Below are 72,089 nucleotides of genomic sequence, written 5' to 3' on the forward strand. Positions count from 1 at the left end.
TCTTGGTGGCTCCTGGATGGATACTATATCTCGCATTATGAGCTTCCCTCATAATGTCTTCCTTCAGATTGCTACTATCTGGTACACAAAGTCGACTCCCAAAACGAAGGATCCCTTTCCGATCAAATCTGAACTCTGCACTGTTGCCTGACTGAACAGTCTTGGCAATTTTCATCAATATAGGGTCCTCATGCTGTCTCTGAACTATCTGTTCCAGAAACACTGGTGTCACTCTCATCTGTGCAATCAACGCACCTGTACCAGATAACTCTAGCTGTAACCCCTCCTCAATGAGCTGATAAAGCTCCATTACTACTGGTCTCCGCTCTGCTGCTATATGAGATAAACTGCCTAGTGATTTTCGGCTTAGGGCGTCTGCCACAACATTCGCCTTACCCGGATGATACTGGATCTTACAATCATAATCACTAAGCAATTCGACCCATCTTCTCTGCCTCAAGTTCAGTTCTCTCTGGCTCAAGATGTACTGTAAACTCTTGTGATCAGTAAAGATCTCGCATTTAACCCCATAGAGGTAATGCCGCCACATCTTAAGTGCAAAGATAACTGCTGCCATCTCTAGGTCATGGGTGGGGTAATTCAACTCGTGCTTCTTCAACTGTCTCGAAGCATAAGCAATCACCCTATCTCTCTGCATCAAAACACAACCCAATCCCACTCGAGATGCATCACAGAACACTGTGAAATCCTCATCACTAACAGGCAGAGCTAGCACTGGTGCTGTCGTCAATCTCCTTTTGAGCTCCTCAAAGCTCTCTTCACACTGGTCTGACCAGAAAAACTTCTGGGTCTTCTGAGTCAGTTTGGTCATAGGAGTTGTTATCTTTGAGAAGTTCTATACGAACCTCCTGTAGTAACCTGCCAGTCCCAGAAAGCTTTTAATCTCAGTCACTGTAGTGGGTCTGGGCCAGTTAGCTACAGCTTCTATCTTCTTGGGGTCTACCTCAATCCCTTCCGCTGATACTACATGTCCCAAGAAGGAAATGCTCCTCAACCAAAACTCACACTTTGCGAACTTAGCATACAACCCATGCTCTCTCAGTGTCTGCAGAACTATCCTCAGATGCTGGGCATGCTCCTCTGCATCTCTGGAATACACTAAGATGTCATCAATAAAGACAATCACAAAGTGATCCAGATACTCGCTGAAAACTCTATTCATGAGATCCATGAATGCTGCAGGGGCGTTAGTCAACCCGAACGGCATTACTAAGAACTCATAATGCCCATATCTGGTCCTGAAAGCTGTCTTAGGCACATCTGTCTCTCTGACTCTCAACTGATGATATCCGGATCTCAGATCTATTTTAGAGAAACAACCTGCTCCAGCTAGCTGGTCAAATAGATCATCAATCATAGGCAGAGGATATCTATTCTTGGTAGTGACCTTGTTTAACTGTCTGTAGTCAATGCAAAGTTTGAGGGATCCATCCTTCTTTTTGACAAAAAGCACTGGAGCACCCCAAGGTGAGGTACTAGGGCGGATGAAACCCTTCACTACCAAGTCCTGCAACTGTTCTTTCAACTCTTTTAACTCAGCTGGCGCCATCCTGTAGGGAGGAATAGAGATAGGTCTGGTACCAGGTAACAGTTCAATTTCAAACTCTATCTCCCTACCAGGTGGTAGTCCTGACAAGTCGTCTGGAAACACATCTGGAAACTCTCGAACGACTGGTAGCGAAGCTGGTTCCCTAACTTGACTGTCTAGCTCTCTCACATGAGCTAGAAACCCCTGACAACCCCGCCTAAGCAAACGACGAGCCTGAAGGGCTGAAATCAGACCTCTGGGTGTACCTCTCCTATCTCCTCTGAAGACACACTCTGACCCATCCTGGTCTCTGAGACTCACTACCTTGTCTCTACAATCCAACGTAGCACCATATGTAGATAACCAATCCATCCCTAGAATGACGTCAAAATCTGTCAAATCTAGAACCACAAGGTCAGCTAGAAGGTATCTACCCTCTATGAACACTGGACTGAAACGACAGACTGACACTGCCACTGATGGGTCGCATTTGGGTCCACTGACCCAGAGAGGATACTCTAACTCAGAACTGATCAAACCCAATCTCTCTATGGCTCTCGAAGCAATAAAGGAATGAGAAGCACTGGGGTCCATCAAAGCATACACATCTGAACACCCAATGATGAGATTACCTGACACCACTGTGTTCGATGTATTAGCCTCCTCCTGAGTCATAGTGAAAATCCGTGCTGGGGCTACAGGATTTCCACCTCGGGAACCTGCTGCTGAAGTAGAGGCTGCCCCTCTCCCTCTACCTCTGCCACTACTCTGAGGCATGGCTGGAGCCACTGGCTGCCCTACTGGCTGTGCTACACTGCCTGAACTCATCTGCTGGGAAGGTGCCACAAAAGTCACCTGAGGACACTCTCGAGCAAAATGCCCCACCTGTCCACATCTAAAACAGGCTGAAGATCCCAACTGACAAGCTCCTCTGTGTGGTCTTCCACATCTCCTACATGCTGGAATAGTTGTGCCAGAGCTTGAGCCACTACCCATTCCCAGACCAGACTTGACTTTACTCCAGAACCTACTCTTTGTTCCTTTTGCCTTATCCCATCTTTTGCTACCTGAGGTGCCTGCACTGGGGGCCTTAGAACCCGAAGCCTGTGCCTGAGACTATTTTTGAATCTTGGCACTAGCTTCCATCTTTCTAGCTGCATCCACAATAGAGTGGAAACTCTCCTTTTCTGCTGGAAGGATCAAAGAAGAATACCTGGGATGAAGTCTCATGGTATATCTTCTAGCTTTCTTCTGATCAGTATCATAGGCCTGACCCACGTACTGAAGCAAATCTAGGAACTTATCCGTAAACTCATCAACCGTCATCTCATCTGTTTGTCTTAACTGCTCAAACTCTATTAGCTTCATCTCCCTGGAGCTATCAGGAAAAGCCCATCCTGCAAACTCATTAGCAAACTCTCCCCACGACATACTGTTCATTCTAGGCTCGATATAGTTTCTGAACCATTCCCGAGCCTTTCTACACTTTAGTGTAAACCCCGCCATCTCAATGGCTCTACTACCATCCGCACCCAACTCATCAGTAATCATTTTCACACATCTCAGATACTCAAATGGATCATCTCCTGTATGAAACTTAGGAGCATCCAATTTAAGGTACTCAGTCATCTGCACCTTACTCCCAGATGAACTAGGTGGAGGTATTTGTACAACAGGGACTACTGGTTCTGTTTGTGGTGGTGGAGGTACTGGTTCAGTTATTTCTGGGTGTGCTGCACTTGGATGGATAGGGGAGGGTGGATACATAGGATATGGTGGATATGATGGGTAATAGTAAGGATATGGCATATATGGCATAGATGTAGGATATGGGTCAAATCGAGAGTACTCCGACATACCTTCCATCGGATACTCTGGATCCTGGGAAACAGCTGGATAATCAAAACCTGAGGCCTGAACACCTCCCAGAGATTCTCCCATACCTTCATCCATAGACGGATCAGTCTCCATGGCCTCCCTCTCTTCCTCTGATCTACCTCCTCTAACTATCCCTCTTCTGCTCTCGTCTACAGACCTTTTAGGGTCTATTGACATGCCTTCCCTGCTAGATCTCTGAGACCTTGCCCTCGGCAATGCAGGAGGACGAGCAGCTAATCCCTCACTATCTGATGGGACTCCAGTCAATCGAGCTGATCGACGAGTTCCTCGCATCTTAACTCTGAAAAACAACACATACTATAACATATCAGCACATAAACATATATCTCAATCATATTACACATGCATAAGCATTTCATAGCATCAAATAGACAGGACTCCACATCCTATCCTAGTGGACATGATTCCCTATTGTGCTTGACCAACTGTAATCTCTATGAGCCCGACACTCTCTCTATAGGTCCGATCATGTGAACCTAGGGCGCTCTGATACCAATCTGTAACGACCCCAAAATGGACCGTCACCGGCGCTAGAATTCAGGTCGGCTTAAGGCCGCCAGAACCCGTAGCAAGCCTGCTATACTCTCTGTGTACCTGTAAATCTCATACATGATCAAACATAAACTGTGAAAATAACAATTCTTTTCTCTGTACCAGGGCTTAACCTGTGCATGCCCTATCTCAGTACCCAGTACTCTGTACCCCTGACTAGAGCTTGCTCTAGATGGGTTGTCTCATACCTGTTAAGCCTGGTTTTTCACATACTCTGTAAAAACATATACATATACAGATCATGTACACAACAAAAGATTTACAACACAAACCACTAAGTCAAGCACATATCTAACTGAATATACAACAAGCACATCTCTTTAATATTACATGTCCACTCTCAGCTATTACACGTCTCTTCTCTTTTTCTGACCTCTTCTGAACATCCCCTGTACACTGTACACTGAACCTGCAAGACTGGGGTTAAGGGAGTGGGATGAGCTCTATAGCCCAGTGAGTAGAATACTAAAACATTTGAATAACATATGATCTGATGGAATGCATCATAACACAGACAGTCCACATCAAGAGTAAACCTGTCACCACATAGTCCCAGTAAACCGTGCCAGGCCGTAGACTGGGGTCCTGGACTTCCTGTACCATATATGTATATGTGTATATAACACCTGTACTTACCCTTTGCCAGTATAGACCATTTGCCTATACCCGCCAGGCCGTAGAATGGGGTCCTGGTCTTCCTTTACCTGCCAGGCCGTAGAATGGGGTCCTGGTCTTCCTGTCTGGAACTACTGGATCATTCAGCATTTACCCACACCAACAATGAAGCTATGCAATGCAACATCTTTGTGCATTCTAATGCAATCACCCTATGGCATAAATATGATGCATGAAATATGCTAAAAGCAGTTAATGTCTTAATTAAAACAAGTATTCATTTAGTTTCACTCACCTCTGGCTCTGGACTGACTCTGCAGGTTTTGTACACTCTGGCGCAGTACTCACTGCTGCTCTCTCTGGTTCCTCTGGTCTGTATAAGCACATAAAGCCTCAATATGAGGGACCAAACTATCATAAGCATAACTCTATAACCTCCCCAAGAATCCCCTTAACCTTACTCGAAAACTCAAGCAAAACATGCAAAAGAAAAGCTGGACAGGACACTTTCGGTGGCAGGTTCGGCGGCCGAAAGTCCTCTCCAGAGACGAAACTCATGCACCTTCGGCGGCCGAAGCTTTTCTTTCGGCGGCCGAACCCTTTCGGGAGCACGTTTCGGGGGCCAAAACATATGCCAGAGACGAAAGTCTCTAACCTTCGGCGGCACCTTCGGCGGCACCTTCGGCGGCCAAACCCCCTAAACAGAGCCGAACAGTCAAAACTCTCGGGGGCAAGCTGTGGCAACCAAAGCCACCATGCAAGAGGTTCGGCGGCCGAATGAACCTTCGGCTGCCGAACCTGAGTTCATCCAGAACTCAGCCCCGACGGCAAACAAGCTCCTCCATCCCTTCAAGCTCTCACCACATGCATACCTCAACTCCTCAACACACATATACTCATGTATATGACAAAGGGGTCCAAAACTACCTAAACACCCCAACAAACACATCAAAGATATCACAGAATCATGTTTACATGCATACACCATCAAAAACACCCTTTTTTCCCTAAGCATGCATCTCTACCCAACAAAACCTCTGTAACACATACCAATATGTTCAAGATCTTCACTTACCTCCTGTAAACAAGAAGATGAACGATCTGAACAAAGAGAAATGGATCAACTCCTCTTCAAAGTCATAAACTCTCAAACCTAAGCTTTTTGCTTCAAACCTTCAACATGTTTTGAAACTAACAAACCAACACAATATGCAGGAGCTGTAACATATGGGAGACGTAGCCAAACTTCTGGACAGGGTGTGGAACTAACACCTGTCCAAATGCTGACTAAGGAAGGCACAAGAGCTGGCTGGCCAACTCAGCTCCGGCTGCCGAATCGCATGCAAAACCATGCAACATTCGGGGGCCGAATCTGCCTTCGGAAGCCGAACATTGGGCACTTTCGGCGGCCGAACTTACCTTCGGCGGCCGAACTTGGCAAAAGTCCCCATAGACTTTTCTCTTCAAAACACAAATCATTTAAACTTTGAAAACCTTAAAACAAAATATAACATGTAAGAAAACATAACTCCTACCTTCCTATGAATTCCAACACTCCGGATTCCACCAGACAACAAGAATTCCGGTGCCGGATTCTAGCCGGGTATTACAATAATGGAGTTTTAAATCTCCCAATTCATCACAAATCTGAAATTTCAACTTCAACTAGAAAAGAGAATTGTTTAGCCACTTATGGTGGATAAAATCACAAAAGAAAAGAAGAAAGAAAAATAGGAGAAGAGGTTGTTGTGCTTCTGCTGAGTTTCTGCAGAATTTCTGAGGCTACTGAGATGATCCTGCTAGTTTAGATGTTGTCCCCTTTTATAGCTGGAGAATCCTTATCCAATTAGGGTTTGGAAATCCCAATTTTGACTTGGTCTTCTTTGTAGTCTTTGATTCCTCTTTTGTTTTTGTATTTAATTGTGAATGGAATTCTTTAAGTGAAAGACTTTCTCGTGGCTCTTGGGACTGATATTGCAGTATTTAAAATGGATTTGGACTTCTCCACTTTTGAATTTCAGTTTTCTGCACTTTTCCCGCTTCTGCTGTCTCTCTGCGTCAAAGTGATTTGGGCGGGTGATTTGGGCAGATCACTTGCCCAAATCGTTTCTGTGAATTCACTTTCAGGTTTCTGTCTCAGCTTCCTGTCTCTGCTTCCTCTGCTTGATTTGACCAAATCACTCTAACCCAATCACTTTTCCAGTTTTTTCTGCACTTTTTCTCCAATTTTCCATTTTCTTCCTTTCCTGCAAAAACATAACAAAAACCATAAATTAAGCTGGAAAATGTGTATTTAAGTAATAATAAAGATAATAGAAATGTGGCTAAATTATGTTTGATCAGCGACCCAAAGAACTCAGGGGATGTGGTCCCCTTCTGCATTGCTTCCACTGCTCGAGCCTCATCTAGGTCAAGGATCTACAAGGCCTCCGTGTTGAAACAGGCCACATACTCCCTCAAGGATTCGTTCTTCCTCTGTCGGACTGTTTCTAAATAGCTGGTCTTCCTCTCAACCGGGACACTTGCGATGAACTAGCTGATGAATATATTGGCTAGGTCCTTGAAGCTTTTAATGCTCCCCACCTCCCGGTTGTTGAACCATGCCCTCGCTGGTCTCATAAGGGTTGTGGGGAAGACCTTACATATCAAGGCGTCCGAAAGGGTTTGTAGCTCCATGAACGTCTTATAGTTCAGGATGTGCTCCTGGGGGTTCCCTACTCCGTCGTAAGCTGCCATTGGTGGCATCATGAACTTTTTCGGGATGGTCTCCTGCTGGATCCATCTGGAAAAGGGTGAGGACGTGGGCAAGAGGGTCTGGCTGTTATTGTTTGCCTCCAGTTCAGCCAGGAGTTGTTCCTTCATCTTCCGCAACTTTTGGTCTACATATGTCTCCTCCTGTTTTTGCCTTTTCTCCAGGCAATGTCCCTTTTCCCATTTCTCACTTTCCATCCTCCCAACTATCCTTGCAGAGTAGCTCTCTGCTTCATCATTCTCAATAAGCTCCCTCACCCTTCGACCTTTGGCTCTAATTGTCGGTGCATCTTCCCTAGCGGCTCCTTCACTTCTCCCTCTGGTTCTCTGACTGCTTTGTTGGGGGATTTGGTAGTTGAAGGTGGGTTGGGGTTCGGTGTGGTTGAACCCTTCAACTACAGTGGATACGCTTAATGGAGTATTAAGGCCCCTCTGTTGCAGCATCTGCCCCAGCCATTGGGCAGTGTTCTGTAACTGAAGAGCCATGGCCTGAAGTTCTTAGTTGGACAAGGTGGTTCTAGGTACATTCCCTGCCGAGCTCGGCGAGGATTAAACAATACAGGTAGTTGATTTGAGGGGGTTGTGGGGCTAGAAAAAGAGAACTGCTGACCTTCTTGAGTAGAACTCAGGTCGTTTGAGGTGTTACTGGTATGGTTTTCGTTGTGGTTTGCCATATAGATCTCAGTGGGTATTATAGGAATGGAACTCCAGTGACGAGAAGATCTATTTTGTTCCCACAGATAGCGCTAATTGATGTTCTGAAATTCAGAAAATAGAGTTTACAGTGTATGAGTGACCTTCGCTTGGAAAGATCATGTCTCCCTTCTTTTATTTCTTTTTCCTTGTCCTCTAGTGACGCATAACCGCCACCCTTTTACAGTGCCACTTGTCTCTGTCACTCAGGCCAATACGTATGGATGTGCCTGCGTACCCCTCTCTATCAGACGACCATTTAATTCCCTTTAGCGCGCATGCTGATAGGGCTGCAAGGTGACTGGGCCGCAAGGTGACTGGGCCTGCTCTCCTATCTCTTGTCATGTCACTGGGCTAGGCTATCCTCTGGTGGACCTGCGCGTGTGTCCTATCTCTTGTCATGTCACTGGGCTAGGCTATCCTCTGGTGGACCTGCGCGTGTGGTCAATCTGACTTGCTTTGGTCACGAGCTAGAGCATGCAACGTTGGGCCAGTCTGCTTTAGAGGATCCTGATGGGCCTACTTTCTTCTCCAGGGCCCGGTCTCACCCCAGGTGCAACAAGCGCGGCAGTCATCATAAATAAATTTTCACTATATAAAATACCACATATAAATATTATATATAAAGTATTTCATTGAAGGTTTATATTCACATTATAAATTATGTACATATTTTTAATATATAAAAAAATATACTTTATATTAATAATATAAAATAAAATATTATATGTTTTAGCAAAATCACCCTTTATAATTTTTATAAAAATTCATATCTCTTAACTCATCTCTCGTGAGTTGTTTGAAATATTCAATATTTTTATTTTATTCACCTATAAGTGAACTTGTGATGATTATTAATTGATTGGCCGATTCAATAAAAACTGTATTTTATATCAATAATATTAAATAAAATAAAATATTTTAAGGATTATTTATATAATATAATTTTTTTTACATTTTAAAATTTTAATTGGCCTATTTGATTTTTTTTTACATTTTAAATTTTTAATTAACCTATTTGATAAAAACTGTATTTCATGTCAATAATATTAAATAAAATAAAATATTTTAAGAATTATTTATATAATATAATTTTTTTACATTTTAAATTTTTATTAAACTACAATAAATATATAAAAATGAGGATGAGAAGTAAATAATTGAATTCAAAAAAAATTATTGAAATAAAATTATATATTTTAAGGATTATTTTATTAGTGAAATAAAAGTTTAAAAACTATATTATAATTTATCAATAACTTTTTCGATTTAAGTTAGTGCCGTTAATTATAATTGAGAAAAGTTGAAAAAGTTTAATTTTATTATTTAAAATTTAAATTTTTGATATAAATATGAATTAATGTAAATGTTTGAATTTTTTTATTTAATAGATTTTGTAAGAAATAATTTTATATGGCATGATACTGATACGTGATCAAAATTTTTTATTAAAATTAATTAAGGTAAATGATTAAAATTGAAGCAAATTTTTTTATTAAAATTGATTAAAATAAATGATTAAAATTGAAGCAAATGTAAAAAAATTAGTTTTATTGTTTAAAATTATAAGGTTAGAATATAAATATAAAAATTTATAAATGTTTAAATCTTTTTTCCAATAAAATTTTATTTTACTATTTAAATAAGATAATTACTAATTTATTATATCAAATAATTTTTTTATTATTTGAATAAATATATAATTCTTTATTTATTAAATCATATTTATTTCATGAGTAAAATAAATAAAAAAATTAAATAATAATAATAAAAGAAGATAAGAATGTTAATGAATAAATATATAATTTTTATTTATTAAATTATATTTATTTCAGAGAGTCTATCAGTTAAACAATAGTTGATTAATTTGTTTACCAAAAGAGTGAGGAGCAACTGTTGGATATGAAACCTCTAACAGCTCTTTCTAACTTCTAATCCAAACACCCTTTAAATTAAAAATAATTAAAATATTTCATTCTAAATAAAAAAAAATTTTGAATTTTCCATTATATTAAATACTTGCAAATTATTTTTTAAATATAAATTATATTAAACTATTCAAGAGACCTTGACTCCAGTATTGGTTAAACTTCCATAAAAAAATAATTTGTTATTTAACCTGGAAGAAAAATTTGACCTTCTCTTTCAATAGGCCTTTTATCTATTGTAACCATTGCCAGGCATCAATTATTAACACATATCAATAATTTTTCATTAATAATGACATGTGAAGTGAAATAATAATTAACATAAATACAATAATAACTCAATAATTAAATACTTTTTGTTTTATAACCTATAATATTCAGAAATAAAATTCAATATTCGTAATTTTATTTTAAAAAAAATTTGACACATTAATTCAAAACAAAAATCTACATTCGACTAAATTAAATATTTATAATAGTTTTTTTTTTCGAGAATAATCCATACGTATACCAGTAAAATATACGATAGAAAATTTTAAAAGTTTCTAGTGAATTTTTTTTTTGCCATTTGATAATTTATTAATTATTTAATAAAATACATTGAACTACATACTCACATACTTAATCTGATAATAAATATATCTGAATGAATCTAAAAAATCTCAAATTCTACGGCTTAAATCCCCAATTCTCAATTATAAAAAACAAAATACATTGAAATACTTAACTAGGTCAGACAGCAGTAGAGCTTGCACATGGTCAATTAATCTGGGAGCGGGGCTTGGCTATTATATTCTCTATTCAATGTAGAAATTGTCCTTTTGTTCTAAAGTCAACCTTAAAGTTGCTCCCTCTCACTTTATATATAACAACCCACTTTTTAGAGAAATAATAATTATAGTTATTATTAAAAATATAAATACAAATTATGAAAGTTTAAGGAGTTAGTTTAAATTAGATTTGGATTTAAATTAAAAAAATATGAAAATTTTATGCGTAAAATAAAAATATATTGAATTGAAGGATTAAAATGATTTTTAATTTAAAATAAAAGGATCAACATATAATTTTCATGAAAATGACCGCATTTATGCTTCTCGCAATTATCTATACTTGTATTCTTGTGATTGTCTCTCTCTCTCTATATTTTTTAAACAAAGGGAGGAAGGTAGAAGCTTCAAAACAAAAGTGTGTTGACCCAAGCTATTATAGGAAGAGAAAGGGATTAACCAGAAAAAGGGAAGAAAAGGGAAAGAAAGAAGAGGAAGGAGAAGGCAAGAAGAAGGAGAAAGGAAGGAAAGGTGATCAAATTCATGTCTTCGGATGGTGGGTTGTAGGGAAAGAAAGGGAAATATGAGAGGGAAAGTGAGATTATAGAGAAGAAGAAGAAGATCAGAGTTAGGAGCAGCATAGTTCATAAGGTAAGTTTGACTTTTATTTCACTGTTGATTTTTTTGATATGTTTGAGATTTGTATGTGTAAAAGTTATGATTTCAATTTTGTAATTTTTTTTAACGGTTAGATTTGAATATATAGTAATTTTCAATAACCTACTATCTGGTTTGGATTTCCGATTATTGAGGCTGTTATGTTTTAGTATAAAATAAATAGTTGGAATTCTCAGAAAATCATGAAATTTGGTATGGATGATGTTTGATAGATTGAGGTTATTATGTTAAAAAAAAAAAATTAGTGAATTTTTTACTGCAATTCAAAATCTTAGAGTTATATGAACTATTCTCTATTTCAAAATGGAGATACATGCAGTCTTCAACTGCAATTCAAATTAAGTCAAAATTTATTTTCTTTATTATAAATCTCTTTCAAAATTTTTTTGTGGTTTTTCCTTTAACATTTTTCTTTGAAAACCCATAAACCCATATTTGGATTTTAGCATCTTTGCAGTCTAGCACCATTGTATAAATGAAATGCAGCCTTCAGCTGCAATTCAAATTAAGTCAAATTTTATTTTTTAAAAATTTTTTTTGTGGTTTCTCCTTCAACGTTTTTCATTTAAAAACACATATTTGGACTTTAGCATTTTTGCACCGTTGTATAAATGAAATGATTATACTATTGAGTATTTATTTATTTCTTTTTTCTATACATTGAATCCCACATCGGTTGTGAAAATGAGTAATGTACTCTTTATATGGGCTATAGGCACTCCTCTCCCTTGAAAACACATATTTGTTGGATGTTTACAGGAGAGAAACAAGTGCGACTCTCTCTCTCCCCTGCTCTCCTTCAACTCTTATAGTACGGTATCCACTTGCGGACCTTGAAGATTTGATTGATGAATTGGTTTAGAAACAAAGAGGCCAATCGCAGCACTGATACTAGAGGTATCGTTTAAGATCGATGCACTTGATAGAAAGGAGTTATAATATTTTTATGAGATCAATGAAAAATTAATCTTTTTTTTTAAATACATATTTATTGGTTCCATTCCTTTGTACTAGCAATTAGAAAAAATTATTAATTAATCTCTGTAATATAGAAAAATTCACTAGTTTTTCTTTTAATTTTGAAAAATATATTAAAATGTTCTTGAGGTTTTAAAAATTATACTAGTTAGTCTCTTATTTAATTATGTTCGTCAAATATTGAGAAAAATCTAAAATGCTCTCAATCGAAAAGACTAATTAGTTTATATTTTTATAAAATTTAGAGACCAATTAATAAATTTTTTATACTATAGAAACTAAATAGTAAAACGCTTAATACCTGAAATTAATGAAGGACTGATTTTAGATATTTTAATACGTCAGAGATATTTTAATGTGTTGTTTAAAATTAAAAAAATTAACTAGTGAGTTTTTCTATACCACAAAAACTAAGTGTTGTTTAAAATTAAAAAAAATTAACTAGTGAGTTTTTCTATACCATAAAAACTAAATAGTAAATTATTTTAAAAGTTTATCTAGATGCTTGACGCATAGAGAAAATACAGACTTTTACTTCCTTTTATTTTGAGCTTGTTATAATTTGCTCTAATACACCTCACTAGAAAGATTTGGGCCAAGGGAATATAGCTATGAAAAACTAGCAGATGCAACTGACAAGTTTTCCAACGCAAATCTCCTTGGCGAGGGTGGTTTTGGTCAAGTCTACAAGGGATTACTAGATGGCAAAGTTGTTGCAATTAAGAAACTTAAACAACTTCCGGATGAACAGTGGAAAGAAAAATTGGAGCTGGAGATTAAGGTTGTTAGCAGTGTTAGCCACAAAAATCTTGTTAAGCTGATCGGATACTGTATTGAAGGAGCCAATAGATTGCTTGTTTTAGAGTATGTTTCCCAAAAATCATTGAAATTTAATTTACATGGTGAGTTCTTTTGTACCTTGAGATATATAAATAATAAAATGTGAAGTTAAGATCCATCTTATCCATAACAAATGGCATAGCAGGAAACCAGATTTTGGAGTGGAAGAATAGAATGAAAATCGCTATCGGCTCAGCTAAAGGGTTGGAATATCTACATGAACTATGTGAGTCGACTTGATATATGTTTTTGTTTTATACATATATATATTGCTAAATGCTTTTACTCCCGTGCAGGTAAACCCAAAATCATACATCGTGATATTAAGGCTGATAATATTCTTGTTGACGATAAATTTGAACCAAAGGTAGAGCTTACATATTGAATTCACAGTAAATGAAGGAGAACTTTGAGCTAAGATCATTTTTAGATCATATATAACAGAAAAATGTGGGAATTGTTGGCTTTCATATTTGGACGTGAATTTATATTTTAGTTGTCTTTTTATTTTAAATTGTATGCCATAATAAATCTACTAAATCTACATAAACTATTTTTTTCAGGTCACAGACTTTGGACTTGCCTTGTTTTTTCCAGAAACAGGTAGCTTAACTCACATCTCTAGATCAAATAATGAGGGAACTGAAATGTAAGATGCTTCTTTTTTTTTTTATTTAAGAGGTTTAGTATGTGAATATTATAGTTTGATTAGTTATGATAAAATAAAAAAAAAGTCCATATTTAGGTTTCTCCTTTCAATTTTAATAAATGTGTTTAACAAGATTTTTCAATATAGTTATGCAGATCCAGAGAATTATCATACTAAAAAAATCTCAGAAAAGTTAGATGTTTATGCCTATGGAGTAGTTCTTTTAGAGCTAATAACAGGGAGAAAAACTAAATTCGAAGGCATGGATATTATTTCTTGGGTATGACACTCATCTTAATAGTTGATAGCTTTTGAATTTTATATACTCTATCAAATCCCTCAAACCATAAACAAATTCTATATATAAAATGGTGACATAAAATTAAACTTTGACAAAAAAATAACAATGCCTTTGTATTTATTAATTTTCAGGCAAAACCTCGGATTGAATATATTTTACGCAATGGAGATTACACATATCTTGTAGATTCTAAATTACAAGCGAACTACATCGAAGGAGAATTGAAAATAATGATTTTTTGCGCTGCAGCTTGTGTATATAAACCCTCAAACTTTCGCCCACCAATGAAACAGGTTAAAATTCTACGGCATTATTTATTCACATTTTTGTTTTTTTTGTCACGTTATTAATTGTCTATTTATCCTATTGTTCATGATGTAAAGAAGATGGAGGCTCTCTGTCTCCATTGCTAAGCAAGGCTCTCTGTCTCCATTGCTAAGCAATATTTGCCTTAACTAAATTTCAATGTTATTTCTATTTCTTTAAATTTCACTGTTATTTTTATTTCTTTGAGTCTCTGTGTTTCATAAATGGGATAATGGCTATCATACCCCTGTAGTTTGGTCTAACTAATTAATTTGCCTTTATAGTTTTAAAAATGTATTAAAATACCTTCATAGATTAATTTCGTTAACTAGAATGGATAACCGTTTGTTTCTCTTCATTTTTTCTGTTACACCATTAGTCAAAGTAGGGGAATATTTTTTTTGTTCAAATTACCTTTCTCGTGTTAAATAAAATAGAATAGAACTATCCTCTCCATTATCACAGCCTCTAAGTAAATTTCCTACACTCAAGATTTTTCTCCCTCTAACAGTGCCAAGGATTATTTGAAGACAGTAGACAGTAGGCAGTAGGCAGTAGGCAGTAGGCAGCAAGAACAAGCACGAAGAAGCAAGTGATTCTTAGCCATGGGTTCTACTGCTAATTCTTTGACTCTTCTTCATTTCTTGCTTATAGGGTTCTCTCTTTCTTTCTCTTTCTTATTTTATTTCTTTTGTTGTCATTCTCTTTCACATTATTGGTTGTATCAAGATTCATCTTTTTATTTTTCATTATATCCCAAATTCTTACCCATCTGATTGCACAAAGTTTCCACCATGGGTTATGTTCATCTCGCAATCTCCAAGAACTTGTTAGAATTAGTGAAAGAAGGGAAAAGGGTCTTCGTCTCTGGTGTGAAGATATATATACATTGGATTATATTTGTGACAAAGAACCAATGTGGATTACCCATCACCAAAATATGTTAAAGATGAGGAAGTCATTGATGTTGTTGAATTCAACAATGAGGATGGAGAGAGTGATGATGTTAAAGACTTCTTGATATAGGATTGATTAGATTTCGTTAAGAGTTTTAACCAATAATGTTTGGCTTAGACGAAATAACAGAAACGAAAAGCTAAAAGCCAAAAAATCTTATTTAAATTCTTGAAAGATTGAAAAGTATCTCAAATGGTCAAGAAAAGACTATTTATAATAGAAAAAACTCTAATATGCAAAATTATAAAAATATCTAAAAAAATAATTAAAATGCAAAATTGACCCTCTAAATGGTGAAATTTTTATTTCGAACTTTGTGACGCGGCCTTCGGCTCTCATCACACTTTTAAAAGTCGTGCGTCTCGAAATTCTCTTTCCGAAAAACTATCATGGTCTCAATCGGAAGTCGATAGCAAAAATTAAATCCGGTCCAAATCTGCCGTAAAATCCAAGCTAATTGCTCCGTATCACTTCTTGGTCTTGCAAGCGAAATGAAAAGCTTAAGAAAGTTCTAATGAAATATAAGAAAGCTAATTGCTCCGTATCACTTCTTGGTCCTGCAAGCGAAATGAAAAGTTTAAGAAAGTTCTGATAAAATATAAGAAAGGGATGAGGAAGAAATTGGGAAAGAGAATCAAGTATTTGATTTGGAAGAACCTGTTGTTGAAGAACCTACATTAGTTGAATTGAACTACAATAAATTTTGATGAGTTGATGGTTAAAAGTAAAGAACTTTGGATTGTAGAGTTCTTTGCACCGTGATGTGGGTATTACAAAATATTAGCTCTTAAGTGACAGAAAGCTGCAAATAATTTGAGGGTTAAGGTGAAGTTGGACCAGGTTGACCATGATGCTGAGAAGTCTCTAATGAGCAGGCTAAATGTGCAAAAATTTCCCGTAATCTTGGTGTATGACGCTAAAAAGAGAATCCAATTCCTTATGAAGGTGCCAAAACTACCTCATAAATTGCATAATTTTCTCTACAACATTTGGAATGTGTAAAAGAATCTGGTTGAAGTCAAAAGGCTTTGGAATTGGACTTATTTTTTAACATATTTAAGTGCCAGATGAAACAGATGTTCAGTGGAAATTTAGTTTGTATTGACTAGGATAAATGCAAGACGAAGTAAAATTATGCTGGCAAGAATTTAGTTCAATTAGCATAAGTTCCTTAGAGAGTTTCTTTAGGTCATCTTCCATGAGGGCAAGAAATCTTGAGGGGAGGTATTGATATGTGTCATTTTGAACTTGAAAAGCTTGATTCCTCCTCCTTTTGGTTCTTTCTATCTTTATTTATCTTTTTTTTTTGTTTTTTATGAATGTTCCTTTCTTATTATTTCTTCTATTATTCAATTTAGGCGATATTTGAAGATTTAGGGTAGTGGTAGATTAAGCGAGGTTATTTTAGTCTTTTCCATATCAACTAATAGATAAAATAGAGAAAAACATCCGGTTGTCCATTCCGATTAATGGAATTAAATGATATTTTAATATATTTCTAAAACTATAAGGACAAATTAATTAGTTAGGCTAAATTACAGAGGCACCATAGTGATTATTCCTTCATAAATTGTTAAATTTTTTTATCTTTAACCTATTTATATCATCTTATATAGTTGTTACTTATCTTATCACTTAAAGCTTATATACGTACATATTCTAATCAAAAGAACATAAGAAATAAAAAATATTTTCAATTTATATATTACTTTTACATCCATTTTTTACTTATTTGAAAAATTTAGCATCTAATATTAGAATGAGAGAGTTATAATCCAATAAAAATAGAGATATTACAATAGCTTATCATTAACACTTTTTGCATTGCTACGCAGATAGTTCGAGCTCTTGAAGGATACCTGCCTATAAAGGATATATGGGATGAGAAGGATGACATCCAATTCCTTAATAGTACTGTATACAAATACCCATTTCTTATAGAAATTCAATATGCTATTTATACATAATTGCTATGAGAAATTGATCTATTAAAGTTCCTCTTTTGCTTTTGATCAACTTATTTCTTTTAATATTGTCCTACCTTTAGTTATGCCACTACTCTAATTTATACATTCTCTTGATCAGACAATCCCAATCTTGATAGATCTCATAATGTTGACAAGTTTCAACATATGGTACCGAAGCCTCTTATCATTTCAGAAGCTAGTAATGGCAATGAGTTGAGGGATTTTACTCAACAGGAACTTATGGTAGCAACTAAGGGCTCCTATAATAATACCACTAAAGGCATTGAGAGGTTTCAAGATCATTATGAGCCGAAAAGTTTTAATTATCGAGATCTAATAATAGCAACTGAAGGTTTCTCTGAGGACAACCGTCTCGCCGAGGGTCCTTTTGGTCTAGTCTACAAAGGAGACATAAATGGTGAAAAGGTGACTATTGCAAAATTTAGTAATCCCAAGAAGCATGATGAAGAATACGAGAAGATGAAAGCCATCGGGAGTGGCATCCACCACAAAAATCTTGTTAACCTTATTGGATATTGTGAAGAAGGAGCTAATAGACTTCTTGTTTATGAGTTTGTTCCGCGGGGCAAATCTTTGAGATATTATTTAAAAGGTATGTCTTTTAATTTACTTTAAAGTTTTTCATTACTAGGAAAATTTTTGCAAGACTTTGTTGACAATTAGTTTATTGATATTTACTGGCGGAGCCAGCAGTGGCCAAGAGGGGCTATGTGCCCTTGAAAATTTTAGGAGTATATAGGTAATTTTTTTAAAATATGAAAAATTATCATTAAATCCCTATATGTTTATAAAATTTATCCGCTAATTCTTATTTCAAAATTATTTAATTAAATCATCATTATATTTTATAAAATTAAACACTTTAATCCATTTATCAAAGAAATTTTTACTATTTAGTCCCTTATCTTCTTTATTATGTTTTAATCCAAAAAATTGCTTCTCATTCTTAATATTTCAAGTCCAAATTTCTATTTAATTTTTTTTTAGGTTATTAACTCATTATTTGATTTAATTATATATTATTTTTATTAGTAAGTGATTTTTTATTTATTTATCTCACTTAGTTATTAATATATTTATATGATTAAAATTATACGAAAATAAATTTTAATACGTTAAAATATTTTAAAAAAAAATTAAATTTCAATAATAAACCATATACTAAAATATCATATTATTTTAATAGTATTAATTTTTTTTTATAGATTTGCATATTACAAATTTTACTGCATTAAATATCATTAAAAGTCGACTCTATAATAAAATTAGTGATAACCATGAGTAATTGATCAACAACTTATATTAAAAAATATATTTACAAATGTTAATAACGATATTATTAACAATATATTTCAATAAAAAATAAAAGAGAATAATTACTATTTAATTATAATAGTTTATTTATTTTTTATAAGAATTTATTTTCTTAATATGTATTTATTTTATATTTTTTTTTCATAATTTTTATTCACTTTGATTTTTTATACATTTATTTTATTGATTTTTCAATTATACACATTTAAAAATATTAAATTTTATTAAATACTAAGAAATATTTTAAATATTTATTTTAAAAAATAATTAATAATATGTTGATTTAAAAATAATATAAAATTAAATAGAATTATAATAGCGAATTTATATGTTACTATAATAAAAAAATAATAATAATTTTGAGATAATAAAAAATCTATAAAAATAAAAAAAATATTTTATTTATTTTAGTTATTTATTTAAATTAAAGCCAAAACTAAATTCTTGCATCCACCGGTGGTAGTATGTGATATCCAAACACCACCAATAGCTAGTTTTATCCCTTTGTTTGAATTATTTATTATTATTATTTTTTAAAAAATAAAACTACTTATTATATTAATAAAATTCTATCAAACAAAAAGAGATATCATTCCAAACAGAGAGACGACTATACCTAATAGATTCTCTAGCCAAAGCATGAGCAGCTAGAATGGCATGACGACGAACCCATCTAACAGAAATATCAGTTCTAGAGTATAACAAAGATTTATAATCATTCAAAATCAAACCCAATTCAGAAATGTCTAAATGTAGAGACTGAAGAGATTAAACTACTTGCAAACAATCCATAAGAATGCAGCCATTAAAAGGCAGAAATTTCATCTCAAAGAGCAAACAGTGACGGAGAGTTAAAGTTCCTGCGTACCATTACCTTCCGAGAAACCAGAAACACCACGTTGAAATATACCCTCAGAGTTTTCCACAACAAAATCGTAGCCAATAAAATCTTGAGTTTGAAACAAAGCCCCATCAACTTGACAAAGCCAATTGAAATTGTCCAAACTTGAAGATGACGCACGAATTTGAAGAGGAATGACTTCAGGATCACGAGCAGGGTTGGATGAATAAAACAAATTTCTGCGTTGATATAAAGTAGAGTGGTATTTCCATGCAAAACACCAGCACGTTGAGTAGCTTTCCAATCCAATATATGATGCATGACATCTTCCACAAGGTGAGCTGCTGAATTTTGCACCTGGTTCCATAATAATAAATTCCTTGCTGACCATAATCTCCATACACAAACCATTACAAATGTTTTTCGAACCTTGTCTTGGGACTTCAAAATCTACATTAAAAAATTATAAAAATTATCATTAAGTTGCAAATCTCCCACTCCTCCTAACCTTCAAATTTCCTTGGACACAGGACAATGCAACAAAATATGATTGACACTTTCATCTTCATAGCACCAAGAATATCTAGCATCCACATCCACACCCTTTTGCCTTAAGTTATCCTTTGTAGGCAATATATTCCTACAAGCTCTCCAACAGAAATCCTTCACTTTTGGAAAGAACGAAACATTCTACAAACTAGTCCATAACTCACCCCCAACATTAAAAGATGATATTCCTAGCAAGTCCATACAAACAACGTATGCAGACTTTACCGTATACACACCTCTTTTAATAAGTGCCACAAGAAGGAATCTTCCTTATTGGTAATACTAATAAGAATACTAATAATAGCTCTGATATCTCTTGGAGAAAAAAGCTTCATTAAAAGAGCAATGTTTCAAACCCTCCCATTACCTTCAAAAAGATCACAAACATGCAAATGTGGTTCAGTAAAATCAGGGCCATCATCCGTAAAAAAGGTATCCTCCTTAGGAATCCAGGGAGCTGAAGTCGCTAAAATCTTCTCTCCATTACCCACTCTCCACCTTGTACCCCTTCGAATTAACTCCCTTGATGCCATCACACTTTTCTAAACAAAGCTAGTACCATTACTTACATTGACAGAAAATAAATCACCATTTGGGAAGTACTTTGCTTTAAACACTCTATAACAAAGAGTATTAGGATTTGTTAAGAACCTCCACAGTTGTTTGCCAAGTAAAGACAAATTAAAACTCCTAAAGTCCCGAAACCCCATACCCCCCTCCTTCTTTCTACTACACATCTTCTCCCACGCTAGCCAATTAATACCCATCTGCCCTTCTCTTTTACCCCCTACCAAAAGCCATTAACCATTCTATGCAATTCATTCAAAATAGTAATGAGAATCAAAAAAATATTCATGCAATATGCAGGTATAGCCTGCAACACAGATTTTATAAGAACTTCCCTGCCTGCTCTAGATAGGAATTTGCTGCTCCATGAATTAATCCTCTTCCACATTCTTTCTTTCAGAAAACCAAAAATTGCTTTTTTGTTTCTCCAATAAGAGAAGGTAACCCCAAGTAGGCACTATAATTCAATGGTGAATGAACATCCAAGATATTACTGATATTAGATCTTATAGAGGAGACCACATTGGGATTGAAGAAAATGCTAGATTTGTTAAAGTTCACCACTTGTCCAGAAGCAGCTGCATAGGTATTGAGAATAGATTTAATACTATCTGTTTCCTCCAGTCTAGCATTAGAAAATAGCAAAGAATCATCTGCAAAAAATAAATGTGAGATATTTGGACATTTAACACCTGCCCTATAGCCCTGCAACCAGCCCCTAGATTCAACATCTTTAAGTAGTAATGATAAGCCTTCCGCACACACCAAATAGAGATACAGAGAATAGGATCCCCCTTCGAAGACCTTTACCAGGCACAATAGGACCAATCCAATCACCATTAAAATTGATATTGTAAGAAGCTTCCGAAAAGCACATAGTCAACCACTTAATCCATTGAGTTGAAAAACTAAATGGTTCCAGCATGCCTTTTAGAAACTCCCACTCTACCTTAAGCCTTGGAAATATTAATTTTAAGTGCACAATTACCATCATTTCTGCCCTTATTAATTTTCATATTGTGAATCATTTCAAACGCAACCATAACATTATCGGTAATCAATCGATGAGGGATAAAGGCAAACTAATTCTCAGAAATAATCATAGGAATGACCCTTTTAAATCTATTCGCCAAAGCTTTAGCCATAATCTTATATAACACATTACATAACGAAATTAGACGAAAGTCTTTAACTGTTTCAGGACTATCCACTTCAGGGATCAAAACAATCAATGTTTCAGTAAGAGAAGAAGGAAAAGTACCTTGTTGAAGCCATAGGCGACAACCATCGGAAATATCATTGCCAATCAAGTGCCAAAATCTCTGATAAAATGCAGGATTTAACCCATCCGGCCCAGGTGCCTTGTCTGGATGCATCTAAAAAAGAGCAGCACTAAATTCCTCATTTAAAAAGGGAGCACAAAAGTTAGTATTATTAGCATCACTAATCAAGGGAGGCACCAACTCAAAAACCCATTCACAATCCACAGAACTGCCATAAATAATAGACTGAAAATAATGCAGAACATGATTTTTAATTTCCTACTCATCTTCAATCTAGGTACCCAACGACTCCTTTAATTTAGTAATACTTTGTCTATCATTAATTTGTGCATGAAAAAATTTTGTATTTTGGTCCCCATTTTTAAGCCAAAAGCACTTTGCCTGCTGTTTAAGTCTAATTTCTTTCTGCTCAAGGAGACGATTCCAGTCTTCCTTTAAAGAGGCGTGAGGAACAGTACTGGATCTATTATCCAATAATCTATGTATAGCATTCTTCTTTTGCCAAAACTCTCTATTTTTACTCCTACCCCACAACGAAAGAGCATAAACTAAATCATCACGTTTCATCAAAAGACTGCGTGGTATAGAATTAACCTAAGCTCCTTTAACAACCTCGACTAGACCCTCATCATATAACCATACATTATTAAATTGAAATCTCCTTCTATCTCCCTTATTATCCTTAGGAGTTGTATTAATCACCAACGGTTTGTGATCTGATCTAGGAACATGAACAACTGAGCAGATCGCATTAGTGAATTTACAAGCCCAGTCCTCAGTAGCAAGGGCTCTATCAAGCTTTTCTCTAACTAGCTTATTCGATTCCCTACCTTTCGCCTATGTGAAGAAAGAGTCAATAGTGGGTATTTGAACAAGATTACTGTCTTCAAGTGCCTGTCTAAACCCTTGCATAAGATAATTTGGCAAAGATACTCCTCCTTCTTTCTCATCTCTCGAGTATAAATCATTAAAATCTCCCGAACAAAGCCGCGGAAGAGAGCTTCTATGAGATAAAGCTCAAATAAGGTTCCAAGACTGATGTCGTCGTTGCGATTCCAAAAACCCATAATAACCAGTAAACCTCCATTAAACATTACCTTCTGAAATAACTGAATCAATAAAATTTGAAGAAAAGCCAACCACAGAAATAGACACATGACTCTTCCACATTAACGAAAGGTCTCCTCCCAATCATTGTCTATTGACTGAAAAGTAACCATCAAACTGTAAAAAACTACGAAAAAATTCCATACGAGAACTAAAAGTTTTGTTTCCATCAAAAATAAAATGTCCGACTTGTAACTAGTAACCAAATCTTTTAATGCATTAACTGTTCGAGAATTGCCAAGTTCTCGGCAGTTCCAATACAAGACGATCATTGCTTTCAGCTATCCCGACCTTTGACGGGAGGAAAAGGCGAGAGCATCGAGCCACGGAGGGACCACAGAGGGAAACTTGCTATATTTATTATTTTATTTTAACAATATAATTTAATAATTTTATATTTTGTTTTTTAAATTCACACTATGAAAGTCTCTAATAGTAAAATTAATAATTAATTATAATTTTATTTCAAATCTCAATGAATAATTTTAAATATCAATTTATGTAATTTTATACAAAAATACTTTTAAGTAATAAATTATAGACAAAAGAAAATTTGTTTTGCTTGCAAGTTGCATGGTTTATTTATTAGTTTATTTTAATAATATGTTTTAATATTTTATATTTTATATATTAAAATCAAAATACAAAATTTTATTAATAATAAAATAATTTATCAATTATAATCTTATTTAAAATACTAATAAATAATTTTTAAATAGTAATTTATATAATTTTATACATGTTTATAGTAAAAGAAATTTTAAATAAAATATTTTCAGATAACAAATTATAAAAATTAGAATAAAAAAGTTATGCCACATGTTACTTCACGTAGGAGAGGAGCAATCAACTTTGGACTGGAAAACCAGAATGTCAATCTTGGATAGCGTTGCAGAATTATTGTGTTTTCTGTTAGAGCAAGGTGAGTGATTTAATTAGGTGGTGGCTACTATAAGCTTTGTTCCGTTTCAACAGTAGAAGGTGTTTGTATCTTATTACTGTGATTTTTGTACTTTCAGGTAAATTCTATAACAGAGATATAACAGAGGATTGGATAGACGATTTTCTAATTGATGATGATTTTCTACCAAAGGTGATTAAAAGTTTTGAAAATTATCTAATTTATATTTTAAATTAATAAAAAAAAATTGTTTTTTTTAATGTAAATATACGTTCTATAAATTAATATAATAAAATTATTATTAATTAAATATTATATTTTATTCTATTATTTTTAAAAATATGTTTTTCTAAAAATACCATGAATTTCAATCATATTCTAGAAGATAAAACTGATTAAATAGCCTATGTTTTTCCCTTTGATGTTTTTTTTTTTTTTGAATCAATTTTCTCTTTGATGTTAAAACTATGAGATACACTAAATTCACTTGTGTTGTAATTGCAGTTTGCAGAGTATGGACGTGAAAAGTTTTTTTCAGATTTTGCTGCTAATTGCAAATCTATTAGGTAAATATGAAAATTCGATATTGTTGCCCCAACTAAACTAAATATTTACACCTATAGAGTATATTTATTGAATTATATCTCATATTTTAGCACTACTTGACTTTCTCAAATGCAGATGTACGGCTCCTGAAAGTGCTAATAGTGGGGAGTTTACCCAGAAGACCAGTGTTTATTATTATGGTCTGATGCTTGTGGAGATGATAACTGGGAAAGAAACTGTTGCTGATATAGTTCAATGGGTACATTCTTGTTTCTCCATTAATATAGTCTATAGATATTGGGTGAATTTATAAAGTGAAGGGAGACAGAGTATGACAACTAGAGCTTAATTGCTTAGGAGAGAAAAAAAAATAGGAAACTAATATTTCATCTATTAATATTTAGGCAGTTTATGTTGATTTTCTTACACCGGAATAATTTAACGATAAGGAGGAAACGAAGCAAACCTTTAGTTCAGGTATTAGGGTTCAGTTTTTTTGTTAATCAGACTAATGATAATTTGGCACTCCTTCAAAGTACTAGAGCATGATTTCCTTCTCTTGAGCTATGTGATCATATTGAGTTTGATTGGAGAAGCAGTTGGGGTGTTGGTTTTTGGACGCCTATGCCTTGTTAGATCTTGGACACCACATGTTTGTTACTTTGCCTGTGAGGTTTTGTGTTAAGTTTTCCCTTGAATTTCTTTCTGTTGGCTCCTTCGCATCCTTGTATTTCAATTTTATGCACTTTTATGTTCTCTTGGTTGAGTTTTGGATGTGTTAGAAGCTCTTTTTGCTACTCTTTTGTTGCTCGATGACCTTGCTTCCTTGTTGTTCCTGCTGCTTTAATCTTGAGTTGCTTTTGTTATCTTGCTATTGAGTCATTATTGTTTACCTTATTCATCTTGATTCTGATCGCGTTATTTCGGTTTTTGTGTATCTTTTGATCTGGTTATTGATTTCTCCTGTCAATTATTTCTTGTTTCAGTAAGATATAGCCCTGTTATGTTGTTTTTACCTGTTTATTTGGCTTCATGCCTCACCATCCTAATCATATTATGCTTATCTGTATATGTATATAGGTAGTACCTCAACTTAAAAGAGCTCAATCTGACGGCAATTATGATTTTATCGACAAGAGATTGAAGGAGTACAACAAAATTGAAATGGATGGAATGATTGCTTGTGCCTTAGCCTGTTTAAGTGATAATCCACAAGATCGACCAGAAATGAATCAGGTAATTCTGCAACAGCTTCATTATATTTAATTAATATTATAATATTGATAGATTTACTACTCTAAATGAATATAAATGTGTAAAGCAACAAATAAAGCGCAGTAAAAACAAAAGGGCAGAATTAGAGAATATTTGCACAATCTTTGTAAAATCCCTCTTTTTACAGAAAATCTCTTATATCAAACTCTACCCATAATATTTGGCTATTATAAATTAAAATACCATAATTTTATAAAAATATCTCCCCCTAAATCTTAAATCTTATAATATAATATTAGCTGAAGGTATAATTGAATCCAGCAGAGTTTTAAAATATTTAAACCTTTTATTTAAAAAATTTAAAAGCTCCGATATACATTCTAAATTCAAACTCGATTCGTAAATTATTTATAAAATTCAATCTTAATTCAAACTCAACTCATATTGAGCTCGCTTAAGAGTGCAAGTGTGAAACTAAAGTTCGAATTTAAAAGCAAGTCAAACTTTAAGGTAATTAATTTTTTTAAGGTAATTTAGTTTTAATAAAAATAAAATTTCACCTTTAATCCATATGGAAAGATTAGGAGGGGATAAATAGAGTATAACTTAGCATGAACATTATCTTCTCTATGGAAAACTATTAAGCTTTCCCAAAGTGCACAATTTGGTCTAGTGGCTTTGAGTATGCAGATTCTCATGGATTCTTAGGTTCAATACTACCAATGTCATTTTGCTTTTTGTTTTTACAAATATTTTTATTTATTTTCCTTTAAGTTTCTTTTTTTTCCTTTATCTCTTTTTCTTTTAAGTTTCAAATTCTTTGTTACTATATATCTATAAAATATTTAACTGAGATTTAATATTTTATTTTTTTGAAAATATTTAATTTAAAAAGGTGCATATCAAGTAAATATATTAATTATTTTAAAATTTATTATTATATATATGATTAACTATAAATATCAACACTTATTCCATACAATGTTACTTAGAACCTTGTATATATGTATAAGGAGAGGAAAAATAGCCCACTAGTAAAATTTGAACTTTTTGAAAGTTCAAGATTTAAAGACAGAGAAAGAAGTATTTAAAATTTTAAGGGATATATATTCCTAAAAGAAAAAAGAGAATGTTTAGATCTCAATCCTTTATAATTGAATTATTCAATTCAAAACTACGTAGTTTTGCTTAATGAATGTTAAATATATTTTTAATAATAAATTAATTATTATAATTTATTTTTAATTTAAAAAATATTATGTATATTAAATTTTAATGTATTGATTTATATTTAAATCATAGGAAAACTTTAATTTATAAAAATAAACAGATAATATTAATATGAGAATAAACATAAAGTTTGTATAAAAACATATAAAAAGAGGTGGTAATAACGATGATCAATTAAGTTCAAAAAGTACATACATATATGCACATATAGAAAGAGAGGGATTTAAAAGATAGTTTATATTAACTATATATTTATTATTTAATATACTAAATTTATTTCTTATGTAGTCATAGTATTAACTTTATTTTTTATTATAAATTTAAATTAAATTATAAATAAATGATTATACTATAATTTTAAATAGGACATTATGTTTAAAAAATTAACATTAAAATAATAATTACAAATTTATAGAATATAAATTAATATAAATATTTGAGAAAATATAAATGATTTAACTCACCAATCTATTTATTAAGTTTATAAATATAATATTACAAAACCTACTTACAAGTTTTATAAATCAGCTTCTACAGGAGCCAACTCATGAGCTTGCTCAAGAACTTGCTCCCCAACCTACTCATAAATTTAAAAATGAGTTGAACTTATGAGATTTATAAATTGAATATAATTGAGCTCAAACTTAACTCATTTACTTAATGAGTCTAAAAATTAAGCACAATCTTAATTTGTTTACAAAATAAGCTGAGTTCGATCAAATTTTTATCGAGTCGAATTTTAAATAATTCATGAATAACTTAATTTATTTATACCCTAATATTAACTCAAATAGAGGATAGAAGAATAAGGAAAGGAAAGAGAGAGGTAAAACTTGATAACAAGAAGTTAGAATTATGTTTCTGGCCTTTTAAAGCCTCACATTAGGCATAAACAATTTGGTAAAAATAGTCGACTTCAAATCCAATCGGTGAATCGGTTCATTTAAAAAAAAACAGAAGCTATGTAGACCATCAAGTATCAAAGCTGTTAATTGGCTTCTCAAGTGATTGACTAATAAAGGTTTGATTTTCAAGTTGAGCACCCAAAACAACTCTGACTAAAAACCCTATAAATTTTGATGGAAAATTCAATTTATAAATTGGTGCATACTACATTGGAAAAAAAAAATATATAACCAGCTAAAAATCTCAATGAAATTCATTTTTGAAGATTTTATAATTTTACTAGAATTTGCATACTTATACAAGTTGTCAAAGAGCCAAGGACGATGAAGTGAAATTGAATTATAAACTTATAACTTACATGAGAAATAAACTGTCTTAAGAGCCACTTCCTTTTATACTTCTCATGCATTCTCTGACCCTTAGTCTTTTCTTGGTATTTTTTTTATTATTTTTTTTATATAAAGGAAAATTATTATTAAGAACCTGAAAAAACTTAGTATGGCACAAACTCTTAGAGTTCAAAGCCAATCCAGAAAAAAGAAAAAAAAAAAAAAACACTACCTAGATATTTGCATACTAAGTGGAAAAACTTGGAAACCTTGAAACAAGAAATAGACTAAACAGAAGAGACCAACAAAACAAACAAGCCTAAAAACCAGAAAACCAGCGGCAAAAAACATCAAATCCACCAAAACCACTAGAAGACTACCAAAATATCCTCAAAACAGGAGGATGAAACCACACCAAAAGAGAGCAAATTTACTGTAATCAGAAGAAACCAGGGCCTTCAAGATGCAGCAAATAGGGTGAAGTTGGATCCTTTTTCAGCTAAAAGCACAACAAGTAGCAATAGCAAATAGAAAGCAGAGAGCAAATGAACCAAAAGCAGAAGAACAGAACCAAAAGGCCCTCTAGGGAAGAGAAAATAGGCTACAACCATGCTATAAAATCTTTAGATCTATGAACACATTGCTTTACTAGAGCGTTTGCTGTCCAATTAGCTTCTCTTGGAATTTTGCGAATAGAGAAAGCATGAAATAAATTGGAGAGGTTCATGATAGAGTTATGAGCCTAAGCAAGCCTTTAGGGTGGGAGAGAGGTTGAGCCCATGAGATAGCTACCTGAGAATCTGGTTCAAGAAGGATTCCTTGGTTAGAGCTTCAGATATCTTAGTATAGAAATTCTTTTTATCGAATCTCTATTTTTCGTTCAACGCTAATAAAAGAAACAAAAGTTTTTATTAGTAGTACTAACCCAATGCTTTTTAGCATCAAATTTTGGAGTGAATCACCTTGATTCGCTAAGAACCACTAAGGTTCAACATACTTTCCTTTCATTCTTTGCATATCTCACTTTCTGTTTGGTTCTTAGGAAGTTGATTAAAACTATAGGAATTTGGGTTTTTGAGGTTTCAATGCGAATCCGAATGAGGGGTTCAAGAATGAGTCAACTTTTTCATTTTGGTTTTCAAATAGAGAAAACACAAGTCTTTTGCTTTAAGGTATTCTTCTTAGCTTTTTATATTTGCTTACACAGAACTACATCTAGCCACTACTGATTAGCTATTATCATTGTTTTACATTGTTCCTAATTTTGCTATTTGATTTCCTAAAACCAGGATGAAAATTAAAGGAATCTGATTTGAGCATTAAAATAAGCCTTAGCCTTAAAGAATATTAGATTAAATGAATCATTGGCTACTCTTTCCACATTTTCTTATGATGCCCTATCCTATGGATAATCAATATCTAAAAAATGTTACATAGAGTGAATGAGATTTTATCATATTTGCATTTTCCTTATTCACTAAATACAAAACTTATGCCATATGATCATCATTCATAAAGTCTCTGGATTATTTTGTAGATAAGAACGCATGCTATAAGGAAATATGACGAGGATATTCATGAGACTTTAAAGGCTGCAGAGGCTATATTTCAGGTTGGCTTCATAGGGTACTAGAATTTCACATTATTTTGTTGTTATCAGTGGAATAATTATTCGAAAGTTGATCTTTTTTTCTTTTTCCCCTTTGAAATATGATTAGTTATTTTAATGTTTTATGCAACATACATCTTACTTCTCGATTGAGATTAACTTGGTCAAAGAGTTATTTTTCTTCTTTGTCGAACATAATTATTATTTGCTCTTCTATATCCATAAATTTGGTTCTATAGGTAACAATTCTTGCAGCATCTCTTTTTTAAACACTCCAAATTAAGTTGATCCTCTATCTTCCAAATGATCTTACCTTTTCCAAATAATCACCTAAATTACGTTCTTTAGTAATTCTTGTAACTTAAGTTGTTGTGCACTTGTATTACAAAAATTAAAAGTCTATAAATTGTAATATTAACTTTCTCCCTCTACATAGAGAAAAGATTCAGATTTTTCTTCTTTTTCTTAATATACAAAATAAATAGTTAATACTTTTTGATAGGTTTTCATATGTAAATATGTTACATAGACTAGGAAGAGACAACTTGAGAGGGAAGAGTAATGATTGAAACGGAAATTGACTTTTTTTTTTTTTTTTTATTGGAGAGGATCTTGACTTTTAAGAGAAAATTGGGGAAGTTGAGAGGCTTTTTTTTTTTATATTTCAAATATTTTAAAAAATCCTATTACATTTAGTTGAGTTTGTTGAGAAATTGGAGGGAAAAGTTAGTTGTTGTTAGTAGTAGTATAAAAGGGAAACAATTGTAACAGAAGAGATTCTTAGAAAAGACTAACAAAATTACATTCATCAGTTGTTCTGATGAAATTTCTACAAGCTTCTCTCTTCTCTACCTTAAATCTTCTTAACTCACTTCTAGCTCTTCTTCTTTTTTGTCTTTTTCAGTACTAATCTCTTAGTTCTTATGGATCTAGGAATTCTGATTGTTATGGTCTCATATCTCTACTTCTAGGATTTAGGATAACAAAAGATACCAATAGATGAGAACATATAAAGCCTTATTAGCAATTTGGGAGTTTTAACATATGCCTAAGTTATATGATACCAATGTAAAAAGACTTGTTAACAGGAAATTGGAATTTTTGGCTGAAATTGCAACTTTGCAAAATATTTTATTTATTTTTTAATTATTAACCCATACATGTACTTTATGAGATTTATACATTTGAGATTGACTCTTTTTCTCTTTAGTAACTAATAAAGAACTTCTCTTAGAACTTTATCATGTCCCTTCGATAGATTAATGAATACCATGTGCATATCTTTCTTCCGCTCCAAATAAATTTCCATTAATAATCTTAGTAGAAAGGTAAACTCTATTGTAGTTATAAAACCAAATTGGTTTTTGATAGCTTAATAGTGTCCCTAAGTATGGGTTGAATCACTTTTCTTATATTTTTTGAAATAGGACTGTTTAGACTCCATTAGGATTAGGAGTTTTAACCAACAACGTTCGGTTAAAACAAAATTTAGAAGATAAAAGGCTAGAAGCCAAAATTTCTTATTTAATTTTCGAAATTTGAAAAGTGTCTCAAACAGTCAACAAAATTGGTATTTATAATAGAAAAAATCCTAATATGAAAAATTATAAAAAAATCAAAAAAAATAATGAAGAATTTTGGAAAAATTTAGAGAATTCTTGTATTTCACTCTTAATCTTTACAATTGGTCTATATGACTATTTCTACACAAAGAATTATATCTAAACAGGAAGCAAATAATCAAATAATAATTACAGAGATAATTAAGGATCTTAATCAAATCAAATCATATCCCTAGAATCAGTTAGGATCAACAAATAAGTCATCACTCCCCCTCAAGTTGGTGCAAAAATGTCACACATGCCCAACTTGCAAATCAGATTATGGTAGATCTTGTTGTTGAGCCCTTTAGTAAACACATCCGCAAGTTGCCTAGTAGAAGTCACATGAACTAAGCTCAAGACACCGTCTGTTAATTTTCTTTAATGAAGTGTCGATCAATTTCAATGTGCTTCGTCCGATCATGTTGGATTGGATTTTGTGCTATACTTATAGCAGCTTTATTGTCACAATACAAAGTTATCTTGTCTCTCTCGAACAACCTCAACTCCTCCAATTAACTTATGTAACCATAAGAGTTCACACACCCTGGGCCATTGCTTTGTATTCTGCTTCAGCACTTGACCGAGCAACAACACTTTGTTTTTTGCTCCTCTAGGTGACAAGGTTCCCTCCCACAACTGTGCCGTAGCCAGAGGTGGATCTCCTGTCATCGAGAGATCCTAGCCAATCTGCATCTGTAAAAGTTTCAACTCGGAGGTGACTATGTTTGAAGTAAATAAGCCCTTTCCTTGGCGCAGACTGTAGGTATCTTAAGATGCCAAGTACAGCCTGCATATGAGTCTCGCGAGGGTCAGGCATGAATTGACTGACTAAGCTAACAACATAGGCTATATCTGATCGAGTGTGTGAGAGATAAATTAACTTTCCTACTAATCTCTGGTATCTTCTAATATCCACGGACTTACCGGTTCCTGCTTCTAACTTGTGATTACTTTCAATGGGAGATTCTACTAGTTTACACTCTCCATTATACCAGTTTCTTCCAAAAGATTCAGAATGTACTTTATTTGGGATATAAAAATTCCTTTTTCTGATCTAGCCACCTTGATACCTAGGAAATATTGCAGTTTTCCTAGATCTTTGATTTCAAATTCCTGAGCCAACAACCTCTTTAGTTGAGCAATTTCCTCTTTGTCATTGCTTGTCACCACTATATCATCAATATAAACGATAAGAAAGGTGATCTTACCCTTGTGATGTTTCATAAACAGAGTGTGATTAGAATTGCTTTGTTGGTAACCAAAGGACACCATGGCTCTGCTAAACCTGTCAAACCAAGCTCTAGGAGATTGTTTTAGCCCATACAAAGCCTTTTTTAACTTGCACACATTTCCTTGTGTCTTCTCATCAGCGAACCTAGAAGGAATTTCCATGAACACTTCTTCCTCTAAATCTCCATGGAGAAAAGCATTCTTCACATCAAACTGTTGCAAGTCCCAGTCCAAGTTGGCTACGCAGGATAACAGAACTCTGATTGAGTTTATTTTTGCAACTGGGGCAAATGTCTCTTGGTAATCCACTCCATAGGTTTGGGTGAATCCTTTAGCAACCAATCTGACCTTAAACCGTTCAATTGTACCATCAACTTTGTGTTTCACTGTGAATACCCATTTACAGCCAACAAGTTTCTTCCTAGGTGGGAGAGTGACAAGCTCCCAGGTCTCATTTTTAGCCAATGCTTTCATCTCTTCAATCATTGCTTCCTTCTATTTAGGATCTATAAGAGCTTTCTTCCAATGCTGTGGATATAGACACAAAGGAAATAGACAAGGCAAAGTCTCTATAGGAAGGAGACAAGGATTCATAAGAAACAAAGTTAGAAATAGGGTGTTTAGTATAAGATCTGACCCCTTTTCTTTGTGCAATAGGTTTATCTAAGTCATTGGAACATTCAAGAGTTGTGGGTAACTCACCAGAAGAAGATTCTTGACTGGGTAACTCACTAGAAGATTTTTTACTCTGAGTAGACTGCATAATAGCTTCTTCTGCATTGTCTCTCCTTGAATACCTTCTCAAATCTAGCTTGTCCAAATGACCAATTCTCTCTCCCTGATTGGACATCTCCCTTGTCTACTAAAACTCAAACTTTCTATTTGAACCATATCATTCAGAATCACAGAATTTGAGATCACCTCTTCTTGCTCATTATTCTCCTCCTGAAGAGTTAAGTGGGTGGTACTAAAGTAGGATTCAGTTTCTCAGAAGGTAACATCCATACTGACTAAGTATTTCCTAGAGTGAGGATGATAACACTTGTATCCCACAAACACACATTTAAGGGTCTTGGGATCCAATTTCCTTGCCGTCCTAGTATGGACAAAGCAAACACATCCAAATACTTTTGGTGGAACAATGTATGAATTCTTCCCTTGTAGAACTGCCAAAGGACTCAAAAAGTCAAGGGTCTTGAGAGGCATTCTATTAATAAGATAAGCAGATGCAAGGATTGCATCTCTCCAATATGCGTTGAGTAGATTCATGGTGAACATAAGAGATCGAACTACCTCCAATAGATGCCTATTTTTCCTCTCATCAATGCCATTTTGAGCACTAGTATAAAGATAACTAGTCTAGTGTACTATCCCATTACTCTCCAAGTAAGCAGAAAAGTTACTATCCATGTATTCTCTTTCATTGTTAGTTCTCAAAATTTTCACCTTAGTATCAAATTGAGCACAAACCATCTTATGAAAGGATTGAAAACAAGAAAAGACATCACTTTTAGTTTTAATCAAATAAACCCAAGTCATTCGAGTGTAACAATCAATAAAGGTGACAAACCATCGATTATCAGACAAAGAGACAGTTTGAGTAGGCCCCCAAACATCAGAATCAATAGTCGCGAAAAGAATTTGACTTTTATTATGACTTAAAGGATAGGATGTTCTAGTATGTTTAGTATACTCACAAGCATCACAAAATAGAGAATCAAATTTCTGCACTCTCTCTTTTTGTAATAGGGGCAACGATGCTGTTGAAATTTTTAATAAACCACCAATAGAAAGTAGCAAGTCCATGAAAACTGTGGACTTCTGAAATATTCTTGGGAATGGGCCAGTTTCGTATTGCTTCTACCTTCTTCTCATCAACATGTATCCCTTTTGCACTAACAACAAGTCCAAGAAACAGAACGCGCTCCGTCATATAGATGCATTTTTTAAAATTAATAACCAGCTCACTTTCTTGCAAAGCTGTCATGACTTGATAGAGATGCTGTAAATGTTATTCGCTGCAACTAAAAATCAAGATTTCATCAAAATAAACAACCACAAATTTGTATAAGAAAGGACGCAAAACCTGGTTCATAAGTCGCATGAATATGCTAAGTGCATTCGTCAAACCAAATGGCATAACCTGCCACTCATATAAGCCTTCATTAGTTTTAAAGGTTGTCTTCCATTTATCTTTCTCCTTAATTCGAACTTGGTGGTAGCCACTTTTAAGGTTGATTTTAGAGAAGAGTTTAGACCCTGATAACTGATCCAACATGTCATTCAGTTGAGGAATAGGAAATCGATACGGAACTGTATTTTTGTTGATGGCTCTGCTATTTACGCTCATTCTCCGGCTTCCATCTTTCTTTGGAACCAATAAGGCAGGGACTTTACAAGAGCTAATGCTCTCCCGTATGTGCCCCTTTTTCAATAACTTTTCAACCTGATCTTAAAGGATTTTGCTCTTCTTTGAGCTCATCTTGTAATGAGACAGATTCGGTAATTTGGATCCAGAAATGAGATTAATCCGATGTTGAATACTCTGCAAAGGTGAAAGTTTTGAAGGTTCCTTCACTACGGTAGGAAACTCTTTCAACAGTTCTTTGACAGGTGGTGGTAAAGATGGTTCATCCTTCTCTTTACCTTTTGCTCTTACCAATAAAGCCAGTGTGCCTCCAGATTTCTCAACTATACCTAATATCCTCTATACCCCTGTAGAGACAGCAACATCAGTTTTTCCTTCCACTTTACAATGTTTCGCAAAACCAGAAGACAAAATAGTAATTTTTTTCCGATTCCATATAAATATGTATGAATTTTGCTTCCCCTTAATCTACCTAACTTTGTATGGCGAAAGGTGAGGCTGTGTAGGCAACTGCAGTTTTTCCACCAATTGCTTAGCTGTCAGATTCTCACAACTACAACTATCTACAATTAGCCTGTAAATCACTTCTCCCATTCGACACTTCACCTGGGAAATCTTCCTTCTTTGCGTCTCATCCTCCTGTTTCATCGAGCATAAAATTTTATTCACCACATAGGCGACCTCCCCATCTTTAGAATGAGCAATAGACCCAGCATCTTCATCCACTTCCTCCTCAAATTCAACCACCTCCTCAACCACGTTAACCTATCGTCGATCATTATTAACTCCCCTGCATTCTGAATAATTATTTGATCGATGTCCAGGTTGCCTGCAGCAATAATATATGTCTCTAATTGGTTTCTAATAAGGATTAGTTTTGCCTCATTTGTCTGCTGTCTTGACGATTGTCTTTCCTTTACTGTCTCTCCTTTCTTCTACAGTATTCTGATGATTACCAAAATTTATAGCCCTAGAAGGCTGTCCACTGTAATTACCTCTATACTGCTGAGTTCCTTTGGAACCAAAATTTCTATAATTAAAATTTCGATGACTGATGTCGAGGCTGCCATTCAACACGTTCTCCCACTCTTTTCGCCATCTTAATGGCATCTGCCAAAGTGAAAATCGCAGCTACTCCCATCATACAGTGAATTTTGTAATTCAAACTCCTCTGTATATTTATCCACCCTTTGACTCTATTGAATACAATCATGATACCGGTTATACAAAACCTAGGCGTAATCACTAGGGAAGAAACACTGTTCAATCATCTGCTTCATCAACAATTAGTTTAGTATAGATCCCAGCCTTCTGCGATAGCGTTCTTTTTGAACAAAATTTCACCATGCTGCTGCACCACCCTTTAATTTATAATACACAATCAGAACCTTTTGATCCTCCTCCATGTTCATAACTTCGAAAAATCATCAATCTCCGCTAACCAATTAAGGATAGATTTTACATCCAATGAATCAGAAAAGTTTTAAAGGTCTATCCATATCTTGTAACCTTTGTGGTAATCCTGTTGGGGGTTTGTGACCACAGGATTTGCAGTCACAAGATTTGCGACCACAGGATTTGGAATTGGCTGTGGGCGTTCGACTGCGGCGGGTTGGTTGTTACCCCATTGTAGGGCTAGCTGTCCAATTATCTCCCTCAATTCTGCCAAGGATGTCTCAATTGCAACGAGTTGTGCCTCTTAATTATTAGTCATGGATGGACTTCACTCTAATACCAATTGAAATAGGACTGTTTAGGCTCTATAAGGAGTTTTAACTAATAACGTTTGGTTAAGATGAAATTTAGAAGACAAAAGGCTAGAAGCCAAAATTTCTTGTTGAATTCTCGAAAATTGAAAAGTGTCTCAAAAGCCAAGAAGATAGCTATTTATAATAAAAAACTCTAATATGAAAAATTATAAAAAAATCTAAAAAAATAATAAAATTACAAAATTGACCCCTAAACGATGGAATTTTCGCCTCAAACTTTATAATAGGTCTACTTTTGTCACATTTTTGAAAGTCATGCGTCTCTAAATTTTCTTTTCAAAAAGCTATTGTGGGTCTCCAACAGATGTCGGCAAAAGAAGTTAAACCCTGTCCAAATCTGCCATAAAATCCAAGGTTAATTGTTCCGCACCAGTTTTTATGAGTAATTCATTAGTATAATGCTTTAATAGTATGTATTGAATCCCACATAGGTTGTGGAAAGGGGTAATGTGCCCCTTATATAGGTCATAGGCACTCTTCCCCCTTGAGCTAGCTTTTAGGGTGAGTTAGGTCTGACCCAAAATTAACATGGTATCAGAGCCTTCCACCGTATGTTAGACCCCCCATAAATGTGTCACACTTTTAATATAGCTATATTAACTTTTGCTGTTACTCTTTTAATATAGCTATATTATAATCAATAGGCCAAGCCTAACTCACATATTCACGCTCCCATAACTCACATATACTAATATAGCTATATACACATTTAACAAAGCTATTGTTACTCTTTTAATATAGCTCACCTATGTTATTTGGACTTGGATACAGTTGTTAGAAATAGGTATATATCCTTATATCTAACTTGTCAACTTTCTAAATAGAGAATACGGGAATATGAATCTAAATTTCAACACGAGTATCTGGATATGTTATTTTATATAAAATAAAGTAGTAAAAATATAAAATTATATAGTAATAATTATAATTTAAATAGATGATGTAATCTAACTAAATACATCATCCAAAATATAAGCAAATAACTATTTTATCTATATACATGCTCTTTATTTTGCGAGAAAAAAATGCTTTATTAATTATGTATGAATATGTTACTCAAGTGTCTGCGTACATGAATATGCCTTTGATATATATTTCATGTAGTATCTTATGAAGTATTGTGTCAGCACGAGTACAACATAGCGAAATGAAGAGTTAGAGCATCAAAGTAGCTAGCTATTGCCCTTTATATGGTATTAGTATTATCATATAAATTCTATACACTTTCTATCATTAGTATTTTTTGAAAAGCTATTTGGTTTGTACCTTTTACATTTCATTGTCTAATTCTAGGTTATGTTCTATTGTTTAAGATGTGAAGATAAAGTTTCCATTCCTAGTTTGCATAAACCTTTGTGTCTCATAATGCAGCAATATAACCATACGATTTTCTTTTGGGTTGTTGCCATTATAATCAATAGGCAGAGGCTAGAATACTTAGTGGACCACATGAGGACTTGAAAAGTTACCTAGCAGAGATTAATCAACTAAGAAGCAACATTCACGTTTTCAGCAACAATAAAAACTTTAAGAGTAGTGAGGCAGTGCTTGATAATGCAAATAATTTACTTGCTAAAGCTATCTCAAAGCTAGAAGAGGAGTTCAAGCGGCTATTGTCATCTTACAGGTATGTATTATGCTAAATGTCGCTTTTCATGCTGTGTCTCAGGTACTTCTTAAACCTTTCTTCTACCTCTTTTATTTTTTTACGATCATTTACTTAAATTGTCTATTTTTTTTAATTCGATCATCATGGACACAATTATCTACTTTTATAACTTTCAAAGAAGCTAGGTTCAACGGGATGTTATATACTTAATTAAGCATTTCTTTTTAGGGCTAATGAACCTCTTATATTTTACTTGGTTGCTGTAAGGATATTTAGGATAAGCTTTGTGGCTATAGAGTGTAATGAGGTATATGTGTCTCTTAGCTATACTGGTACTAGTAGTACAACATAATATAATGCAATGTTTTATTAACTATGGCATTTAGGCTCTGGACAAACATTCAAGTTGAAGTTCATCTTTTTCATTTTAAGTTTTATTTTTTAGCACACATAAATTTATCTACTTCTTCACCTATGGATTTACACGTTTTGATATGATAGCCTTTTTATATTTTTTAGGTATGATGTGTGGTATGCAATATTTCTCATATCTGGTTGGTTCTGTTTTTTTTATGCATCTTTATTGAGCCTTGCAAGTAGATGGCCAATTTCATATATTAATGACTTATTTAATCACTTTATTTTCAGTAAGCCTGTGGAGCATGATCGCCTTTTAGAATGCCTCCCTGAATCTAAACAACCATCATCAGGGTCACCTGCAAATCATGATAGTGGCAAAATTCATTATGCTAATAATCATTTTGAGCAGCATAATTCAGAAACTAGCGGTTTCAAATATCTTACTCTGATACCTTCGAGGATTCTATGCTTGTTGCATGATTTAGCCCAACAAATTGTTCAAGCTGGACACCAGCAAGAGTTGCTTATAATTTATGGGTAAGTGTTGCATTTTTTTGGTTCTCATTTTTTTAATATTCTATCTTTTACAATTATTTATATGGTCATAAAATAAACTTCAAGTATGCTAGTATTTTCTCCATCTTTCTCTGTTCTTTCTTTCATTATATTATATCTTTTATTTTTTCTTTAATGAGAAAAAAAATCTGTGTTTGTGAATTTTTGTTACCACATTTTAAACTTTTCAATCTACTTGAATCTGGATCATATATCTTTCTCTTTTGCCAATGCCCTTCTCCTAGAAAAAGAAAAGGCTATAAGTGTTTTATTAGAATATAGTTCATAATTCTCCTAAACAAATGTCAACAATACATGTTACTTGAGTTGTAACCATTGCATTATAATTAGTTACGAAAGTATTGTCAATAAAATAGGTGAACGGGAATATTGATCTTTTTCTAGTTAAGTTTGAATGTGTATTGTTTCTCTTCATGTTTATATTATTCAATTTAGATTTGATATTTAGAAGATCCTTAACTCAGTCAATGTTGTTAAATATAGTCTTGCTCTATACATATTATGAAAATTTATTAATTCTTCCGTTAGAATCTTAGATGTATGCTTCTATGTAGGGCCTATAACGTAGTAGAACCACTATACCATATATATGACTCTTATATCGTTTTTTGATGCAATTAACCCTAACTAAGATTAAAGTCGAGATCTCTCAATCTCGGAGACAACTGCAGTATCAATGAGTTAAATATCATTTTTAGTCCATGCTCTAAACCAGAATGAAGTCTCATGTTGATCAAGTGGAGAGAATACAAATGCTTTGGAAGATGCATTTGATATATTTTGATTAGAACAAATGTTAAGAATCAAATAATCATACAATCTAAAAAAATAAGCACGAAAAGAAATCAATACACAGATTTAGCATGGTTCACTAATTTGACTATGTCCATGACGACTAGGGTTTTCTTATTATCGTTTGAGTTTTCGAACAGAATACACTAAGAAAATTTTACACATTTATATGCTTAGAGAAAATACAAAAAGATAAAATAGCCATCAAAAAAATTCGTGACCGTAGGATATATTGTATAGTCCATAATGTATCATTAGACTCCATATCTTAACACAAGCTGCTTGGCATTATGAACACATGTTTCAAAAGCTGGAGACACTTATTACTTCTTTCATTCACGACAAAGCAGTGGCCATTGATGATGCATTCTCTACTTTGGCAACCATAAATGCCTTCTCTCCTACCACAATTATTTCTCCTTCACCCATGTCATTGAAAGCAGACGATTTGGCTTAGAAGGTGAACATGCCTATTTGTGATGGGGAGGACCTAGTGGAGAGGATTCCTTGAGTAGAATAATATTTTGAAATTCATCACACTGTTGATAATCTTCGAGTCTCTCTCCCAATGGTCGCCATGGAAGGCACTCTGCTACATTGGCTCTATCAAAACCAACCTACACTCACTTGGCCTCAGTTAAAAGGTGAATTGTTTTAATATTATAATTCAAATATTGTTGATAATCCAGTTGAATATTTGGCTATTGTACCTCAAACGTATTATGTTGATGAATTTATGGTGCGCACCACCCAAGTACCCCTACTCTCTGATGCTCTTTCCCTAGGTTATTTTCTAAATGGTTTATCTAAAGATATTTGAGTTTGTTGACTTTCACATGAAACCGAGGATCTCTATTGCACCATGCAAATTGCTTGAAAGGTTGAGAGGGACATATAATTTTAGTTGGGCTCACAACCTTCCTTTTAGGCTCCTCTTACACTAAGTGTGATCCTCGATTCAGGTCTAAGCCTTTCACCACGTTTCGGTCACTTAGTCTTTTATCCACCAAAGAGACCAAACTTAGCCCAAAACACACAGGCCTAAATTTAAAAGATCCTTATCTTTTCCTTCCTCCGAATGGATACAATCAGTCATAGTCATCCTCCCATTTACTTGCTTTGCCCGCTCATGCTACTAAAAGCAACCTTTCGGCTTCTTACCCTTGCTCCATTTGGCATTACTCTTATTAGGAATATCAAGAGCTTTGCTCTAAGAGTTTATGTTTTAAATGCAAATAATCCTTTTCATCCCTTCACGAGTGTCCTAGAAAATCCCTTCAAGCCTTTATAGTAGCTAAAGATAAACCCCCTTACCTAAGTTCAATTTTGAGACACTTGAAATCGACATCTAGCCCTTCTCTCTAATGAATATTGATGAAGATCCATTTTCTAATATTGACCTACCACTTTTTTCTTTGGGTGGTATTACCCAATCAAGAGCTATAAAATTTTGAGGTATTTTTTATTTCTAATTGTATCGTGATTATGATTGATAGTGTTGCTTCTCACCATTTATATCCTACCAATTTATCTCCCAACTCAATTTTCCAGTCCATTCTACTGTTTCACTTTCTATCAAGCTTTACAATCATCGAGTAACTTCCACCGACATTTGTCACAATATCAAATTGGTGGCTTAGAAATTAACCCTTATAACAGACTGTTGTGTGTTTTTCCTCAGTGAGGTAGATTTGATTCTGGTTATAGCTTGGCTTGAAATGATAAGTGATGTTTAAATTAATTGCAGAGTATGACGATGCCATTTTTAATGTTGCATTACCTAAAATGGAGCTTTTTATTATGTTACACATCGATGTCAGCTCCGACCATTCAAAAGACAGGAGGTGTTGATTGCGTTGCTCTCTTTATGTCAATATTACAACGACATCAAATTCTACCTCAAAAACCATTGCTCGCCTTAATTTTGGCATCTTCTCTTCTAGAATTTCAAGATGTACTCTCGAATCCTAAAATATTACCACCTTATTATCATTTTGATTATTGCATTCCCTTACAACCAGAAACAAGACCTATCCATGTCAAACCTTATAGATATGAACGTATCTAAAAGGATTGAATTGTGAAGCAAGTAGATAAAATGGTTTTTGCTGGAATATTACAACCAAGCTGCAGTCCATTTTCTGGTCTAATTGTGCTCATTTGTAAAAAAGATGGCGGCTGGAGATTTTGGTCTATTGTACATAAAAGGGAAAAACAATAGATTTAATCACGAGGATACCCAAAACTTTTAATTTTAATGACGAAACTCCAACTTTTAAATTTATTGTAATTATAGCCAATCTCTAAAATAATTTATTTAAAACTTTAAGTTTAATCATTATTATAGTTAAAACTTTTAATGTTATACTCAAACCTTTTAATTACTCTTTTTTTATATATAATTATAGTCAACCCTTGAAATAAGTTTGACCAATTTTAAATTAGAGCAAGTATAATGTCATATGTTATTTATTTACCTTTTTAAATATTAGTTAAATTTATATAACCAATTATTTAATTATAATTAACCATATATCCTAAAATTACTTTATTCTTCTTATTCTAATTCCTATTTTGAACTCTAAAAACCCTAATTTAAAACTAACTAGATTTAAAAATTCATTCAAAATGGAGATTTCAAATTTAAATTAAAGATTAGAATAATAACAATTAAATAATTTATTACATATATTTAACTTATATTTAAAAAGGGTAAATAAATAATACATGATACATATACTAATTTAAATTTAGCGAAAGTTATTTTAAGAACTGGCTATAATTAAAAAAAGCTAAAAAAGTTTGAATATAATATTAAAAGTTTTAACTATAATCGTGATTGAACATAAAGTTTTAGACTTTATGTCCAATCAGATAAATTATTTTAGTGATTAGCTATAATTGCAATAAATTTAAAAATTTTGTCACCCAAAATTGAATGTTTGAATTATAATTGTGATTAAATGTAAAGTTTTAGATCTTATGTCTAATTGAGCAAATTATTTTAATGATTAGATATAATTGCAGCAAATTTAAAAGTTGAAGATTTGTCATCAAAATTGAAAGTTTTAGCTATAATTGTGATTAAACGTAAAGTTTTGGTCTTTTATGTCCAATAAATTAAGATAGATTTTGTATTGATTATTGCCAGCTCAACAAAGCCATTATTCTAGACAAATACCCTATTCTGGTGATCCAATAGGTGCTTGATGAATTATGTGGAGTTAAAGAATTTTTCTAAACTGAATTTGAAATTTTGGTATCATCAACTTCAGATGGCTACTTGGCTACTAATGACTTCCATAAGACTGCCTTTTGCACTCAAGTCATTATGAGTTCCTTATCATGCTCTTTGAACTTACAAATGCGCCAACTATATTTCAATAAGTAACAAATGATGTCTTCATACTTTACTTTTGCCAATTTTTTCTTACAACATCTTGGTTTATAGTAAGGATTGACAGTTTCATTGAAAGTATTTATGTGTTGTGTTACATCTTATATATTCTAACCATTTTATGTTAATCAAATTCAAATTAAATGTTGCTTGGTCAAAACCTCTATTAAATACCTTGTTCATATCATCTCTATGCAAGGAACTGCTATGAATCCCTCCAAAGTTACTAGTGTGCATGCTTATGTAAGTTTATGACTGTTGTCATGGGATTTCGCATATTGACAGGTTATTATAGGAGTTTTATTCAGAATTATGAGCAAATAGTAAGGCCTCTATCAACCTTATTAAGGAAAGATGCAACCCACCTTTCTTATGGAACTCTAATGCTCAACTTGCTTTTGATCAATTAAATCTGCTATTGCATCTTCACCTGAACTTCAGATGCTCGATATCATAAAGCCTTTTATTTTAGAGGGTGATGCCTCTAAATTAGGTGTGGGGTTTATACTTATGCCGGAAGGAAGAGCAATCACTTTTTTAGTGAAGCTTTCTATTCTAAAACCTTGGCCATCTCAGCCTATGATTGAGAATTAATAGCTTTTGCTCTAGCTAACAATCACTAGTGTCATCTTCACCATCTGTTAGAGTAGCCCATCACAACACTAGCTCAACAATAGTGGATCTCAAAGCTTTTGAATTACAGATTCACTGTTGAGTATAAACTTGGATTTCCAAGAGCAGCTGATGTTGTCTCTTGGCACAAAGGTGATTCTCTTACATTATCTATCATCGCCTTTCCTACCTGGTTAGACTTAAAAGGGTGGTAATTCAAGTTGGAGAGTCAATGTTCGTGTTGATAAGAACACGTTAACGATTGACACAAACACGATACAATTAATGAATTATGTTAAAAATCTAAATGCTAACACGACCCTTTTATTATATGGGTTACACAACATGATTCATATAATACGATTTGACACGAATAAATTCATTTACACGATTTGACACGATAAAATCATTAATATGAGCACGATTCAATATATTTTACAGGTTTTAATATAACTCAATATTAGTTATTTGACATATTTTAATAAAAATTTCATTATTTTTAATATTTATAAAATAGTATATTATATGAAAGTTATATATTTATTTTAACATTCATAAATTTAATAATATGTTAAAATATAAACATTAATTATTTAATATTTTAACATTTAACAAATTAATATTTTAATAAAAAATTTACAAATACGATATAATATTTAATTTATTATATAAATACATAAATTAAATAATTTTTAATAAATAAAGTAAAGAACAACTAAAAAATTAAATATTTATATTGGATAATATATATTTTAAATAATATAAATATGAATTGGTGGATAAAAAAGATCATCGAGTTACGAAATGACACATGGCGCGAATAATAAACTATGTCATAAACGTGTCAAATTGGATTAGCAAATTAATACGTGACATGATATGAGTATTAACGTGTCATAAATGTGTTGGCACGATTTTGATACAAATATGAATAAGGTTAATTTTAACTCTTCAGTTTTCGTGTTGTTTTCGTGTTTTCGTATCGTTTTCGTGTCGTGTTTACTGGTCGTATAAATAATTGTTACCTTAATTAGATTGGGATTCATTGTTGATGATATTTCCAAAGATGCAACTCTCAACAAATAATCTTTGATTTACAAAGATATATATTCGCTCACCCCAATATTCTGTTATCAATCAACAACTTTGTATTAAGGTTAGATTAGTTATTCCCTTCACTATATTTGGGGCATAAAAGTTAATCCCATAATTTCATTCTACTTTATCCGGGGACATTTAGGTGCCTATAGGACTTATAGAAGAACAGCAAGTTCATTTTATTGACATGGCATGATGAGATGGCAAAATAATTTGTAGCTTCATATTTTGTGTGCCAACTTCATAAATATGAAACTTTAGCTAGTTTGTAGGAAATGTAATGGTAGATTCACAGCAGTCCCACTGGGCCCAAGGCCATTCAGGGTATCTTTTAGAAGACTTGAGGGCCATAACAGAATAGAGGTGTCTCAGCATGTAGTTTGTGAATAGGCTAGCTGGCTACTATGAGAGGGAGAATGTGTATAAATAAGAGACTAGAGAATGAGTAAGGCATGTTTTTGGCATATGGAATACTGTTTGTTTCTTACTCCTCAAAGAGTGACTGATTATTTCTTTTGTAATAAGAACTTAGTTGTGTGATTGTGATTCTGAAATTATTTCCTTGTCCATCAATACAAATTCCTCTTGTTCATTTACTCTTATTCATTTTTTCTAGATATCGGGATGGAATGATAAAGATTGATAATTTATAAAAATGTTATGGCTTTTTCTATTATTTGACATAATAATTAAGGAAAAATTCTTAGCCGCAGGAAGATATATAAATAATCTTCAATAATAAACTATTAATATAATTTTATATGTAATCCATAATAACTTTAATAAATATGGCATGTTTTAATTCATCCAATCTATAGACGTGATTAGTTTTTGGCAATTAGAATATTAACATAGGACATTGACCCTCTTATTGTCAGCTAGACTCTTATTTATTCATGCCTGCAAAATATGACGTCATTTGCTTTTGATTTATCACTATCGCTTCTCATTCAGGGACATTCGATCTCCCTTTTTGGAAAAAAGCCTCCATCTGTTGGGGGTTGAAAAACCTAGCGAAGAGGATATGCAGGTGATGGAATGGGAGTTGATAGAGGCAAAGGCTAGCAGTTGGATTAGTTTTATGCGCATTGCTGTAAGTACTTGCTAAACTTGTATATTTGTTTGCATGTCGTCCTTCCTATTGTCTAATTATTTATTTTAATTTTATGTAGGTCAAAGTCCTTTTTGCTGGAGAAAGAAGTGTCTGTGATCAAATATTTGATGGGTTTGATACTTTAGCTGATCAGTGTTTTGCTGGATGTAGTGGTGGTAGCGTCTCAATGCTTCTTAGTTTTGGGGAGGCAATTGCCAAAGGCAAGAGATCGCCAGAGAAGTTATTTTTATTTCTAGACATATGTGAGATTATGCGTGAACTTCACTCAGAGGTAAGATTAACGCTACAAATTTCTTATTTGTACTTGAGACAATTGCATGGGAAGATAGCAAACTAAACTTGATTTTACACATTTTGGTTTTCTTTTCGATGGTGGTTGGAAGTATGAAGAATTTCGAGATCAGAAAGATTGGAGGATATCCAGAGTGTACGGATTTCAAGTTATCTAGAACTAGAATCGAGTATATGAATTGCAATTAGCAATGGACTAGGAAGTGATAAAATTGGGTCAGTCTAGATGCTGTAAACCTCCTGTGAAGCTCACACTCCATATAACTAGGGTCTTCTATACGAAAAGATGGGAAATTAAGAAGAATGTCAACAATAGGATTGAAGCAGGATAGGTGAAGTGGGTAGTGTGATGGGAGTTCTATGTGACTGAAAATTGCAAGTCTAAAAGGGAGTTTAGAGGACATTGATTTAACCAGTTCTGTTGTATGGCAGCAAGCGTTGGCTGGTGAAGAAACAAAACATCCACAAGATCAGTGTGGCAGAAATGACAGTGCTAAGATTGAGGTGCGGAAAATTGGAAACACAAGGATGGATTGGATAAGAATGAATATTTTAGGCATGAGGCAGTGGCATTTGTTTGAGAAGGGAAATTGAGTTGTTTTTGATATGTTTGTTGTCGACCAATAGTTACATTGGAAGGGGTAGGCCTAAGATAACTTGGAAGGAAGTATTCATAAGTTATTTTGCAGTTATAGATCCTTTTGAAGGTGTAGCTCTAAATAGAATTGAATGTGGGAAATGGGTTCATATTATCTCTCCCCTACTAGTATGGAATTAAGGCTTAATTGAGTGTAGCCATTTATTTTGCCCTGGTTTTAGATTATTTTTGCTGGATTTTTTTTTTATCTAATTTGAGCAAGGTGAGCGAACCATTTATAATGTACTTTACTTGACATATCGATTTCACATATGCTTTTCAGTTTTAATCATATTTTGATGCATACTCTGACCCATGATGTGTCTTATTTTCTCTGGATGCTTTGCCTATGTAATAGTCTAGCATCTGAGCCTGAGCTATCTTCAGGTTGATTATTTTGTTGCAAACAGGGATTCAAAATATACTGCAGGGTAAATATTAATTCAGTATCTGTATTCTTTTGCAGATTGAGGCAGTTTTCAATGGTATGGCTTGCACTGAAATTAGGGAATCTACATTTGGTTTGATTAAACGGCTTGCACAAACAGCTCAAGCACAATTTTATGATTTTGAAGAGGCAGTTGAAAAAGATGCAACAAAAACAGCTTTATTGGATGGAACTGTCCATCCTTTAACAAGCTATGTGATTCACTATGTGAAGTTTATCCTTGAGTAAGTTCAGCTGATAGTGCTTTCAGTTGTCAGCTCATGTACTACAATAATTTCTAGATAGATGTGATATGCTTCACCACCTCTGGTAGTTATTTGAATTTTGATGCATACACAAAGAACCTGCTAAATGAACATTTTTTTTAAATAGAAGATTTGAAAACTGCAAGGATAAGTAACGATCCTCTTGTTTTAAACAATACCGAATGAGATGACCATGAGTCTTGTGATTTTGATGGCATAAACAGCATATGTCTATGTCAAGTGTTTGTGTGTGTGTGTTTTTCTTTTTCCCTATTTGGCCTTGGTGCTTATAATAGGTACCAAGAATTGTATCAATCAAAGTCTTTACTTGAGAGGGTGCCCCAGCATTCAACCGGCATCTACAAAAGGAAATGATATAGATTTTGGAGTATGGAACAGGAAGGTTTAAAAGCACAAGGTTCCTAAAAAAGTCCTTTGTCTTTATTCTTCTGCCTTGTCTAATAAAGCAATAGCACCAAATTCAGTAAAGAACATATTGGTTGTTTATCTATCATTGAGGTTTCTTAAGCTATGAAAGTTTTGGGAAAATATTTCCTCATTGTATGTGTAGAACTAGAAATTGTACTGGTATGAAAGTCATATGACAAATGTGATGGTCCGCAGGAAAGGACATAGAAATTGAAGTATTTTCTTCCTGCAAAATCTTCTCAAAACTGAACGATGGAATCATCATGGGTAATTTTAGATGAGGAAAAGTAAAACTGAATGATTGATAGATGAACTGAGCTGGAATTTGTGTTGCAAGCTTGATATATCACAAAGTTTATCTTATTTATAGTAAAATTAGACTTATAAAGCCTTTGTGACAATTTTCTTTGCGATTATTTCAGACTCTATTTTTGGTGTATTTTTTTAACTTGTTGGTTCCACTTCTCTCTCTCTCTCTCATTTATAGTATTGTATGGTAATTTACTTAATGTATAAGTAGTTGAGCTAGCTCCTAGCCCCTGCTGTTGACTTGATAGGCTTTCATTTCTTTTTTCAGTGGCAGAACAAAAGACCTTGCTTTGAGCATTTACATCAAGCAATTTATCTTCTTTCCACTCTCCTTTTTCTTTCTTTTTCTCTTTTTTAATTGCACATATCATCTTTGGTATGATTTAAAATTAGTTATATTCACATTTTGGCCTGAAATGACTTGCCAAACTTATCAGCTACCAATCAACCTTGAAACAACTCTTCCAAGAATTTGAAAGTGGAGGTGAAACAGGTTCACAGTTAGCTTCTTGGACAACACGAATAATGCAGGCTCTTCAAACTAATCTTGATGGGAAATCTAAGCAGTATAAAGATCCAGCTTTGACTTACTTGTTTCTCATGAACAATATTCACTACATGGTTAGAAGTGTCAACAGGTATCTAATATATTTACATATTCTCAGAATCCTTAAATTGTTCCTCCCTCTCTTGATTCAAGTATGAGAGTGTAATGTTTGTTTCCAGATCTAAAGTGAAGGACTTATTAGGGGATGATTGGGTCCAAACGCACAGAAGGCTTGTGCAGAATTATGCAAATCAGTACAAAAGGAGTGCTTGGGTAAAGGTTGTGTTCTAATCACCCAGGAATGAAAACTAATAGATAACAAACAAATTCCAATTTGTAGCTTTTGTTCATGTTATCTGTTCTGAGAATTTATGTTTTGTCAATTGAGGTGGTTAAATGTGAACGTAATGAAGTCACTTGCTTAACTAAAGTGAGGTGTTGAGTTATTAAGATTTATTTTACATGCTAGAAGACATTGTCTAAATTGACTTAGAAGCTACAGATAGATGTATGATAAATTGCTAATGCATGTCCACAAATTAGAGGAGCTATAACATTAAGAATGAAATTATGAGCAAAAAGGAAAATTTTCACTAAAAGGAAGAATGTTAAAATATTTGACTGTTATTTTCTTGTGTCTTGGAGGGTATAGTGACTAGTTTCCTGTCAAGGATTGAAGTGAGTAGGTTACTGCTACTATGATTTCTTCATGCCAGTGAAAATAATGTGTATTCAATTCATTTTCAATGATCTGAAATTGATACTTTTTTCAATTTAATTTTCTTTTATACCTTTTCTTGCTTGAGTAGTGTAGTTGATAGCCACAAGTCTCGCTCTAAGAGGAGGTTAAAACTTAAAAACCTGAAATCCCCCTCTTATGATCCTCAGAAGAATAAATAAATTGTTCGAAGCAATTTGATGCTTTTGCATTTATCCAAAGAAACTCTCTTTGGCTTATAAATATTGTGCTTTCAGATTTTTCAATGTCTCTCTGCACAAGCCCTAACCTCATCAGTGGGTGGTAGTCAAGCACCTGGTGGGGGAGGAAGTAGAAGGGAAGCTTCAAGAGGGTTGGTTAAAGACAGGTCGACGTGTACTTGCGTTCTTAAAATACAATTTTTCTTATTGGTTCTTTTTAATTCCCACTTTATTCTTATTGGAAATTTTCTTGATCTGAATGGAGAAGCGTGCTATATTATCAGGTTCAAGACTTTCAATATGCAATTTGAGGAGCTTCACCATAAACAATCTCAATGGACTGTTCCTGACACTGAGTTGCGTGAGTCGCTAAGGCTTGCAGTTGCTGAAGTCCTGTTACCTGCCTATAGATCTTTTGTGAAACGTTTCGGGTATGTTTTCCTGATTTGTTTAGCTTGTCTAGAGATTCATGTTTTATTTTGTTAGAAATCTTATGATTCTCTGTTCGATTTTCCACTGTAACTATTCAAATGTATAGAGTGGATAAAACAAACTTAGAATCTTACATTTGTATGGTTCCATTCATGCAAATCAAATTTGATTATTCGTCCTAGCAGTTCAAATATTTCCTAAATCATGACCAAATCAAAAGACTGATAGTAAATCTAGTGAATCAATTGATTTTTTCAATGTTTTTTTTAATTTTTCAATGTTAGACCCTATAGCTTCAAAATTTAAGAACTCACTTCAACTTTTACTTGAAAATGCACATAAAACTTTAAGATTCCACTCAGTATCTTTTTTAAAGAAATTTAATTATTTGATTAAACTTATATTAAGTTTTAGCATATGTACAATGACAATCATTGTCTATAATTCAAAGCTTATAATTTATAGCATAAAACTATATAACAGAATAAGAATATACTATTTTATTTTGAGGCATACTTCTAATTAGCTAAATAATAATTCTATATTTATTAAAATATATCTTTTTGATATATTTTTCTAATTTAGTTTTTCAAACATAAATGATTTTTAATTAATTTCTAGAATTTTTATCGATTCTTATGATTTGAGTTAATGCTCAATTCACAATATGAATATTGTAATTCTATATTAGAATCTTAAGTTGACAACTAAACATTTGCTTCTTATGGAAGAAAGAAGGAGAAATTATTTCTAACTCAATCATTGATTTGCATAGAATGGTCAATGGCTTTTGGTGGGGGTAAAAGAGAAGGGCGAAGGGGTATTAATTGGCTAGCGTGGGAGAAGATGTGTAGTAGAAAGAAGGAGGGGGGTGTGAGGTTTTGGGACTTTAGGAGTTTTAATTTGTCTTTACTTGGCAAACAACTGTGGAGATTCTTAACAAATCCTAATACTCTTTGTTGTAGAGTGTTTAAAGCAAAGTACTTCCCAAATGGTGATTTATTTTCTGCCAATGTAAGTAATGGTGCTAGCTTTATTTGGAAAAGTGTAATGGCATCAAAGGAGTTGATTCGAAGGGGTACAAGGTGGAGGGTGGGTAATGGAGAGAAGATTTTAGCAGCTTCAGCTCCCTGGATTCCTAAGGAGGATACCTTTTTTGTGGATAATGGTCCCGATTTTATTGAACCACATTTGCACATTTGCGATCTTTTTGAAGGTAATGGGAGGGTTTGGAACATTGCTCTTTTAATGGAGCTTTTCTCTTCAAGAGATATCAGGGCTATTATTAGTATTCCTATTAGTATTACCAATAAGGAATATTCCTTCTTGTGGCACTTTGATAAAGGAGGTGTGTATACAGTGAAGTCCGCATACATTATGTGTATGGACTTGCTAGGAAGATCATCTTTTAATGTGGGAGGTGAGTTGTGGACTAGTTTGTGGAATGTTTCGGTCCCTCCAAAAGTGAAGGATTTCTGCTGGAGAGCTTGTAGAAATATATTGTCTACAAAGGATAACTTAAGGTTCTATAGTCCAAACTCTTGAACTACCTTACTGAATCTCAGCTCGAGGACTCTATTTTAGATCATATAAGGATTTGTGGAGACAACACATCTTTCCATACTCTTCTTAAGCAACAAATTTAGGTGGTTGCTCCATATAGACTTTCTCTTAGAGATCAACATGTAAAAAGATATTTTTAATATCTAGCTGGTGTAAAGGCCGATCATAAATTTAGGAATACTTTTTGGCCACAAGACGAGCTTTGAGATGGGCTGCAAAACTATCCAAATTTAGTTTTACTGCAAATATCCATTCACATCCAACAACCTTTTTTCATGTAGGTAAATTCACTAAAGTCCAAATACCATTATTATCTGAGGTTGTGATTTCCTCTTCCATATTAACATGCCAACTAGGATGAGGTAAAGCTTCATGAATCATTTTAGGAAGAGATAGAATCTAAAGAGGTAATAAAGGAACTAGAAAAAGAAGATAAGTGATTATAGGAAACAAAAGAAGAGACAGGTAAGTACACTGACACTTAATAGGAAGGTGTCAGAGTAATCAATACCATTTTGATGAAGAGGAAACAAGACGTGTTGGATTTACCTATCTTGACAATTATAGTTATGGGATTGAAATTTAAGGATGCTTGGTGCTACAAAAATTAGGCAAATTCATCTGCAGAAATTACAATATTCTTTTCAGAGGTTGAGACATCTATTGTATTAGAAGATGCAACATGAGCTGACTTAGCACGCTGATTTTTGGTTGAAGTTGTCTACATGTGCATTTTGTATGTCCTAGCTCATGGCAGTAATAGCTCACAACTCCACTTGATTCTTGATTGGGACCCTCCAGTTCTCTGTCACGATTGGCTAGTGCCCCATTCCTACTACCACTTTTGTTCCATTGATGGCTACTGTCATTGCCACGGGTCACAAGGGCACTACTAGCTTGAGGGGATGTGAATTGTCATTTCAGTATGAAAAACTCTACCAAAAGCTTCATTAAGAGAAGGGAACTTAGAGCCAAACAAAATCTGGGTTCTAGCAATATCGAATTTTGAAGGTGAGTCAACAAGAAATCTCATGACAGCCATTTGTTCGCATTGTCACTATTGACTCTTAACATCTGGACTAAAGGGAAGCAAGCATTGAGTTCTTCATACACGTTTAAAATCCATGAAATAAGCAGTAAGAGATCTCTAGTTTTTTTGTAATGAACAAAGGCTTTGTAACATTATAAATATGAGAACATTCCTTCTACTAGAGTACAAAAACTCAAGATAATCCATTAGTTCTTTAACAAACTCTAGTGATTAATTAAACTGATTACCTCACTATCAATAGAATTCCATATTTGTAAAAATAGTCGAGCATCTTCCTGCAATTAAGGTTGTTTTGTGTTATCTTTGAGTGGATCACAAATAAGATGATCATCCTTGTCAATACTCTGCAAGTACACGCTAATGGTTTTACTCTGGTCCAAGAAATTAGTCGCATTGAGTTTTTGTTTTATATAATTTTGGTCATTATGGGAATTATGTTCGTTACGACATATTTATTCTCCACCATAATGCACAAGTACCACAAACAAAAGCCTAAAATTAATCAAACAAACCCAAAGGTACTCGACCAACCTATTCAATGCTGACCTAGAACTTGCAGTATAGAAAATAAGCAAGTGCACCTTCAAATATTTGAAAAACAGTGCGACACCATACTAGAATGGACTCCCTTTCGACAAGTCGGCCATGATACCATGTTAATTGATTGAAAAATTGTGTATATTTCATTCTCAATGAGTAGTATTTATATTCAACCTACGAGAGTTTTCTTAATACGAATTCTAAAATAGACTTTTAAAACAATAATAATACTAATAGACTCAGTTTGATTCGGTTATTAATTTTAGAAAATTTTGGCTTTCAGTTTAGTTTGGTTCCTGTAGTGAAAAAATTGAATTAACCAAAGTGACCGAACTAGTAAAACTTTGTCATTTTGAGACCTCTCTCTCTATATGTATACACACACACTCAAAAATTAAAAACCATCAGTCCCTTGGTTCACCAATTTGAGACTTTTTGGCCATATGAGTCCCTTAGTCCCTCCTAATCGCACTCCTTCCATGCTAGGACTCTCTCTGCCTTCACCTCTTTATATCTCACACGAATCCTTCATTCCATTAATTCATCTCTAATCTCTTACCTCTCTTGTTGAATCCCTCTACATCTTACTGTTCTCACCAGTCATCAACTTAAGGAATCTAGATTCTTGACGCTGTAGATCCATCACCTATCCTCTCACACAAGACGAAGATGGAGACAAGATCAGAAGGTGGTTCCTTCTCTCTGTTGATTTTGCCGTATGCTCCCAGAGATGCTTGTTGCTTGTCTTGATTCCATGACATGTTTGGATCTGCACATATGGATCCCAAAATTGCATGTTACAATTCCAACTTCTACTCCTCTTTCTTTCACAAATCTTATCTTGTGATTTGTTCTTATTTGAAGATTTGTGTTCAGTTTTTTGTTTTTATTTTGAGTATTTTATATTATTATTTGATATGAGATGTTGGAGACTTGAGTTTTGCTTGGAAAGATGACAATTATTGAAGTGTTGAAGGATATTGTTTTGATTTGTATTGAATCTACATATGTGTAGCTTATATCTTGATATAGAATAGAATGCCCATAGTTTTTTCCCTTGAAATAAGCACTCTAAAGATTTGTAAAAAGTCGACTAATTAATCATTCTAGACGGCTAAAGTTAATAAAAAGACTAATTAATAGACTTTTTAAAATATCAGGAATCAAATAGTAATTTTATCCAAAATTTATTGGTCTAATTCGATTTGGTTATACCTTAACAGTTGATTTGGTTTGGTTTTCAATTTTTTAAGTTTGATTCGGTTCAGAATATAATTGACCAAGCTAATGGCATCTAACTTTGTGTTAATTAGCCCTCTATTATTTTCCCTTGCCTTGCAGGCCTCTAATTGAGACGGAGAAGAATCCCCAAAAGTACATTAAGTACTCGGTGGAGGATTTGAATACGATGTTAGGTGAATTTTTTGAGGGGAAGTTCTAAATGTGAACCCAAGTGATAGATTTGATAATCTCTAATGAAGGATTGTGCGATAGTTGACCACGTTCTCAACCATTACATGATGATGACTCCTTGAAAGTTAAACTGGTTCAGTTCCTTGACTCATCATGGTGACAATCCCATTATAAGGTGACTAGCTGGTGGCAATTATGGTGTTATGGACTTGATACACCACTGCTTGTTGACTGTAAAGCAGTGTGGTATATGTGCTTATAAGGCAAAAAAAAAAAGGAGGTTTATGCATTATTCTCTTTTCTTCCTACATAGTTTGAGTATAAACATAAGACAGGTATCTTGAGTTCTTGACCATATTTTGCCACCTAAACTATTTTGCTTCAATTCTGCACATAATGGGAAGCCTTTTCTATATTTTGAGTGCATTATGGTCTCTGTTGCCTATGGTAAGACCTATTGGTTTCAATCGGATTGAATGTAGCAGAAGAAATTAAAAAATAAAATTTTTCATCAACATGGATCACGTTTAAACAAAGAAAGTAATAATATTTAAAGAGAAAATAAATATCTTTTTATTTTCTTTACAATAAAACACGAAATTATTCGCATTAATTGAGTTGTCGTAAATCACAAACCATTTAAGTGTCTGGTCTCTGGCAATATCTATACAGAATGACAAATCAAAAAACTTAAAAACCATTCTAAAAGATTGAGAAGGGGTAAGACTTTGAGTGATAACTCTCTGCCTTTCCTATAAATTCTTGACTCTTAAAAAAGTTTCTGCCGATCAAGGCACAAGTTCTCCTAACATGCCCTTTTAAGTTAAGACTCTAAAGTTTCAGTATAATAGTATTTATTTATTGGATAAATTACAATTTAGTTCTTCTAGTTTAGTGAAATATAATCTTTTGTCCCTCTGTTTTAAAAAATCATCAATTTAGACACTGTGACTTTTAAAAATTATGTCATTGGTTCTTTCCGTTAGATTTTCAATTAAGACACTGTTAGTCTTAATTAAAAGACTAAAATACCTATTCTCTCACTCACCTCATCAGTCAATCAATGGATTGTGTTTTTTCAAAACTCTTTAGAAAACAACTCCAGCAAGACATCATCGTCAACAATGGCGGCAAAGAGTGTTTTAAGCGGCAGATCAAGCAATGGTAATAGTAACCATTAAATGAAGCCACCTACTTCTACCTAACACTTAAGCCACAGATTTTGATCACATATTTTGCAGAAGTGTATTCCTCAAATCTCATGTCAAGCCACCAATTCAAGAGTTAATGAAAGATGAAATAATTAGAAACTGCCATATCAGGAAAATCACTCTCCCTCACCCATAAACACAAACACTTTGCTTACAATACAATCAAATTGTAGCCAAAATTAAGCAGAGATTCAAACAGAGCTATCAATTCTTATTCCAACCCAACAAACACAAAATGCCAAAAAAAGAATCCCCAAAATAATAATTCAGAAGAACCAAACACAAATTCATAAATTTGAACATACACAATCAAGAATCAGCACCATAGCTAATACCCAGAAAGTAAGAACCGACACAAGAAAGAAGAATGGCAATTACCTCTGTTGCCATGGATGTCTAGAGCTTCCACAAGAAAAACAAGGGTGTTAAGTTAACAGTGGCAAAGAAATCTTACAGACAATTAGTAAGAAATTTTACATGATAAGACCAAAGAACTTGGTCTTGGGTCCACTTTGGATGTTCAGATTTTCAAATCAAAACAAAATTTTCTTAAATAAGCAAGCATAATCTTGAAGATGGAGGATCTTGAAGATGGAGGAGTATCCATTTCAAATCATCCTAAAAAAAGCCCGAATCGAGAGTTTTGCTTCGTGGGTTTGCAGATATGGATGCTAGGACTCCATTGAAGTTCTTAAGCGCCACAGCTTTGCCCAATAGAGATGAGTGAATGGGTGAGAGAATGGGTATTTTAGTCTTTTAACTGAGACTAACGGTGATTTAACTGAAAATCTAACGGGAGGGACCAATAGCATAATTTTTAAAAATCACAATGACTAAATTGACGATTTTTTAAAACAGAGGGACGAAAGGTTATATTTCACTAAACTAGATGAATTAAATTGCAGTTTACTCATATTTATTTATTTGATTAATTAAATAAATTGCAACTATAATTCAGAACTTTAATAAACATGCCATATAAATTTTAGACAATCTTAATTAAATCTCTACTTAATTAATTAGATCAAAATCATAATTATTTCAAATTATAATTTTATTTCAATATCAATTTATATGTAATCAAATCCTACTTGATTTAATTTCTCATTTTATTTTCTTTACAATTCTTTATGTGGTTATCCATTAGTTTTCAAATATGTTGACAGCAAATATAATTAACTAATTAATTAATTTAAAGATCAAGGACATTATCCAGCAATATGTTAAGACTACATAAATATTTAAAATGTCAAAAGTTATTTAACTTAACCTTTAAGTACATGGTTTGTCGTGTAATTAATATCCCTTCATCACAAATATCTCAATTTAACATTTGATGCATAGAACACGTCTACAATGCTAAATCATATTAGTTCTCATTTATTAGCCATTGACCGATAAAATAAAATTTTAAATTTCCTTTGCTAATTTCATTCCACCTTACACAAGGATTTCATGATCAATGCTAGCAGATAACAAATGAAATATTTCCTAATTTAATGTAGGGTGATAAATCATATCACAATCACATAAAAACTTTCATACAGTTCCTAATATATCTAATTCATCCCTATTTATTATTCATGAACCAAGTAAAGTGTAAGATGAATCAAAATATAAAAGTCTCTGTATAAGATTATTTATTGATTTCAAGTCAAAAAATCATTTACACAACCATCACTTAAGTAATTCATAAACACAAGTTATTTTTCATATGGATTTCTCAGCTGGATTAGTTCAGTGCTCTTATTTATAAAATAAGTACCTATATATTAGTTCTAGATGTCTCACATATCTCAACCTATAAAATCAGTTTTTTCCTCTAAAAGAAAAGAACATAATATGTATCAGTCTCAACAGCTCTAATCATTGTCCAATCGTGATAAGAACATCGACTACGAACATTTAGAGACATTATTTAATGCAATTAGAATCTCACAATTATAACCACATTATAATTTCATTTGCATAGCAATATAGTCTTATGAAGTTTATCTTTACTCAAGATTCATTTAAATTAACACTAAAGATAAATATCGGCCTTTATGTAGAGTATTTAAATACTTAATTCTCTTATTTAATCTAGGGTGATAAATCATATCTCAATCACATAAACACTTTCATACAGTTTCTTATATATCTAATTCATCCCCATTTATTAGTCATGAACCAAGTGATGTGTGAGACGAATCAAAACATAAAAGTCTCTATATAATATTATTTACTGATTTCAAGTCAAAAGATCATTTACACAAGTATCACTTGAGTAATTAATAAATATAGGTTTTTTTTTCATATGGATTTCTCAAACGAGTCAATTCAGTACACTTATTTATAAAATAAGTATTTACATATTAGTTCTAGATATTTCACATATCTTAGCCTATGAGATCAGTTGCCTCTTCTAAAAGAAACGAATATAATATGTAGCAGTTTCAATAGTTCTAATCATTGTCCAAGGAACATTTAGAAACATTACTTAATGCAATTGGAATTTCACAATTATAACCATACTATAATTTTCTTTGCATACTCGAGATTTATTTGAATTAACACTAAAGATAAATAACTGAATTTATGTAGAGTATTTAAATACTTAAAATATATGAAAAATAATATCCAACTACAACCAACAGATTGAAACTTTGTAATCTAATTACAAATTTAATTCATTAATTTAATTAATTAATTAATTAAACACTTAATAAATTAAACAAATTAATTATTCTTGGAGTGAACTATCCTATTATGTGACCTTACATGTTCAATATCAATTGGCAATAAAATATAAATACTCTTTCCTATTTAACTTAAAGTGATATTCCCAAATCAATTTAAGCTCCAAAATCCAAGTTAATGCTTAACATTTCATGTCGGGGCTCCAATTGATAAAGAATATTAATTTCATTTATTTTAGAACCCTAACCATACGCAATATATGCTAAAGTCTATCCGCTACTAATTCCCAATTTAAGCTATGGTTGTGGTTTATATTAAACCCTAATGCTTCAAATCATTTGAATATAATAATTTAAATTCTTGAACAATCAAGAGTTACAATATAAAAGAGCTTTCTATTTAAATTTAATTGTTCTAGCTGGAAACTTTATTTATCGATAATCATTAGAATAGAATAGGACTATTCCTTGTTTACTCATAAAAGTGAATCCTTTCTTAAAGAAATACTTATCTCATTATATAACTGATCTAAGTCAACACACACTTGAATCGTATGAGTATGTAAGCAATATTAAAATTAGACCGCCTACATATGAAATAATCGAGTTGTCTCATGTTTAAAGGACTATGTATATTAATATGAACTGATATTGACAAGAGAAAACTTCACATTTTGGGTATTTAGACATCACATGTTCGACCTACTCATCTCATAAGTATCCACATTAAATAAAGACGTTTGTGGGAGGCAACTCACATTATAAGGCACGCCAACGTCTTATCATTTTGATTTACCATTTTTTATTTTTATTTCAACTTTTCAATTTTAGGACATTTAATACTATTTTCTTTTATTTTTTTCAAGTCATGTTCAATCTTGGTTCAGCTAGAAATTCTTTGGTTTCAATTTTTTTTTTTCTTTTATGTATAGGGTGAGGTTATTCATGGAGTGACTAGTAAAAATAATAAAAAATAATAAATAATTATACGGTACACTAAATATTTTGCAAGGTGTAGGCAAGGTTCACACCATGCTACAATATTACAGTATCTTTAGTTATTGTTACATACGACTTTTAATCATTTACTGTTTATTTACTTTTTTATTTTTATTTTATTTTTTTCTTTTCTTTATTTTCTTTAACTTTAATTACATTCTTTTTACTCTCTCTTTCTATTGCAGTCACCATTCTCTCTTCTCTCTCATCTTTATTGTTTTACTCTATACCAAGAACTAAGCTAGCTTCTGTCCAGCCACCTCAACAGTGAGTCCCACGAGTTCTGCCTCTGCCACGCATGACGCAACCTCAACCATGAGCCATTGTGAGGACATCACTGCCCCCTGTTCTCGTGCCTCCTTGCTACACACAATAGCCCCTCATTGTAACCATCACCCCCATGGCGATTAGTAGCACCACATGAGTGTCCTTCATTGCCACCATTCTAGGGGAGTCCATTATTCTTCTTTATCCCTCCATTTTTGTTATTTCTTTTAATTTTTTACGCATTGAGAATAATTGAGAATAATGTATGAACCAAGTGTGTGGGGGTATGTAATCAATTTTGGATTTTTAAACTTTTTTAGTTTATTTTAAATATTTGGTACTATAACATCTGCTTTGTCTTATTAGATCCTTTTTTCTAAAGTCTTGTAACTAGGGTTGAGTATTCGGTCGGTTCGGTTCAAAATCGAACCGAACCGAATAAACCAAAAACCGAAATTTTAGTGTTTATGAAAATCGAACCGAACCGATTTTGGTCAGAAACCGAATCGAATCGAACCGAACCGATCTGATTCGGTTCGGTTTTATCGGTTTTTATTTTTAATATTTTTTTATTTTTTAAACTTTATTTTTAATATTTTAAAATTTAATTAAAATATTTTAATTTTAATATAATTTAATTTCTCTATATTATTGAAAAAACATATTATTATCACTAATCGGTTCGGTTTTTTCGATTTTTTTCTGATCAAAACTGAACCGAACCGAAATAATCAAAATTTCTGAAATTAAAAACCGAACTGAACCGAAATGTATAAAAAACCGAATCAAATTTTCAAATCGATTCGGTTCGGTCAATTTTTTCGGTTTGAATCGAATACTGCTCACCCCTACTTGTAACTCCCTTTCATGAGGGTTTGAGTTGTTGAAGTTTTAAGAGTGCAAGTCATTTTGTAATATTTTAGTAGCCTAAGTAGAATGTCTCTCCTTTGTCCACATTGCAAGGATCTTAAATACACAATGAAAAAGTTTTATAATAATAAATGGCTAAATGTTTGCTTCTCTTTAATCGACTTTCAATTCAATTTAAGATTTTAGTAGAAATTGTCAGGAATTGCATGAAGATAATTAATTCTTGACAATTATTGCTAATTGTCTAATTTATCATTTCATTTCAATTAAAAAGAAAAAAAATACACCAAAACCTACTTCGTAAGAAATAAAGAGTAGAGATATATAGTAGCCACTTGAGGGTTGTGACACACAAGATGATGAAGTTATAGAAGAGGAATAGAAGAATAAAGAGTAGAGATAGTAGCCACTATTGGGTTGTGACACACAAGATGATGAAGTTATAGAAGTTATAGAAGAGGAATAGAAGAAGTAAATATGAGAGAAATATTCAAAGTATGTATTTTTTTTTCCTACTTACTTATCCAACTGTAAAATGTACATTTTCCTTATCTACTATTGATAGTATAATAATTTTTACAACATTGCAGGATTCTTTCTCCACCCGACGCAAGGAGATGTTCTGTACTTTCTTCATCAAATGCTAGTTAAAGGTTAGACTATAACAATTCATGCTACTACTTGTAATTTAATTTCTCAATGAATACTCAAGGTCAAGCTTACCTGCTGTGAAGTTCATGTGTAAGTGGACTCACGTGATGTCCAAGGCCATAGAAGCTACTTTGTTGCTAATTTTGGACTAGCCTTTTCATGAGTTGATGTGAACGAATATTTATTGAAAAATTTGTTGATGAAAATATGAAAGAAATCTTTTCTTAGAAGCCAACATAAATATTTGACATTTTTTTGCTATTGATAATTATGTATTATGACATATCATTGATGTCTTATACTGTATGCTATCTCTGAATATTTAACATAAACACCTTTCTCATTATATAACATTAATTGTTCAAAAAATAAAAATAATAAAAAATTTTGAACTGACTCTTATATTTTTTTTTTTAAGAATAATACTATAAATATTAATTTTTAAGAATTTTTAGAGTTTTCTCCATTGATGGAAGAGAATAAAATTTCTTATTAGTTAAATTTTAATTTAATTAAAAGTATATTTGAAAATCTTTTAAATATAGTAAATTGATGTGATTAAATAAGCTTTACTAAAATTAGCACTCCGATTAAAAAAAACTTTACAATTCAATTCGAAACTTTTTTTTTTTTAAAATAGGGAGTTGAGAGAGTAGAATCTTAGATCTCTCAAGTCTATTAGGATGCACTTTCCATCAGGTTAAGTCTCGGAGTGCAATTCGAAACCTCTTTATCCTTTAATTGTTACTACTTGTTTGATGTTGGATATTAGATTATTATTAAATGGTAATAATCAATTACTAATTATACTTTTGAAAATACGTGAATGCAATTTCAAAACTTGTTTACCATTATTCTTAGCTATTATGGAAGAAATAACTTAAATAAATTAATATTAAAATTTAATTTAAAGTCCAATTAATTGATCTTAAAATGTAGAATTAAAATTTATATTTAATTATAGAATAAAATAATAACAAAGTTCATTTCATGTAAGTTTAACATAAATATGAAATAATTACAAGTTTTATTTGATAAAATAGAATTTAAATGTGAATAGAAAACGGACTAGTAAATTAAATTAATTATTTTTAGATAATAATAAATTCTTATATTATTTTGAAACAAACAAACTAATGGGTAAATTTTAATATTAGATCTATTAATATTTTTTTTTTCATAATCCCCATACGTTCCTTTTTTCTGTTTATATATATATTGTGGGTTATAATGTTTATAAATTATAATTTCATATTATTTAAATATAAAATTAAAATAAATTAATTTTAGATGCCCAATTAAATTTAATCTTATATAGTAATAAAAATACATTATCATGGGTGATTTTGAAAATGTCATTATTCCCATCCTTCTTACTTTTATATATATTATAGATTTATAAAAATATAATAAAAAATAAATCTCAAATAATATTTTATGTAAATATTTCCTAAGATATTATTGAAAATCGAACTATAATGAAATTACATATAAGTATTAATATTTCTAATAAAATATTACAATAAGTATCAAGAACAGTTATAAGCAAATAAATTTGTACTAATATATTATATGCATGTTACCAAAAATGTTTAGAAAACTCAAACTATATGACATTATCTATGAGTGTTAATATTTTTAATTTATGATTTAATTTATATAAATGTTAAAATAAAAAATTTTTTAGGAACATTTTATATAAATATTATCTAAAATTTTACATGAACTCAAAATATAATAATAATATTAGTTATAAGTGTTAATATTTCTAGAAAAATGTATTAATAAATGAGATATAATAACAATTAATAAAAATGTATTTGAACTTCTTCACATAAAGTGACATTTGAAAAAAAACGTCACTATAAAAATGTTACTACAGGCTAGTATTGTTGTAGTATGATTAAAGATGGGAGTACAAGAAATGATTTATTTTTTTTAATATGTGAAATTCTAAAAATTATAAGTAATCTTACAAGTACTTTTAGAATTCTATAATATTACTTCAGATTTCGTTTAATGTTTACTATTTTAGAATATTATCATATGATTATGAATTATTCGATCTCATAAGATATTTCTAGAAAAGAAAATTGAATTAAAGCTGAGAGTTTCAAAATATGAGGAAAATCATATGAAAATATTATATCATTATGTATTCATTGACTGGTCAATTATATTTGTCTATGGATAAAACATAATTATGATCATAAAAGAAAAATAATTGAGATCATATAGAAAATCCAATATGATAGATAATCTGTGGTATTACATATTATAACTGCTCTGAATTTTCCATTCAAGCGGTTATATTATCTTAATAGATGTATAACTTTTAAACTCTTGAAATATGTACTAATCATACAGTCTATTTGTTAATAATGAAAATTGCAGCGCATATGATAATATGCTCTATCATTTATGAGTGGCAGATAAAATAAATAGTCCACTTATAATTAAGCCTAAAATTGAAAGTCTAAAGAAATATGATCTACCTAAAATTAAACTTCAGAAAAAAAGTTCAAAATAAGGTTCAGTACTTTATTTAGTAAAATTCACATTTAATTTTTAAATTATTTAAATTAAAACTTAAATTTTTCAAAAATTTAAAAATTAAAATATATATATATATATATATATATATATATATATATATATATATATATATATATATATATATATATATATATTTATGACAATTGCATGGTCAACCGCTAATGGGATGATTAATTGGTAGGTGGGCATAAACTATCCACCAACCATGAGAAAAAAATGTATATAAAATATTTTTTATTTGGTTTTTTTTCTTCTCTTTCGAAGTTATTGCTATTAAAATTCTTGAAGTGGATATCTAATAAGTGAGAAGATACAAAAATGGGTTTTTGAGTTTAATTAAAACAATACATCTCGAGTTCAAAAAGTAATTTGTGGATTAATTATTTGGTACATATCTTTTATTGAACAGGCTATCTCCTATATGTATATTTAGAGATTTTTTCTACATCCGCGATGAATAAAAAATAAACAATCAATTGATCGATGGACAAGCATGTGGAATTTTAATTAACGTTTTATACTCATTCTTTGTGGAAAAATATTGCGATTTCAAGTAGCTCTTAGATTATGAAAATATATGCATAATTTATTTTTCTTTGTCATGTGGTAATTTTTGGTTTTTTTTTTTTTTGAATCCTAAAAGATTCTTATTTTTTTTTAACACTTTAAAACCTTATACTCTAGATAAACTAGAAATCTTAAACCATATTTAAGTACTATTATTGTATTCTAAATCTTCACCAAACCCAGAATCTCGCCTCTATTTATGCGAGTTTCTCTCTCACCTTTGCTTGTGCATGCAGTTCATCTTTTTGTCCTTTAATCTTCTATTTTTGTTTATTTCTTTGGTTTGTCTCTTTTCATCTCTTTTGTCTTGTTTTTCATCCTTTTATCTGTCTTTTTATGTGTGTCCTTTTGCTTTTGCTTTTTTTTTCTCTTAGAGATTTTATTTCTGTGTATATGGAGTAAGCCATGGATATCTTTTCCTTGGTAGATACTGAGGAGGAAGACGAAATTATTCCACTTGTAGAGGTTGCGAAATATAGTGTTCTTTCTTTTCATAAATGTAGTCTAGTGCGACAGTTGCTAACATAGAACCAGACTAATTTTGGGGCTTTTCGAAACACAATGTCTAGGCTTTGGTGTTAGAGGCATTTTCATGCAAGGAGTGGGCCAACGTTGATTCCTCATCCAATTTTTTCATGCACTCGATTTCAAATGTATCATGGATAGGTCCCCGTGGACTTTCAATAATGTTGTATTGGTTCTTCATCATTTAAAATAAGGAGAAAGCCTTGTAGATGTCCCTTTATTTCATGATCTTTTTTGGATTCAAGCATACAATCTTCTTGTAGGTTACTGTAATGAAGTGGTGGCTATGTTGCTTGAGAACTTTGTGGTAAAGTTTGTTGCTTATGATTCAGCTATTGTTACTAGAGGATGAAAATCTTATCTTCAGTTTAGAGTTGAAATTGATATCCAAGAGCCCTTAAAAAGGTCGAAGAAAGTTGCTACAAGAGATGGATGGTTATAGGATCTCGGTTGGCAATGTGAACCAAGAAGGTCTATATGCTGATACAAATAATACTCAATCCATGCAAGTGGACTCTCTATGCAACAATGTCCATGGCAAAAATCTAGAATTAGAGGATGGTGTTGCTTTATTAGATGAACAGACTAAATGACCCCGAATGGGTTCTGAATTGTCAACTATTATTGTTGGGGGTGATGACTCAGGTGATTTGAATTCTACTTCAGTTAGTTCTGATGTTATTCAAGAGGTGGGTTTTGGTCTCAGGCCACTGAGAAACATGATTTTCTTAAGTTGGAACTGTTGGGATCTTGGCAATCCCCGCTTAGTTCGTGCTTTAAAGGAGCTTATAATTGCCAATAGATCTGAAGTTATCTTTTATTGTGAAATGCTTGTTCATGTAAATAAAGTTAAAAGTTTATTTTCACTATAAAGGTTGTTTTTCTTGTCGATAGATTGGGTTGAAGTGGTGCTCTTGTTGTTCTTTGAAATAATACTTTTTCTATATCTATTACTAGTTTCTCTTCTCATTTTATTGATATAGACATTTTTAGTGGTTTTGTTATATGGTGTTGTACTGATTTTTATGGGTGTTCAGAGAGGTCCAGAAGGTAAGAATCCTAGGATATTTTAATTTAGTTATCTAGAAGGTCTTCTCTTCCATGGGTTATCATTGGAGATTTCAATGACATCCTTAGTATTAAAGATAAAGAAGGAGGCTCTCCTCATCATGAGTATCTATTATGGGGTCAGAGAAAATATGGATGAGTGTCAATTAGTAGATCTCCTTTTGAGTAGGGACCCTTTTACATAGGAACGGGGGAGATACATGGGTTAGGGAAAGATTGGAAAAAGCTCTTATTACCTAATCTTGATTGGATCTTTTTGATAATTGTAAGCTTTCCAATCCTATGGTACCTATCTTTGATCATTCTCCTATTTTGTTAGAAACCGATGATGCCAGATGGTGTGAGAAAGTTAAACGGGTTAGATTTGAGAATATTTGGTTGTCTTATTCTGGTGTTTTTGAGGTAATTCGTGAGGTTTGGGAGGATTATCAGGGAACTGATATTTTGGCGAGACTTAATTTTTGTATGCAACATTTGCAAAGTTGAAGTAAAGCCCTTCCTGGTAATTTCATAAAAGAGATCCAAAGTATTCAGAAGGAGCTTACTGCTATTCGAGGTAAAAATGATGACATTTCTGCTTACATTGTGTTGGGTCTTAAGCCAGACTTGAATTGTATTTTGGCAAACTAGGAGGTTTATTAAAAGCAACGATGGAAGACTTTTTGGCTTATGGAGGGTGATTGTAATATAAAGTTGTTCTATGCTCAGGCTTCAGCTAGGAGAAGGATTAATATTGTGGATGCTCTTCAGGATGCTAATGGTGTCTGGGTGAAAGATAAAGCAGGTATGGGGCTGTTGGTTTTAGATGATTTTAGTGATCTCTTTTTTGTGGCTTTAGGTACTTATACTCCAGTGGTGGACCTTATAGAGTGTAAGGTCTTAAATGAGTTGAATGATATACTGATTGCCCTGTTTACCTCTAATGAGATCCGTAAAGCTATTTTGTAGATGCATCCTAATAAGTCTCCTAGTCTATATGGCCTCAATAGCTTTTTATCAAAAGTTTTGGCATATAATTGGAGACATAGTTGTTGCTAGTTGTCAGCACCGGTTTTGCACTAGGGTTTTTCCTAAGAATCTTATTTATACTCTGATTGTATTTATCCCTAAAACAGAAAAGGCTTCTTCTCTGAAAGATCTTCGGCCCATCTCTCCTTGCAATGTTAATATATAAAATTGTGGTTAAGACCTTAACAAATCATTTGAAAGTGTTGCTTCCAGCTATTATTTCTCCTGCACAATCTGCTTTTGTCCCCAACCGTATGATTACAGACAATGTAATGATTGCTTTTGAACTTATTCACTTTATGAAGAGGAAGAGCAGAGGTAAGAGAAGAGAAGTGGCTTTAAAAGTAAACATCAGCAAGGCGTATGACAAAGTGGATTGGGAATTTCTGAAATTGGTTATGCTAAAAATGGGCTTTGCACCTCATTAGGTTAGTCTGATTATGCTTTGTGTTTCTTTAGTTAGGTATTTTGTACTTTTAAATGGAGCTAAATTTGGTCCTATTATTCCAAACAGAGGCCTGAGACAGAGTGACCCTTTCTTCCCATATCTTTTCATTTTATGTGCTGAAGGGCTTTCGGCTCTTTTTAAAAGAGTAGAGAATAGAGGGGATATACATGGTACTAAGGTGTGCAGACAGGGACCAACATCACTCATCTTTTATTTGCTAATGATAGTTTTCTTTTCTTTAGAGTTGATTTAAGAGAGTATTGTAACGATCCGGAAATCGGACCGCTACCGGCGCTAGGATCCAGATCGACTTAAAGTCGCCGGGACCCGTAGCAAGCCTGACATACATCCTGTAGACTTGTTAAAACTGATCACTATGATATGATCATGTATGAGATTTGACAGGTTTACAGATTATATGTTAGGCTTGCTACGGGTCCCGGCAGCCTTATGTCGAGCTGGATCCTAGCACCGGTAGCGGTCCGGTTTCCGGGTCGTTATAAGTATGCTACTGTAAAAGTCATTCTAAATACTTATGAGTCTGCTTCGGGGCAAGCTGTAAATTTTCAAAAGTCTGGCATTTTCTTTTCTTCAAATGTTCTTTCTGATACTAGAAATTTGGCTTGTGATATTTTAGGGATTGATACTCCTTTGGATCATGGTAGATATTTGGGTATGTTTTCTTTGATTGGGAGGAGCAAAAAGGCAATTTTTTCTTATCTTAAGGAAAGAGTGTGGCAACGGATTTGTGCTTCGAAAATGTAAATTTCTTTCTTCTACTGAAAAGAAAATTTTGATTAAATTAGTGGCACAAGCGATTCTCTCTTACTGTATGAGTATTTTTTTTGCTTCCCCTTTCTTTAGGTATGGAGATCCAATGGATGTTGAACTTCTTTTGGTGGGGTACGTCTGGTCAAAATAGGAGGGGAATACATTGGATGTCTTGGGATAGGATGTGTGTTGGTAAAGAGGCTGTTGGTATGGGTTTTAGAAACCTTCACTGTTCTAATTTAGCAATGTTTAGCAGGCAGAGATGGAGAATTCTGTTAGACTCTAGCTCCTTCATTTCACAATTCTTCAAAGCTAAATATCTGCCAGTGGGGGATTTCTTGAATGCTGAGGTGGGTGCTAACCTGAGCTTTATTTGAAGCAGTCTTATGCAGGCTAAGGATTTGCTTAATTCTAGCATTAAGTATAGAGTTGGAGATGGTTCTAGTGTTCGAGTTTGGGGAGATCCTTGGTTGATTCGTGATGATAACTCTTTTATTCACACTCTAGTAATTCAAGGCTTAAAGGATCTTACTGTTGGTAGTCTTATGAATGAGCATGGGCAAAGTTGGAATATTAATCTTCTTCGTGAGCTTATGATCCCTTCTGATGTTATCTAAGTAACTAGAATTCTACTTGGACTCTTTTCTGGATAAGATTGTCTAGTTTGACATTTCAATAAAAATGGCAAATATTTTGTTAAAACTGAATATCACTTGGCTGTTAAAAATAATACTACCTTGTCTATGAATATGGTTCTTGGATGTTGGAAGTGATTGTGAAAATTGCATATCCCTTTAAAGGTTAAAAATTTCCTTGAAGAGTTTTAAGAGGAGTTTTGCCCACTAAAGATAACTTGAGAAAGAAAAATATTGATTTGAATGGTGATTGTTGTAATTGTAATGATGATGTTGAGACTATACATCATGTGTTTTTTCATTGCTCCTTTGCTAGGGATTGTTGGGGTATTCTAAGAGTAGATTTATTTTCTATGCCCAATTTCACTACTTTTTCTTAGTACTTTGCTTATTTTCTAAATTTTATGGATACTTCATTTGTAGAAAAGCTTTCTATTGTGATGTGAAGTATGTGGAATAGAAGAAATGATAAAGTATAGACTGGTAAGTCATCTCTTCCGCAGAATGCTATGCGCTTAGGGTTAAGTGTAATGTGGATGTTAAGATCCATGACCAATAGGATATAGTTTCATTTGCAAATTTAATTTGAAAGTGAATGGGACATGGCTAGTGATTATAAGCTCTTCAAAAAGTCAGTTGGTGGTGAGTTTAGAAGGATTTATAAGACTATTGAGAGGTTAACTGAAACTATGGAGAGTTTGAATGTCTCACAAGCTCCCACTCCTACAAGAATGCCTCAAAGAACTCTTAATTCCAATAGGCCTCAAGTCCGAGATGAAGAGTTAATGTGCTAGAGATTCATCCCTTCACACTATTATAGGGATTTGGACAACAGGTTGGCAAGACTAATTCAAGGAGGGAAGATGGAGAAAGAAAATGAGAAAGAAGAGGCTAAAGTTCCAATCTCAACTTCTACAGATATTGAAATTGAAGAGGAAGTTGTAATGCATGAAGTTAATGTAGTTGTTGCTGAAAAATTCCATCAATGAGCTTATAGAAGAGGTTGTGAATGATGGTGGACATGGGGAGCACATGATTGATGAGGTGGAGAAGGCGAATGAGGCTGTTTTGGAAGTTGTAGAGGAGAATGGGTCACATCCACGTGATCTTTTTATGACTAATATTTTTATGTCTAGTTCATTTATTTTTGATGTACAGGTTATTGATGAAAACATTCATGACGAAACTTTTATGCTATTTCTACCTATTCAGGAGGAGGTTTTTGAAGATGCATTGGTTCCTAAAGCTTCCTTTCCTGACATAAATATCAGCAAGATTTGAGGATAAATTTTTTCTAAAGAATGAGGGAATGATACGGATCCAATAGAGTAAATTTCTAACAATGGTGTTGAGCAAACTTATATCATTGAAATGGATCTAAAAGGAGTTCAAAATCATATTTATATAATTTATATACATTTGGGGCGTGCTTCAACTCATGGGGCAGATTTGGTGCAACACTTGCAATCATAGACTTAGGGAGCCTAATCAAACATATAAACCAAAACTACACAAAAGAAAGCCTAAAGTGAAGATTAAGAAAAGATTTTGTGAAGATTCAGTTTTGTCATGATGGGCTTACTATGTTTTATTATTTAAATATTTTCTTTTATTTTAGCTTTGTTTTGGCTTGTATTCTAACCATATTATATCTTTTAAGTTTTAGAGTATTGGGTCATGTCTTGGTCTTATGTTTTAATACATATGAGTATGATGTATTATTTTAGTGTGATTGGACTTGGACCTTATGTGTGGTTCGGCCAAACCTAAAAAGAGTATCTTATGGTTTTATTTATTTTCTCCTTACTATATAAGGATAAGAAATACTTGTAAGAGGCAGCTTTGAATCAAAATTTTCAGAATTCTTTTCATGCATTTGGCTGTATTGCTTTGAGTGAGAGTGAGAATTTGCTTTCATCAATTGCACTAAGAATCTTGACTAACTTATCAACTATTCGTTGTAGCGTTTGTCGGATTCTCATCTAAATCTTTCAATCATTGGTGTTTCAGTTTCTCTAAGTATGGGGTGTTATAGGAGGTGGGTTTATTAAATTTTTGGATTCTATATCTACTTCTGCATGTGGGTTTGGAAAGTTTTATTGTGGATTGACTGGTTTTTTAGAAAAGATTATTTCCCCTTAATTAGCTGAGACTTTGGCACTAAGAGAGGCACATTGAAATGGTTAAGAGAGAGATCAAACAGTGATGTGGATATCGGAGTAGATGCTAAGAATGGAATGGATGCTATTGAATATTTTAAAAATGATTGGTATGAATTTAATCAAATTATTAATGATTGTAAGATTATTCTTTTGCAAGGGTCTAGCTAGACTTTATCATGGATTCAGAAGCAAGCTAATATGAGGTCTATGATTTTGTAACTTAAGTTTGTGTTTTAATGTATTGAATTTAAAAAAAAAAAAAACTTTAGCAAACCCAACAGCTCAAATTTGTCAATGTCAATATCAATGATATAATTAATTTTACGTTCTTCATAAATTATACTCTATATTATGACATCTATTATTATGATCGCTTATTTTTATCCGTTTAAAAAATATATTAAAATTTTTAAAAATAATCAAACCTAAACACTAAACTAAATTAAAAATAAATTAATAGTTTCAACCAT

The 72,089-nt window shown here is 32.8% G+C and overlaps 1 protein-coding gene across 6 annotated transcripts; it reads left to right on the forward strand.

The window, feature by feature from the left end:
* Positions 1-11,117: 11,117 nt before the first annotated feature.
* LOC110619372 (exocyst complex component EXO70A1) lies at positions 11,118-55,629 on the forward strand. 6 transcript variants are annotated; one of them, XR_006351237.1, is made up of 27 exons: positions 11,120-11,408; positions 12,195-12,332; positions 12,998-13,315; positions 13,399-13,479; positions 13,550-13,620; positions 13,817-13,902; positions 14,050-14,182; positions 14,335-14,496; positions 17,302-17,377; positions 17,552-18,046; positions 23,951-24,037; positions 24,135-24,208; positions 24,521-24,582; positions 24,698-24,821; positions 25,643-25,798; positions 29,780-29,854; positions 38,244-38,449; positions 39,080-39,328; positions 46,221-46,359; positions 46,439-46,651; positions 47,775-47,980; positions 49,177-49,377; positions 49,466-49,565; positions 50,262-50,371; positions 50,489-50,635; positions 54,391-54,478; positions 55,132-55,268. XR_006351237.1 is itself a non-coding variant. In XM_021762773.2 (26 exons), exons 2-26 carry the CDS (start codon positions 12,284-12,286, stop codon positions 55,229-55,231), a joined length of 3,720 nt encoding a protein of 1,239 aa, XP_021618465.1. In that variant the 5' UTR covers positions 11,121-11,408; positions 12,151-12,283; the 3' UTR covers positions 55,232-55,629. The 6 variants fall into 6 exon arrangements, 4 of the variants coding, with proteins under 4 accessions (XP_021618465.1, XP_021618464.1, XP_021618470.1 ...); XM_021762773.2 differs by lacking the exon at positions 54,391-54,478 and having other exon boundaries at positions 11,121-11,408; positions 12,151-12,332; positions 55,132-55,629; XM_021762772.2 differs by lacking the exon at positions 54,391-54,478 and having other exon boundaries at positions 11,121-11,408; positions 55,132-55,629.
* Positions 55,630-72,089: the final 16,460 nt, after the last annotated feature.

Source organism: Manihot esculenta, chromosome 7 (genome assembly GCF_001659605.2).
Source record: "Manihot esculenta cultivar AM560-2 chromosome 7, M.esculenta_v8, whole genome shotgun sequence".
Taxonomy (NCBI): domain Eukaryota; kingdom Viridiplantae; phylum Streptophyta; class Magnoliopsida; order Malpighiales; family Euphorbiaceae; genus Manihot; species Manihot esculenta.

Bases quoted from the DNA above. Each gene is read 5' to 3' on its own strand.
- LOC110619372 (XM_021762773.2), top strand. From the start codon at position 12,284: ATGAATTGGTTTAGAAACAAAGAGGCCAATCGCAGCACTGATACTAGA. The intron at 14,497-17,301 runs GTTAAAATTCTA...ATTGCTACGCAG, and splicing joins TTCGCCCACCAATGAAACAG to ATAGTTCGAGCTCTTGAAGG. The intron at 24,822-25,642 runs GTACATTCTTGT...ATATGTATATAG, and splicing joins TTGCTGATATAGTTCAATGG to GTAGTACCTCAACTTAAAAG.